The 72,089-nt window shown below is 43.4% G+C and overlaps 1 protein-coding gene across 2 annotated transcripts; it reads left to right on the top strand.

Moving 5' to 3' along the window:
• The first annotated feature begins 15,050 nt into the window (after positions 1-15,050).
• Positions 15,051-68,907, top strand: LOC141152606 (transmembrane protease serine 11C-like). 2 transcript variants are annotated; one of them, XM_073637168.1, is made up of 11 exons: positions 15,051-15,351; positions 16,481-16,594; positions 24,942-25,069; positions 35,069-35,208; positions 44,715-44,782; positions 46,678-46,835; positions 53,296-53,334; positions 57,210-57,378; positions 60,324-60,583; positions 65,292-65,434; positions 66,229-68,907. In XM_073637168.1, exons 3-11 carry the CDS (start codon positions 24,943-24,945, stop codon positions 66,388-66,390), a joined length of 1,266 nt encoding a protein of 421 aa, XP_073493269.1. In that variant the 5' UTR covers positions 15,051-15,351; positions 16,481-16,594; position 24,942; the 3' UTR covers positions 66,391-68,907. The 2 variants fall into 2 exon arrangements, with proteins under 2 accessions (XP_073493269.1, XP_073493262.1); XM_073637161.1 differs by lacking the exon at positions 16,481-16,594 and having other exon boundaries at positions 15,052-15,351.
• Positions 68,908-72,089: the final 3,182 nt, after the last annotated feature.

Raw genomic sequence — 72,089 nt, 5'->3', positions numbered from 1 at the left:
CATGTTAAACTGGCTCCAAGCAGAAGCGGGTATGTCTACGCCCTAACCATCGTGGATCATTACTCCCGGTTCCTGGTGGTGGTCCCTGTCAAAGACTTAACGGCTCAGACAGCAGCCAGAGCCTTCCAGCTGCACTTCTGCCGCCCACACGGGTACCCGGATCAAGTGCTGACGGACCAAGGACCAGCCTTCGAAGCGGAGGTCTTCCAGGAGTTCTGCAACCTGTATGGCTGCAAGAAGATAAGAACAACGCCCTATCACCCCCAAACCAATGGACTCTGCGAGAAGATGAACCAGGTGGTGATAGATCTGCTAAAAACATTGCCCCTGGAAGAACGCAGTCTGTGGCCTGAGAAACTGCCCGATCTGGTGGACCTGTATAACCACATCCCGGTAGGTTCCACCAACTGTACCCCGGCTTACCTAATGCGAGCAAGACCTGGTAAGCTGCCTGTTGACCTGGATATGGGAGTCCTAACACCCGAGGACACCTCGCCAGAGACAGACTGGGATACAGAACGGCAGCAGCAGTACCGGAAAGTACAGGAGAGCGTCGAGCGAAGTCTCTGTCAATCAAGAGAAAGGCAGGAGAGGACTTATAACCAACATGCTCCCGCTGTTCCCCTGGTACCTGGAGAGCAGGTCTTGAAAAGAAAAAGGCGGCTCCATAAGTTGGACGACCAGTGGGAAAAGGACCCGTACACCGTACTGCCCTCAAGCCACAATAATCCAAAGGTGTACGTCATCAGCAAGGATGGAGGAGAGACCACAGCCACTGTCTCCAGAGACCACCTGAAAAAGTGCCCCGAGAAGTTGCAAAGCACGGATGAAGATCAGGAAGACCTTCAACCCGTAGAGGAAAAGGAGGAAATGATCAGCACCGTACTCGGAGACTTTCCCCGGTCCTGGACACAAGTAAACAACGCTATTGTGGTGCCCGTTCTCACCTTTCTCCAGCCAGCCCCTCAAGTGCCTACAGAAGACCAGGTAGAGCTGGAAGAGCAGCCGGCCCAGGAGGCAGAAGAGTCCACACCAGCAGCGCAGGAGGATCAACCCTCTGCTAGTAGTGAGCCTGCCGTGCCCCTAGTGAGCCAAAGAGTACGCAGACAGCTGCCCAGCTTGCCCATAACACCTCCTACACCCTGTAGTGCAGGACCAGTTAGTGAGCTCCGTAGATCCACTAGAGTCACTAGAGGTCAGATGCCCGCTCGCTGGAAAATATAACTAATGCACTGTGAATTTATCTGTTTAACTGTTTATGGTTTATGTTTGTTGCCTGTTACTAATTATGTTTCTCAGTTACCCTGCAGATTTATTTGGACTAACAGGTTATGGACGCTGGATAACCGGAACAATTTTGTAGATAGTTACACCTTGGTGCCTCTTGCGAAGATGGCCGCGGAAGAGAAAACCTGTCTGGCGTGGCCTACTTGCGGTCCAAAGTAGCTAGCTTCAGCCTTGCAGCCACGCCCAGGGCCAACGCAAGGGATTTGCTTTGGCAGGTGACATGGACGCCCTCTTGTTTCAAAAACTTCACCTTGGGTGATATGGACACCCGGTTGTGGACACGCCGTGACCTTTAAAGAACTAAAGCTTCTTGTAAATATGTTATTGTATTATTGTTATACCCTGCATTTATGTTTCTTTAAAAATGTGTTTAGTCCCGGAGTACTAAAATTTACTAGGGGGGAATGTGGCACCCCAGGGGTCTGGTTGCCACAGTAATAGAAATATTATGTCTGAGAGCAAGTGGGAGGTTTCTCTGGTCAGGAGCCCTAAGCATGCAACACGGCCCACCCAGACCTGGGAGGGGAGGAATCTGCCCTTATAAACTGGGTCTGGGGCGGGATTAGGGAGTGAAGTCCCAGACAGAGACACAGTCAGGTCTGGAGGACAGCAGACACAGGGAAAGTGACAACAGGAGCTCTGTAGGAGCAGGAGCGAGTGCCAGAGGCTGGAAGCTAGATAGCTCGCCTTGGCTGAAGACACTAAACCCGGTCACGGAGTCCGAGGCTGTGGGGACATCCAGGTCCAGCAGCAGAATCCAACCGGCAGGGGATTCCATGTCCTCTGGCCTTAGAAACCCGAAGGCACGGCCACAAGCAAGGGACCAGCACCGCCATCGTGAAGCGGAGGCTAACGGAAGGCCCCAAGTCACCGGCCATACGGGTGAGCACCACACGGTATACTCAGGGACGTGGGCTACTTCTACCCGCATAGAGCAAGGTAGCCAGGAAAGAGTGCAGATAGTCGGGGAGGCCTACAACTCCACCTGGCCAGAGGAGATCCTGCTTGCTCACAGACTGACCAGGCCCCTACTGCTAACCAGTACTCCCGGGAGGGTCTGCTTTATACCATCAGTAAAGACCCTGAACTGCACCACACGTCTCTGTGTTTCATCGCCGCACCAGCACCATTACTATCGGGACGCTCACACCATCACTCCCATCATCTCACATTAGCTGCCCTGAGGCAATACTTCTCCCGTGGGGAGTTATTCCATACTCGGCTGCGCAAATTACATCAGCCTCAGCGGTCTGCAGCGCAGCGGCGGTCCCCATTGACCGCAATCCATGGGTGGCATAGTCGGACATTGTTATTACCTAAGACTGCCACTGGTTTGACCGCCCTGGGCACGGACCGGGTCACCGCCACGGAGGACTACAACCCCCAGCGATCCGGCTCCGGGTATCCCCCTGCACAGTACAGGCCCAGGGGGCGCGTCAAATACATTATAGTAAACAATATATACATACCCCACAGTTACACCTCTAAACATGTCAACCCATCTCGCTAAAACAATGCTTTACACATCTATGTTGATCAAAAAATGCAAGAGCTGAACAATATGGTCCTCAGAAAGCAGCAGCAGAAAGGAATGACAGAATTGCTTGTTTGTTTTTTCAGTAGTTGTTACCCCACCTTACCCCCAAAAAAATATTAATAAAAGCTGGGAGGGACAGGGGATGACATTACTGGTATCCTAACTTTAAAAAAATGCACTACAGTATTCATTATAGTTACAGGTTCAGATGGTTTCCTTTACATTACTCTGTTGAGTAGGGACACTTTTATGTGGTCATATAGTATTATGATTATGGGATGGACATGTATTTTGCGTATGTAAGTGTATTATCTTATTGTACCACTGTAAAATTTATTTATCATATTATCATTGCGTAACATCAGTTTTGTATCATGCATTGCAGTATATATTATTATAATGTATCACGTTTATTTTTGTACTATGTTTTTGTATCTCCACCCAACAGATAATGATATTTATTTCGGAACATATTCTGCTTCTAGGAATCTATATCAGAAGGGAGAATAAACAAGTTGTGACACAACCTTCAGGGGATGTGGAGGAGACTATTGTCTTTTTAAAATGTGGAAATTACTTTTCAAAATGTGCATAAAAAACCCATCCTAGACTAATTCTGTTGTCAGTATAGGGTGTCCTTTCGGCATACATTTATGGAACATGCTTCAAAACCAAAGCCGCCGTCTAGAATTTTGGAGCCTTATGCAGCCAAATCATGTGGACTCCAACCGCCCAACAATGGATCAGTGGGCCTGTGTGGTAGATCAGGGGACGCAGACAAAATAGCAGGGACCTATGAGGGTAAGGCATCTTATAAGGTGGTGCTAGACCACTGCTAATGTCATGAACCTGCTCAGAACGTCTGTTGGAATTGGGGCTTGCATGAGTGAGCACACATCCATTGATTTTGCAAGTAGTTGCAGGCCACTTGTGGTCACCTTGGCCCTGTACATTAAGGAATGCTAATGACGCGCCCCCAGGGCCGTGGGGTACTCGGCAGCCGGGCCTCTGGATGCCGGTGGGGGATATCACGGTGGCTGGCTCGGTTTGTGATCCAGGGTGGTCAATAAAAGGGGGGTTTTCTATTTATAGGGGATTTGTAAAGTTTTTTGTGACGCCACCTGTGGAATGCGGCTGAAGGGTGCCGCCGCTGCGGAGCAGTCCTCTGGAGCTGGTGTTACGGCAGCAGGGATGGCGTGGCTCTCCACAGGTAGAGCTAGCTCCAGGGCAGTGTAGGATGTGTATGTTGCGCTGGGCGTTGTAGTGCCGGGAGGCAAGAGGGCGCAGATGAAAGAATGGATGGAGGCAGTACGGTGCAGTCATCTGAGTTTTTACTCCCAGCTCTTATGACAGTTCCACTGGTGCACTGTATGGGTGCCAGCCTCCCACGTTGCGCTGAGTTCACCAGGCAGAGGTTCAACATTTCCTCAGGCAGATTAAGAGCACCTGACAGAACCCCACTTTCTTGTGTTCCTAGCTAGACCGTCTTCACGCTGGGTCTTTCTCCCTCCTGCCCTGCGCTTCCCACTCTCAATCCTGCTCGGGTGCTCTGAAGTCCCTCCTGTCTTGTTGGAGTTCCTGGACCTGCTTGATCCTCACGGGGATTAGAATGAGGCTTCGGCAACTGACTATATAAGCCATAAGCCTCCGGTTTTCCCAGCCGAGACTTAGAGTAACACGGCTGGACCAGGGGCCGGTCCCCTTCTTGCGGCCTACGATCCCTCTGTCTTCTGACAGATTTGGGGCATACGGGTGCCGTCCTGCACTCGCCGTACCCCCTGGGATCCCTTCTTTAGATCGGAGCCTACTCCTCTGCTCCCCTCTAGGACTGGGCCCTACTTGTGGAGCAGAGCTCCTAAAGAGACTCTGCTCCCTGACTGACTTCTCTCACTAACTGACCTGCCACCCTAAGATGGCTTCCCTTTTTATATCTCACTCTATAGTGCTCCCCTAAACTGCTTCCTCCACCCACACCCACTACTGGTTCCCCCTACCTTTGGGTTCCCCCCCACTCCAGCCAGGGGCAGGGCTCAGCAGCTACGCACATGCATGTTGCCCTTCCAGCCAGCCTGGAGCAGTGTAGTGTTGGATACAGGTGTTTGGGGTTCCGGGCAGCACTCCCTCCTTACCTGAGAGAAGGAGATACCACACCTCTGGGTGAGGTGCAGTACCTCTGTGGCGACTGAACCCTCAGGGGCGCCACACTAATGTGGCACCCCAGGAGTCCGGTTGCCACATTGGTATTGCCTCCCTCACAGGGGATGATGCCATGCCTAGAAGCAAGGAGGGGTCCCCTTATCAGGTAACACCAGCATCCAACACTTTTCCTGGCTCCAGACCAGAAGGGAGAGCTCGAACCCGGTATAAGGGGAGCTTCCCCTTTAAATTGGAGCCTGGAGGCGGGGTTTAGAAAAGTCGGTTGGAGTGAGAAAAGTCAGTTGGAGACAGGAGAGTGATGAGGGAGAACCTGGGGAGGGGAGCTGTAATCAAGTTCGTCCCAGAGAAAAGCGCGAGAAACCGGACACCGGAGTCCGTGGTTGTTCGGGTACTGAAGTCCCGAAAGCTAAATCTGGAGGGCAGGAGACTGCAGGTCTCCTGGCCCCACAAAGCGCCCGGTGGCTCAGCAGCATACTAGAGCCCGGAGCTGCCACGAAGGAGCGACACCTGAAAAAGGCTCGAGCTGCCTGCCATAAGGGCGAGGATTAAACAATTGCTCAGGAAAGAGGGCCACAGCATATCTTTAGGCAGCAGGGCCAAATAGGACAGCTCAGAAGGAAGGCCTACAACTCCACCTGGCGAGGTGGATCCCCAAATTGCTTCTAGTCCGCCCGGATTTCCATTACCTTCTGTTACCAGTGCCCCGGTCTACACCATCAAACCTCAAGTAAAGGTAGAGGAAACCGCCATTCTTGTGTCGTCTGGTCATTATCTGCACACTCAGTCCTGCACCCCAACATCCACAGCTTCCCCTACATAAACCGTACCGGTAGCCCTGGGGCCCCGTTCTACCGGTGGGGAGCAAATCCATCCCAGCTGCGTCACCAATGGCCCCAGCGGTCTCTTTCAGCAGCGGCGGCCACCTATAGCCGCATACCACTGGTGGTGTCGCAAAACTTTTCCCCTAAACAAACTGTCCTTGCTTTTTAATGACCACCTAGGGCCCCGGACCAGGTCAAGCCCCCGTGACAATCCCAAGGAACCAAGGTGGCGAGTACCCCACGGTCTTAGGGGGCGCGTCACTTCACTTGTCCAAAAGAATATCAGGAAACTTTAGCACCACAAAAAAATCTTAAAGCATAACTTTTAGTTCACCAGGGCCGGATTTGGGGAACGTCGTGGGAATCGCTGGACTACGTTAGATCTGCATGGGAACTTTTTTTTTTTTTAATAAATTGGTGAACGAGGGACAGTGTCTTGTTTTTATTTCACTCTTTTTATGTTTTTTCACAGGTTTCCATTTATGGACTACATCAGATTCCCTGAACAATGATCCTGCATGTTTTTTTTTTTTAAATAAATTAGTGAACCAGGGAAAGTGTCGGGGAGTGTTTATTCAAATAAAGTATTTTTTGTGTGTGCGGGTTTTTTTATTACTGGGTTAGTAATGGGGGTGTATGATAGACACCTCTCCATTACTTACACCAGGGCTTGATGCCATCTGTGATTTTTGACAAATCACAGCTGACATCAACCCCAACTACCATTACCCCGATTGCTAATGCGCCAGGGCAATCAGGAGGAGCCAAGGCAAAGCGCCATAAATTGGTGCATCTCATATGATGCTCTACTTCTTTGGCAGCTGTTGGCTGGTATTTTTAGTCTGTGAAGGGCCCAATAACCATGGACCTTCCCAGCCTGATGATATCAGCTCACAGCTGTCTGCTTTACCTTTGCTGGTTATCAAAAATGGGGGTGACATCATTTATTTTCATTTTCATTTATTTATTTATTAGCTTAATACATGTACAGTAACCAACACATGCAAGGCACTAATTATATATCTCACGTATATCTATCTACTTATCTCTTTCCCTCATATCTATCTATCTATCTATCTATCTATCTATCTATCTATCTATCTATCTATGTCTTTGCATATCATTAACACCTAAACATCTGTAATTTCTATTCTGGTACATGTCACACGGACGGCACACGGATGTCACATGGATGGTACACATGTACACATGGACGGCCAACAGAAAGCACACGGATAGTAAAAACGGACCGTCTCACGTGTAAGTTTTTTAAGCGGACGTGTGATGGGGGCCTTATGGAGGATCTTCAACCTGTTCCATATATCCCTCATGGGCATACATCATATGTTTCCAAAGGAGATTTTTATTCTTGCCAATTACCACCATCATTCCTTGGTTTCAGAGCAGTCTTAATTACCGTATAATTAACAATCATATAATGATCACATATTGTTGATAATCAATTTTGAAGTAGTGCAAAGATGTACAATACAAAGTTATATTGTGGTACCGTGTTAGCAAGAAAAATCTATGTAAATACTTTTATGGCCAAAATAAAATGGCAAAATAAAATGACAAAATACTTTTGTCATTTTTGGGCATAAAGGTATTTACATCGAGGTAATACAAGTGATTATCAGTAGCATTATTGATAAATGTAAATACCGCTTATAGTTACATTTACATAAAGCATTGCTCCAGGTCTTGTTCTTTAATTGTATAGACGGTGTTCCTCAAAAGCTCCTTCGCTCTGTTGAGAAAGCATTGGATAAGACTGCCATACACTTATTAAATAATACCATCATACAGTCAGCACATAATACCAGAGAATGCTCCAGTTTTAATAGTTAGTTTGGAGGGTGATGTGGTGGAGGTAATTAAAAAGGAATTATAAATGAAAATTTATTAGCACCTGGTGTCAAACCTCACAAGGCACCACCAAGCAACTGGACGTACAATGCCTTATGCTAAATACGAGATAAAACACAGACCACAGTGAAATCACGCTTAGGCCACGTTCACACAGCAGTATTTTGGTCAGTATTTCACATCAGGATTTGTAAGCCCAAACCAGGAGAGGGTAAAAAATGCAGAAGTGGTGAAGTGTTTCTATTATACTTTTCCTCTGATTGGTCAGTATTTTACATCAGTATTTGTAAGCCAAAACCAGGAGTGGAACAAATACTGAACATGTGAATGTGACCTTAAGAACAGTGTTACAGGAAATTTGTCTTGACAAGTGTCAAAATTGCATTCGTTAATTAAAAGGAAGCCAGACTAGTTACAAAAACCTTATTATATCCAAAGTGAAAATGATAGTGCAAATATGATGTACATAATCTGGATTATCTCAAGCAAAATATCATTCCTTATCATACATTTACATATCCTTTTGTTTAAATGGAAGCACATGGATGTGCTAATTGTGTTTATGGTTTAGACATGAACACATTTAATGTGACCAGGGAATGTTCTATATACTTATGCAGTGATCATGGCATTCTTTAATGATTCAGCGATCCAACATAATGTATAATTAATTATCATGTGACAATTCTGCAGGCATCTCACCAAGATAAATACATTTCTGCAATCCCTCTATGTGACTACAAACTGCTGATTCCTGACAGCGTGCAGTGTGCACACTGTCAGGGTTCCACTCTGTTGCCTGCTCAAGCAAACTAGCAATTTTCCAAGCTTCTTTTAATAATTCCATTGAGAAAGAATGTAATCAGCAAAAGACCGTAAGTATGCAAATCTCATACTTGCAGTCATATGTCCACCCACCCAAGCAGGAAACAGCGGAATCCTGACAGTGTGCATAATGCACATTGTTGGAGTGATTGCAGCCCAGAAAAACTCTTTAAATTGGCCATACGCATTAGATGTATGTCGCTCAAACCCACATATGTCAGCTGGACCTGTTCACTATTTTCCCCAAAGGTCAGTTGTTGAGGAGATGATGTTGTTCTTGGTGATATGATTTCAGAATCGCCATATGGTAATTATACTTTATTTGGACCACTGAATTATTAAAGAATATCGTATCCAGAAAAGAACCTTTAAATCAGAATTGTGGCAGGAATCAGATTATCTGTGAAGTTATATAATTATAATTTTATTTGCAAAAAAAAACTGTGCTGGTAGTTGTTCATTTCTATTCCATGTCATGAAATGTTAGCTTTGCTTATTACTTGGAAAGCATGGTTTTGTGTACTTTAGCCTTATGAATAGGAAATTCATGTGAATTATCTCTTTAATACCAACAAGGAAGTACATGCAAAATGCATGAGTATTACAAGTGCTTCTCACAAAATTAGAATATCATCAAAAAGTTAATTTATTTCAGTTCAATACAAAAAGTGAAACTCATATATTATATAGAGCCATTACAAACAGAGTGATCTATTTCAAGTGTTTATTTCTGTTAATGTTGATGATTATGGCTTACAGCCAATGAAAACACAAAAGTCATTATCTCAGTAAATTAGAATACTTTATGACAACAGCTTGAAAAATGATTTTAAAATCTGAAATGTTGGCCTACTGAAATGTATGTTCAGTAAATGCCCTCAATACTTGGTCGGGACTCATTTTGCATCAATTACTGCATCAATGCGGCGTGGCATGGAGGCGATCAGCCTGTGGCACTGCTGAGGTGTTATGGAAGCCCAGGTTGCTTTGATAGCAGCCTTCAGCTCGTCTGCATTGTTGGGTCTGGTGTCGCTCATCTTCCTCTTGACAAGGAAGAGGTTATGGTTAAGGTCAGGTGAGTTTGCTGGCCAATCAAGCACAGTGATACTGTTGTTTTTAAAACAGATATTGGTACTTTTGGCAGTGTGAACAGGTGCCAAGTCCTGCTGGAGAATGAAATTTCCATCTCCAAAAAGTTTGTCGGCAGAGGGAAGCATGAAGTGCTCTAAAATTTCCTGGTAGACGGCTGCGCTGACTTTGGTCTTGATAAAACACAGTGGACCTACATCAGCAGATGACATGGCTCCCCAAACCATCACTGATTGTGGAAACTTCACACTAGGCCTCAAGCAGCTTGGATTGTGGCCTCTCCACTCTTCCTCCAGACTCTGGGACCTTGATTTCCAAATGAAATGCAAAATTTACTTTCATCTGAAAACAACACCTTGGACCACTGAGCAACAGTCCAGGTCTTTTTCTCCTTGGCCCAGGTAAGACGCTTCTGGCGTTGTCTATTGGTCATGAGTGGCTTGACACAAGGAATGCGACACTTGTAGCCCATGTCCTGGATACGTCTGTGTATGGTGGCTCTTGAAGCAATGACTCCAGCAGCAGTCCACTCCTTGTGAATCTCCCTCAAATTTCTGAATGGCCTTTTCTTAACAATTCTTTCAAGGCTGCATTATCCCGGTTGCTTGTGCACCATTTTCTACCACACTTTTTCCTTCCACTCAACTTTCCATTAATATGCTTGGATACAGCACTCTGTGAACAACCAGCTTATTAGCAATGACTTTTTGTGGCTTACCCTCCTTGTGAAGTGTGTCAATGAGTGCCTTCTGGACATCTGTCAAGTCAGCAGTCTTCCCCATGATTGTGGAGCCTACTGAAACAGACTAAGGGACCTTTTTAAACGCTTAGAAAACCTTTGCAGGTGTTTTTTGTTAATTATTCTAATTTACTGAGATAATGACTTTTGTGTTTTCATTGGCTGTAAGCCATAATCATCAACATCAACAGAAATAAACTGAAAAAAGATAATTAGCTCATATCACCTGATACTCACAGGAATCCCAGACTCACGGATTAGTGTCCAGCATACACTTGCAAGGATATATAAAGAAGGTAAAATCCGGTGCCACATGCGATAAATCCTTTTATTCCAAAATTAAAAAATCACAACATGTCCCTAGGAGGGGAACAACTGGACGTGTTTCGAGGACACAGCCCCTTATTCGTCAGTATACAAATGAATTAAAAAACAACACATTTATAATATAAAAACTGTGACCACCCCTAAACAAGTGTGATAGATTAGTATACAAATTAGGATATTAACTCCTACTTAGACAAGATTTACGTGCAACGAATTCTCATAGAATATTCAGATATAAACTTAGGAGAAAAAATAAAAATAAATAAAAAAATATATATATATTTTATATGTAATAAATTTGCCATATAAATGCACAGAACAGAACATGCATATAATATTGTAAATGCAAGCATATACAGTACATTATATGCTTACTATGAAAATTGTATATTCACACTGAAGGCATCAAAACTATGAATTAACACATGTAAAATTATATACTTAACAAAAAAGTGTGAAACAACTGAAAATATGTCTTATATTCTAGGTTCTTCAAAGTAGCCACCTTTTGCTTTGATGACTGCTTTGCACACTCTTGGCATTCTCTTGATGAGCTTCAAGAGGTAGTCACCAGAAATGGTCTTCCAACAATCTTGAAGGAGTTCCCAGAGATGCTTAGCACTTGTTGGCCCTTTTGCCTTCACTCTGCAGTCCAGCTCACCCCAAATCATCTCGATTGGGTTCAGGTCTGGTGACTGTGGAGGCCAGGTCATCTGGCGTAGCACCCCATCACTCTCCTTCTTGGTCAAATAGCTTTTACACAGCCTGGAGGTGTGTTTGGGGTCATTGTCCTGTTGAAAAATAAATGATGGTCAAACTAAACGCAAACCGGATTGAATAGCATGCCGCTGCAAGATGCTGTGGTAGCCATGCTGGTTAAGTATACCTTCAATTTTGAATAAATCCCCAACAGTGTCACCAGCAAAGCACCCCCACACCATCACTCCTCCTCCTCCATGCTTCACGGTGGGAACCAGGCATGTAGAGTCCATCCGTTCACCTTTTCTGCGTCGCACAAAGACACGGTAGTTGGAACCAAAGATCTCAAATTTGGACTCATCAGACCAAAGCACAGATTTCCACAGGTCTAATGTCTATTCCTTGTGTTCTTTAGCCCAAACAAGTCTCTTCTGCTTGTTGCCTGTCCTTAGCAGTGGTTTCCTAGCATCTATTTTACCATGAAGGCCTGCTGCACAAAGTCTCCTCTTAACAGTTGTTGTAGAGATGTGTCTGCTGCTAGAACTCTGTGTGGCATTGACCTGGTCTCTAATCTGAGCTGCTGTTAACCTGCGATTTCTGAGGCTGGTGACTCGGATAAACTTGTCCTCAGAAGCAGAGGTGACTCATGGTCTTACTTTCCTGGGGCGGTCCTCATGTGAGACAGTTTCTTTGTAGCGCTTGATGGTTTTTGCTACTGCACTTGGGGACACTTTCAAAGTTTTCCCAATTTTTCGGACTGACTGACCTTCATTTCTTAAAGTAATGATGGCCACTCGTTTTTCTTTACTTATCTGCTTTTTTCTTGCCATAATTCAAATTCTAACAGTCTATTCAGTAGGACTATCAGCTGTGTATCCACCAGACTTCTGCACAACACAACTGATGGTCCCAACCCCATTTATAAGGCAAGAAATCCCACTTATTAAACCTGACAGGGCACACCTGTGAAGTGAAAACCATTTCCGGTGACTACCTCTTGAAGCTCATCAAGAAAATGCCAAGAGTGTGCAAAGCAGTCATCAAAGCAAAAGGTGGCTACTTTGAAGAACCTAGAATATAAGACATATTTTCAGTGGTTTCACACTTTTTTGTTAAGTATATAATTCCACATGTGTTAATTCATAGTTTTGATGCCTTCAGTGAGAATGTACAATTTTCAAAGTCATGAAAATACAGAAAAATCTTTAAATGAGAAGGTGTGTCCAAACTTTTGGTCTGTACTGTATGTTTAATAAAAAAACATTAGATCTGATCTATAATTCATACCTTGAGGTATCCGTGCATTTAATTTCAATATCCATAATTTTTCTTTGTTATGGAGCATTTTTTCCCAATTACCACCAGAATGGGGACGTGGTACTCTCTCTATGCCTCTAATATTTAATGTACTTATATTGCCACGATGCACCTCCCTGAAATGTTTGGAGAGACCTGATAACCTGATGGATTTTGAGGCAGAATTTGCTCCTGTAATATGTTCTGATATTCTTGCTTTAAGGGCTCTGATAGTACAGCCTATATAATATTTTGAACAGCTGACACAAGTTGCCATATAGACAACATGGGAGGTGTTACAATTTATATAAGACTCTATGTCATATTTTCTACCTGTGTGTAGATCAGAGAAACTTGAACCCATAGCGACATATTTGCACATACAGCATCTATTTTCACCACATTTATACATACCGACATATTTCAGCCAGGTGGGACTTTGTACTTTATTATCCAAAAATACGCTGGGTGACAACATATTGCGTAGATCCTGACCTTTCCTTGAAACCACCCTGCAGCCTGCTTCCAATATATTAGACAATTTGTCATCCTGATATAATATGGGTAAATTCTTGAGAAAAATTTGTTTAATGTTGTAAAAATGATCACTATATGGCGTAGAGAAAGTTAATGACGATTTTGCCTTATTGGAACTATGTTTTTCTGATTGTTGACACAATATATATATATATATTTTTTTTTTTCTCCTAAGTTTATATCTGAATATTCTATGAGAATTCGTTGCACGCAAATCTTGTCTAAGTAGGCGTTAATATCCTAATTTGTATACTAATCTATCACACATGTTTAGGGGTGGTCACAGTTTTTATTATAAATGTGTTATTTTTTAATTCATTTGTATACTGACGAATAAGGGGCTGTGTCCTCGAAACGCGTCCAGTTGTTCCCCACCTAGGGACATGTTGTGATTTTTTAATTTTGGAATAAAAGGATTTATCGCTTGTGGCACCGGATTTTACCTTCTTTATATAACAGAAATAAACACTTGAAATAGATCACTCTGTTAGTAATGACTCCATATAATATAGGAGTTTCACTTTTTGTATTGAAGAACTGAAATAAATTAACTTTTTGATGATATTCTAATTTGGTGAGAAGCACCTGTATGTGTCATGCCTATAAAAATACACACACACACATAGTGCTCCAGAAAAATCCACCAAAATGTTGGCGCAAATTGTCTTTTTTAGTAAATAATATTCTTTATTATATTACAATTCTGGGGTGTCTTTTCTCAAAATTGGGTTGTGTGTAATTTCTCTGATATTCCCAGTGTAAATGTGTGATTAAATAAGTGTGTTCTTTCACTTTGGTATTATTGTGGGTCCAAAAACAGCCTAAGTTACCAACATCAATTGGACAGTGAAAGTTTCAGAATATGTTGGGGCATTAACAACGGCATCAATAAGAATAAAGCCAAACCAAGTGTCTGGGTAGCAGTTATGGTGTGTCCCCGATATGGCCAAAAACAGGCCTGCTAATCAAGAAGAAGAGCTATGGATGCCTGCAAGTGGGAGGCAGATCTCAGGGGTCCCTTCCTATAACCAGATTTACTGACCTGGCTGCTGGACTGGGTCCTGCAAATTGATTCACACCAACTCTAGTAATTTGATTTTTGGGGGAAAACAACAGAAAAATTGTAATGGCGACACATATTCCCTGGTGAAAGAGTTATTCTCCTGCGAAATCGAGTGATTGCTTCTTAGGCAGACACAAAATAGCAGCAGCTATACGCCAGTGCGATCTCCGCCCGCAATGCGGCAGCACCATGGCTACAACCTGGTCACACTGTTTAGCCTAGTATATGTTTTTCCTATATTTCTAAAAGAAATAACAGAGGAACAGCACATTGCAGAGATTCAACAAAAGGGTGATATAGCATTGTTATTTTCTAGTATTTATTGAAATACTCATGTTAGGAGTGGTGATAATAGTTAATCTTAGCAAAGCATATAAAGGGGTTTTTTTAATACTTGGGTGTCATAGGGTTTAGAAAAAATTGAATTACCCAATTGGGGAATTCCTCCTTTAGGACCCTCATCTATAAAACGGAGCACAGAAATGGTCTCTCACTTAGGTGGACCCTGGAAATCTGTGCATTACCAGGACAGCCTATTGATTTCATGCTAGAAAACCCCACTTCCTTCAGCTGATTGTTGGGGGTCTCAACAGTAGAACACCCTGGAGCCAGCTGGAAACCATGGGTCCACCATGGACAACTGCTTTAAAATACCTCTACAGCTAATGTGGCTTTCAACATATGAAAAGCTTGGTCAACTCTGAAAGTATTCATCTGTCAGAATAATAACACTTGAACAGTATGTTAATAATTTGCCAAGCCTTTGGCTACACACATCTCATTACCATGTGTCTTAACACACCCTTCCAACTAGTTTCTTCTGTTGCAACCAATTTAATTGAGGAAGCAGGTATAACTTACTTGTTATTAATCCCATAGCACCTGCTGTCTAGCGCACGATCTTATATTATCAAAGTCACCTGTAGACCAGGACCAGTCTGACAAGTTTGAGGCTAAGCACATTTTTGTTCGCTTGTTTAAGGATTGTCCAACCCTTTGGCTCAGGACAGTTAAAGAACTTTCTTACACCAGAGAAACACTCACAGTGGCATAATCATCAGAGACGATTACAAGGAAGGAACGGAGAAGCACATACTAGTCTCAGGTAAATACTCTATTCATTCTGAAGGATTATATACCAAGTCAATAGAAAGGCTGAACATTTTAAGTAACGCTGGCGCTAAGGTCTGTATGGATTTCCTTATTATGTATGGGGATGCACACATCAGCTTTATGACAACTTGCTTAAAGGTATTGAATGACTTTTTAGAACAGATATTGTAGTTATTCTGTGTTGTCTGATGTTGCACTATGTTGTGTACCTAGTTGTCACTGTATAACTATACTGTGCATAAAATTAGAAAGGGTACTTTTTTTAGTATAGATCCTAGTTTCTCTGTAATTATGCTAGACTGAACACTTCACTGGGAAATCTCCTTAAAGAAGTTGTACACTACTTTGACAATTCCTTGTCATTCCCCATGTTTGACCCCAATAAAATAAAAAAGCATATACTCACCTCCCATACCAGCTCCGTTCCCACGGTGTTGGCACTCGTGGTCCTGGGGCTCCTGGCGGTTGTTGTGACACTATCCCCGCCTTCATATAAATTGAACATAAAGAGGAAGTCAGAGATCGTCTGCAGCCCAGACTTCCTTTTCATGTTCAATTCGACAGAAGACAGGGACAGGGAGGTGAGTATTGGCCTTTTTATCGGGGCCAAACATTTAGATCAAGAAGGGGTTGTTCTAGTAGTGGACAACCCCTTTAAGGCCATACATTTCCCAGTAGTATAACATGCTGTTCATTCAAATGAAGGACCAATCATGTTATAGATGGGGTTTGCAAGAGCAGAGAATGCTTCATTTTAGATCTAAAATGAAAGTCCTGAGCTGCAGACCCCTCTTTGACATAACAAGTAGTTGTGCTAATCTTTAATACCCCATTACATGCATATATGTTATGGAATGCTTCATCATGGGTATTTCACGGGCACAGAAGATGATCAACAATGGGAGCCTGGCGGTGATTGACAGCCGAGCTACAGCTATAATGGCTGGGATCGGAGAAAGCAATATTGACTGAGGCATCTAAAGAGCTTAATGGAGAAAAGGCTGTGTCTGTAAGCCCATCGGTGCCCCATGATAGATGCAACAATAAAGCAGAAAATGCAGGACATGGGTGCTGCTGATAATGGAAGTCCACAAAATAACGTCAATGTTCTTTTATTCAAGCTACACATTTCTATATCAAATTGGCATCTTCATCGGGTCAAAGACTAGAGGCTGAAGTTGTACCACAATAGAGGCCTAAGAAAGCACCTCAGATCCGTCAGAAGTTTTTTGGGGGTCAGTAAAAGATCAATATTGGTAAGCCAAAATCAGTGGCACCTACAGAGAAAAACTGTAGTTGAAAGCTTCACATCTGTTTTGTGTTTCTCATGAAATACTAAAGAAAAAACTGCATAAAGCATAACACACCAAAACAATTATGATTGGGAATACTGAGTACTCCAAAAACATTATGTAAATGATCAAGCAATCATCAATTCAAGTTCCCTATTGGGGCAAAAAAAAGAACGAAAATAAATAATCTCTATAAGTAGATGTAATTTTTTATTTTTAATTACCTTTGTTCCATTGAAACGGGGCACATTAGAGTCTCATTCACAAGATTAGAAGGGATGCCAGCGATTTATCCCCAGCAATCAGCGTCATATCTATAGATGATAAATTGTTATGGTGGGTAAACCCCTTTATAATTTTAAAGTACAAAGTTAAAAGTATTCATATTGGGGCAAAAACACTTAAGTTCATTTCATACAGGTTCGTTTCTAAATGAGTGCAGTAATATACACTACTTGTTCCATTTTGCTCTGCAACTATAATACTACAGTGTTTCAGTTGTTTTATTCTGTCCCTACATAGAACGGCATATTAAACTAATAGATCTCTTTCAAATCATCCTAGGAGGCTGACAAAGCAGGTCAATAATCACTACAATAAATGATGCATAATTAATAATGACGCATTTAATACACTAATGACTGCCATCTAATCCTAACTGCAAAATGAAAGTTTCAATTCTCTGAATATACCAATGGATAACTTTGTCTTATTCAAGATCACACATAACTGACCATAAAAATGTCACACTTTCCGATAGATTTCAGGCACCGTAATTACGGTTTAATAGAAACAGACAAGGAAGTCTAAACAAATTTAGCCACATCAAATGCAGTGTTTTTATACTACATAGATAGAAATGTGATGTTGGAAACATGCCACACCGCTAAATGAGAAAACCACAAATCCTGCTCTGATTATCCTACTACACATAGGGCTTTGTTCACAGAATACTAAATAACAATCACATATTCATGTTCTGAATATTAATAATGTCAACAAGACATGTGGTCCACAAGTACATCAAAATGTGGTAAAGCAAAACATGTTAGTAATGTCATCAGGACATGTGGTCCTCAAGAATACCCAAATGTTAGTTAGTAATGTCATATGAACATGTGGTCCACAATAATACCCAAATGTGGCAAACCATGCATGTTAGTGATGTCATCAGGACATGTGGTCCACAAGTATACCCAAATGTGTTAAATCAGACATATTAGTATGTTCGTAATGTCATCAGGACATGTGATCCACAAGAATACTCAAATGTGGTAGACCATGCCTTTTAGTAATGTCATCAGGACCTGTGATCCAGAAATATACCCAAATGTGGTAAACCTGGCATGTTAGTAATGTCACTAGGACTTTTGGTCCACAAGAATACCCAAATGTGTTAAACCAGACATATTAGTATGTTAGTAATGTCATCAGGACATGTGATCCACAAGAATACTTAAATGTGGTAAACCAGGCATGTTAGTAATGTCATCAGGACCTGTGATCCATCAGTATACCCAAATGTGTTAAACCAGGCATGTTAGTAATGTCATCAGGACATGTGATCCAGAAATATACCCAAATGTGGTAAACCAGGCATGTTAGTAATGTCATAAGCACATGTGGTCCACATGTTTACCCAAATGTGGTAAACCTGGCTTGTTAGTAATGTCACTAGGACTTTTGGTCCACAAGAATACCCAAATGTGTTAAACCAGACATATTAGTATGTTAGTAATGTCATCAGGACATGTGATCCACAAGAATACTTAAATGTGGTAAACCAGACATGTTAGTAATGTCATCAGGACATGTGATCAATTACTGTACCCAAATGTGTTAAACCAGATATATTAGTATGTTAGTAATGTCATCAGGACATATGACAATAAGTATACCCAAATGTGGTAAACTAGGCATGTTAGTAATGCCTTCAGGACATGTGGTACACAAGTATATCCAAATTTTAGTTAGTAATGTCATATGAACACGTGGTCCATAAGAACACCCAAATGTGGTAAACCATGTTAGTAATGTCATCAGGACATGTGGTTCACAAGTACAATCAAATGTGGTAAATCTGGTATGTATACTTATATCCATAAGTATACCCAAATATGGTACACCAGGCATGTTAGTGTAACATGTTGTTGTGATGGATGCAGTTTGTGTTTTAGAACTGCTTGGCTGAAATATGCTTTCCCTGAAATTGTCTGTATTATATTTTTCTATAACAGTTAAGGGCAACACAGTGGCTCAGTGGTTAGCATTGCAGCCTTGCAGCGCTGGGGTCCTGGGTTCAAATCCCACCAAGGACAACATCTGCAAGGAGTTTGTATGTTCTCCCCGTATTTATGTGGGTTTCCTCCAGTCTCCTCCCACACTCCAAAGACATACTGATAGGCCCCAATGGGGACAGCGATGATAATGTATGTAAAGCGCTGTGGAATATGTTGGTGCCATATAAAGATTATTATTATATATAGCTCAGCATTGATAATGCCTTTAAAGATGTGTAAGCTGCCCACGTCATAGGTACTAATGCAGGGGTGCACAACCTTTTTTGGTCCAAGAGCTACACTGTCATACTAAACCAATCTGGGAGCTGCACCAAAAATTAAAGGGGTATTATCTTCTGTGACATTTATGGCATATCAAAAGTATATATAACCCCTGGCAAAAATTATGGAATCACCGGGCTCGGAGGATGTTCATTCAGTTGTTTAACGTTGTTGAAAAAAAGCAGATCACAGACATGGCACAAAACTAAAATCATTTCAAATGGCAACTTTATGGCTTTAAGAAACACTAAAAGAAATCAAGATAAAAAATGTGGTACTCAGTAAGGGTAATTTTTTTCAGACCAAGCAGAGGGAAAAAATATGGAATCACTCAATTGTGAGGAAAAAATTATGGAATCATAAAAAACAAACAAACAAAAGAACACTCCAATACATCACTAGTATTTTATGGCACCACCTTGCAGTCTCTGAGGCATGGACTTAATGAGTGACAAACAGTACTCTTCATCAATCTGGCTCCAACTTTCTCTGATTGCTATTGCCAGATCAGTTTTGCAGGTTGGAGCCTTGTCATTGACCATTTTCTTCAACTTCCACCAAAGATTTTCAATTGGATTGAGATCCAGACTATTTGCAGGCCATGACATTGACCTTATGTGTCTTCTTTTAAGGAATGTTTTCACAGTTTTTGCTCTATGGCAGGATGCATTATCATCTTGAAAAATGATGTCATCATCCCCAAACATCCTTTCAATTGATTGGATAAGAAAACTGTCCAAAATGTCAATGTAAACTTGGGCATTTATTGAAGATGTAATGACAGCCATCTCCCCAGTGCCTTTACCTGACATGTAGCCCCATATCATCAATGACTGGAAATTTGCATGCTCTCTTCATGCAGTCATCTTTATAAATCTCATTGGAACGGCATCAAACAAAAGTTCCAGCATCATCACCTTGCCCATCACCAAAACCCACTTATTTATCGCATAGTGCCAACATGGTCATTTAACCAGAATACTGAGGTTTTAGTTTAGAAAAACAACTCATACAGAGCAGGCAGGGGGAACAGAAAGCAGCCACAAACAGGACCGGGGTATGAGACTGCAGATATAAAGAATATGCTCCCCGTCCCCATCCTGTTATATGCTTCCCCATCTTTGTATATGCTCCCTCCATCCTTGTATATATGTTGCCTCCAATCCTTGTATATGCTCCCACCATCCTTGTATGTGCTGCCCCCATCTTTGCATATACTGCCCCATCCTGGTCCATGCTCCTTCCATCCTTGTATATGCTGCCCCCATCCTTGTATGTGCTCCCTCCATCCTTGTATGTGCTGCCCTTAATCCTTGTATGTGCTGCCCCCCATCTTTGTATGTGCTGCCCCCAATCCTTGTATGTGCTGCCCCCAATCCTTGTATGTGCTGCCCCCAATCCTTGTATGTGCTGCCCCCAGCCTTGTATGTGCTGCCCCCAATCCTTGTATGTGCTGCCCCCAATCCTTGTACGTGCTTCCCCCAATCCTTGTATGTGCTGCCCCCAATCCTTGTATGTGCTACCCCCCATCCTTGTATGTGCTGCCCCAATCCTTGTATATGCTGCCCCCAATCCTTGTATATATGTTGCCCCAATCCTTGTATACATGTTGCTCCCCCATCCTTGTATATATGTTGCCCCCATCCTTGTATACATGTTACCCCCATCCTTGTATATATGTTGCCCCCAATCCTTATATGTACAGTACAGACCAAAAGTTTGGACACACCTTCTCATTTAAAGATTTTTCTGAATTTTCATGGCTATGAAAATTGTGCATTCACACTGAAGGCATCAAAACTATGAATTAACACATGTGGAATTATATACTTAACAAAAAAGTGTGAAACAACTGAAAATATGTCTTATATTCTAGGTTCTTCAAAGTCGCTACCTTTTGCTTTGATGACTGCTTTGCACACTCTTGGCAATCTCTTGATGATTTGCAAGAGGTAGTCACCGGAAATGATCTTCCAACAATCTTGAAGGAGTTCCCAGAGATGATTAGCACTTGTTGGCCCTTTTGCCTTCACTCTGCGGTCCAGCTCACCCCAAACCATCTCGATTTGGTTCAGGTCTGGTGACTGTGGAGGCCAGGTCATCTGGCGTAGCACCCCATCACTCTCCTTCTTGGTCAAATAGCCCTTACACAGCCTGGAGGTGTGTTTGGGGTTATTGTAATGTTGAAAAATAAATGATGGTCCAACTAAACGCAAACTGGATGGAATAGATGCCGCTGCAAGATGCTGTGGTAGCCATGCTGGTTCAGTATGCCTTCAGTTTTGAATAAATCCCCAACAGTGTCACCAGCAAAGCACCCCCACACCATCACACCTCCTCCTCCATGCTTCACGGTGGGAACCAGGCATGTAGAGTCCATCCGTTCACCTTTTCTGCGTCGCACAAAGACATGGTGGTTGGAACCAAAGATCTCAAATTTGGACTCATCAGACCAAAGCACAGATTTCCCCTGGTCTAATGTCCATTCCTTGTGTTCTTTAGCCCAAACAAGTATCTTCTGCTTGTTGCCTGTCCTTAGCAGTGGTTTTCTAGCAGCTATTTTACCATGAAGGCCTGCTGCACAAAATCTCCTCTTAACAGTTGTTGTAGAGATGTGTCTGCTGCTAGAACTCTGTGTGGCATTGACCTGGTCTCTAATTTGAGCTGCTGTTAACCTGCGATTTCTGAGGCTGGTGACTCGGATAAACTTATCCTCAGAAGCAGAGGTGACTCTTGGTCTTCCTTTCCTGGGGCGGTCTTCATGTGAGACAGTTTCTTTGTAGCGCTTGATGGTTTTTGCAACTGCACCTGGTAACACTTTCAAAGTTTACCCAATTTTTCGGACTGATTGACCTTCATTTCTTAAAGTAATGATGACCACTCGTTTTTCTTTACTTAGCTGATTTTTTCTTGCCATAATACAAATTCTAACAGTGTATTCAGTAGGACTATCAGCTGTGTAGCCACCTGACTTCTGCACAACACAACTGATGGTCCCAACCCCATTTATAAGGCAAGAAATCCCACTTATTAAACCTGACAGGGCACACCTGTGAAGTGAAAACCATTTCCGGTGACTACCTCTTGAAGCTCATCAAGAGAATGCCAAGAGTGTGCAAAGCAGTCATCAAAGCAAAAGGTGGCTACTTTGAAGAACCTAGAATATAAGACATATTTTCAGTTGTTTCACACTTTTTTGTTAAGTATATAATATAATATATAAGTATATAATTCCACATGTGTTAATTCATAGTTTTGATGCCTTCAGTGTGAATGTACAATTTTCATAGTCATGAAAATACAGAAAAATCTTTAAATGAAAAGGTGTGTCCAAACTTTTGGTCTGTACTGTATGTTGCCCCAATCCTTGTATACATTTTGCTCCCCCATCCTTGTATATATTTTGCTCCCCCATCCTTGTATATATTTTGCTCCCCAATCCTTGTATATATGTTGCCCCCAATCCTTGCATATATGCTGCCCCCATTCTTGAATATATGTTGTCCCCAATCCTTGTATATATGTTGCCCCAATCCTTGTATATATTTTGCTCCCCCATCCTTGTATATATGTTGCTCCCCCATCCTTGTATATATTTTGCTCCTCCATTCTTGTATATATTTTGCTTCAGCGCCCCAGCGACGGGGGCGCATGACGTCACTGCCATGCGCCCAGTCGCGTGTACGCTGACGCCGGCTGCTAGCAGCGTGTATTGCAGTGCACGGGCCTGGCAAGTTCGTGCGCTGCAAAACACTTCAGCTAGATGTGTGTCCGAGAACGCACATCTAGCTGAAGTAGGGGCTGGCGTCGGCGGGCTCCGAGTACTCACCCGCCGGGCCCCGTCCAGGTCCAGGAGAGCTAGTGCTGAGATGATGGCGTGCATGCCCTTGTGGGTGGGCTCAGCGTGCCCTCTTTGGCACGCGTGCCATAGGTACACCAGCACTGTCCTAGACTATCCCTATATTTACTGTTCCTGTCAGTCCCAGGGTTTTCCCGTCCAGTCCCGCAGTGCACACGGGATCCGTTACCTTCCCTTCATGCGGTTCCACGTCCATCGTCCCCTGTACGCCAGAGGATAAGGCACTCTTCATAGTACCGGTATTAAGCCTTGACGTTGCAGGAATTTCCACAAGGGATCCCAATAAGACTTTCCACTACCCCGAACAATAGATTCTTGCTGACACTAGCAGTTAATTGCACTTGAACTTGACCTTGGTTACTGTACTTCCCTATCTAACTATCAGGAAGCAGTCCCTTTTTACTGGGGCTTTCCCCTCCCACTATGGGCTAGTCCTGAAATTTAACTATGATGTCCCTACAGCATGTGGCTGGGCAGATCTCCTTCACAAACATTATACATTACTTTTACATAAGTTAAGCATATTATACTTATAATGCTTACCAGAGTCTATCTTACCCTATAGTCACTACCTTATGTCCTAAATATTAACCTATACCTATTCCTCACTATGCATGACAAAATATATCTAAAACCACATGATATTCACATTATAATATACAGCACAGCGCGACTGGTATCTTCAGGGGTATAAACACAATAGAACATTCCACCACACTTACACCTGCACTAATGCAGCCCCATACCATCAGAAACACCAGCATTTGAACTGTGCCCTGATAATAAGCTGGATGGTCCCTCTCCTCTTGAGTCTGCAGGACATGATGTCCATGGTTTCCATAAAGAATTCACATTTTGATTTATCTGACCACAGCACAGTTTTCCGTTTTGCCTCAGTCCATTTTAAATGGTCTCTGGCCCTGAGAGATGCTAGAGTTTCTGGATTGCCACATCAAAGAATCCTGATAATGTGGAGTGCTCATACTGTAAGGATTGAGAAGTCTGAAGTCACATAGAGTGACTGCAGACAACCCCTTTTTTAGTTTCGCCACGTGATTTTGTAGCTCAAATGCACTGGCCCGTCACCTCCCTAAGTAAATGTAACAGTTTGGCGAATTGTAATTTATCTTGATGATAACATGTAAATGTCACATAGCACCACACAGCATTGTCCTCTCTGTAGAACTGAAAACTTCTATGTATCCATGATCTAATGCTGCCCACTCTCAACCTGCAGTACTGTGTAAATGATGACTCACATTGTGAAAAGTGACATATCTTCAGCAATTTCCAACACCACTCCACTGGCTTACTGGCACCTGTTTACTAGGCAGCAGAATAAACAGCTACTAGCAACCCATAGCACTGCTGTATGGCAACTACAATAAGAGTAAAGCGAGATCACTAGTTAGGTAGACAGCAATGGATTTTAGGTGAGTTCAGAGTTGGAAGTTTTAATTGCTAAACCTATATCCATACAGAATTTTTTTCTATTAAATATATTTTCTGGATTTATGAAAAAATAAAGGATTATTCATTCTAGAATGATCATGCTTCACTATTCTCATTCTTTACTTTGTAAAACGATGCAGGTGTAAAGCTCTATTACACTGAACGAATAACCCCCAGATTCCACTGCTGGAACCCTTCTTACAATCAGTGGATATTGGTGTGGGAAAAATGGTCACAATCAGAACAGATTAAAGAATAAAAAGTTTAAAAAATTCCATTAACTAATTACAGCAATTGGAGATCAATTACAAATGGCAAGCAACTGACAGAATATTTTAGAAAGCTGTCTACATTTTAGTACACAAAGATATCGCTGAACTTATAGATACTGAACATAAACTTTTGTATCTTTTTTTAGGATGTCTGAATCAGGTGAACCACCAAAGTCTTCTCGGCAGCGCAAGATCACAATAGCAGTCATCAGCGTGGCAGTCACCATTATCATTATAGCTATTGTTGCTGCCATTGTTATAGACCAGGTCATTGGTAAGAAAGTAAATTACATCATTTTTATGAATTGAATGTGGCTATTTTTTTCATCCTAAAACCTTCGTTAAAAAAAATAATAATGTAGAATAACTGATTTATGCAATCAAAGGTTTAATTTCAAGGTCAAAGGTGATCATAGAAAAGAGGGGCTTCACAGAAAAGGGAAAAGACTGCAAAATGGTCTTACCACTCAGAAAATAATGTTCTAGTGTTTATTTTACCCACCAAACCCATTCCATAAACCTTGGGCCCATTCACGACCATTTGGTGCATATGTTCTTGCAAACTCAATAGCAAGAGGAATGACCAGGGTGTACTCTATCTTTCCCAGGTCACATATCACCACTTAAGTAGACATGAGTGTATGATTTTAATTATTATTTGTTAATCACTAACTTTTTTTCCCTCTCATGCAGACATTGTACCCTATTAAGACTACTAACATAATTCACCATCTCCAGAGTTCCACCTGCTGTTAATAAATAGCTCAATGTTTGTTTCCTTAAAGAGTTAAAGCATGTTAAACTGGCCACATCATGAATTTTGTCTACAGAACTGAGTAAAATGTACGTACCTTCTTTTTATTTTCTCATCTTCACTGCAGAGATATTGGCTTGTAAAGTTTTGATTCTAATTTATACTATAACCAAGGTGATGTTAGCAGAGATTACAAAGTGTTGGGAGGAAGGAGAGCAGAGCTGTGTGTCATTACAAACACCTCTCAGCATCTATCCCAGGCATTGGAGAACAATAATACCCTGATAGTTGGACATATCCAGAGTGGTGTATGTGATACACTGCAGCTCTCATCTCACATCTCACAACACCGTAGGTGTGGGGGGATGGAGAGAAGAGCAAAGCTCACCTTAAGATGAGAGCTGCAGCATGTCTCCATACACAGCTCTGAATCACTACAAGCTACCAAGACAAAGAGATGTTTGTAATAACACACAGCTCTGCTCTCCTACCCCCCCACCCTGCTTATAGTCAGACTAGATGCCAGCAGTGAGATCTGTGTGGCCTAAGGAGGAGAGCAGAGCTATTTGTTATTATTTGTCTCAGCATAATACAAAGAGAAAGCCAGTTCTGAACTTCTCCGGGGGAGTTTTCTTCATTTTCTTACTGCTGATGCTACTTGCTTATGATTGGTCAACGTCATGGAGGTGAAAAAGTATTATCCCCTTAGTGAAGAATGTCTGCTAATGCCACCTTGATTATATTATAAAGTGATAGTCTAAACTTTTCAAAATAATATCTCCACAATTGAGGTGGGAAATGTGACAAAAATATATTGACGTTTTATTCAGCTCTGCATCCACTGTTCCTAGATGTGGCCAGTTTAACACCTTCACGACATTATGTACATTTACATCATATTTCGTGTCCCTGCTTTTGATATGGGCTCGCATGTGGAACCCGCATCTCTCCGTCACATTACAGAAGATTTAATCAGCCATCATGTCTCTTTAACAGCCGCAGGTGGCTGTTAACCTGTTGAATCCCTCTGTCAACCTCTGACAGCGGGATGTAACACTCGTCGACAGAGAGTGCGTCATTTCACGCTCCCACCAGCGCGCCTCTGCCAGGATTGCGGGGCGCCAAAGAGTTGTCATGACAGCCAGGAGCCTGCTGATAACCCCTGTGCCTTTCATTACGATCCTCCTGTGGAGAGATCGTGATATCTGCTATACATGCTGATGCACTGCTATGTATAGCACAAACAATCGGATGATCGCAGCTTCAAGTCCCCTAAGGGGACTAACAAATACAGTGAAAAGTAAAAAATAAAGTTTAATTAATAAACACAAAAGTTCAAATCACCATCCATTGAAAATAAAACAATTAAGATAAAAAAATACGCATATTTGGTATCACTGTGTTCAGAAATGTCTGATCTATCAAAATATAAAATAGATTAATCTGATCGGTAAACGGCGTAACGAAAAGAAATTCAAAACACCAGAGAGTGAAAAAATGTTGCGAAAAACGCCGTTGCTGTTTTTGTAAATAAAACTAACTTTATTAACCATGTCAAATCACACATGTAATCCGCAGCTAAAAAACGTAGCAGAAAAAAAAACAAAAAAGCAGCAAAGGTCCAGAAAATGTAGCATTTTGAAAGCAATGTTTTTACTGCCAACAGAGCAGGTTTTGGGTGCAAAAAATGCATCAAAACACTGTGTGTGAACATAGCCTTAGGGTGTTTTCACACATGCCATTTTGATGCAACTTTTATATATTTTTTTAAAATTAAAACAAGAAGTGTGTTTAAATAAAAAAGGATTTTTACACACAGTACTTCTTTATGATGCACCCATGACATTGGCTGCAAAAACTGTTTCAAAATGGCATGTATGAAAGCAACTTAGTGTGTTCCTTTTGGGCTACAACTGTAGATGGATAGTTAAAAACACTCTCACTTGCCATAAATATGTAATTTTTTTACTTGGTATTATCTGAAATCTGACATTATTAATTTTTTGTTCTCTTTTCCTGAGATGTGGCCCCCTCTTCCCTGTATGTAAACCTAGTGTTTTTAGCCATGTGGGCGGGTTCATCATCTCTTCTCTGTGTTTTCTGGAAGACCATGCCCAATTGATAATAAAATTTGTTTTGTATACAGGGAAGAGGAAGTCATATCTCAGGAATGGAGACTGCATAGCGAGAACATAAAATAAAAAAATAGAATCGGAAACAACAGAATTTACAAAAGGTAGAAAAAAATACATATTTATAGGCATGTGACATGTCGCCTTTAAAGGGGTTGTTTTCTGTCAATCAAGATTCTACCCTGGCTGCAGTTTGTTATAAAACAAACCATGCTATACTCGCCTTCTCCAGGTCCATCAGTGAGTCTCCATCGTTGCTCTTGGTGCCTGGCCTGGCATTGGCTGTGGCGCTGATGTCACGTCGACAGTGCAGCAGCCAATCAGTGAGCTCAATGGCTCTGAATGAGGAATTTCATCCTCACTGGCAGAGCCGCTGAGCTCACTGATTGGCTGCTGCACTGTCGATGTGACATCAGCGCCACAGCCAATGCCAGGCACCAAGAGCAACAACGGAGACTCCCTGGTGGACCTGGTGAAGATGAGTACAGATTGGTTTGGATTTTTAATAACAAACTGTAGCCAGGGTAGAAACTTAATTGAAAGGGAACAACCCCTTCAACTATCTTACTACAGCTGTAGTAATTGACGCGCCCCCTGGGCCGTGGAGTACTCGGTAGCCGGGACGGTCGGAGCAGGTGGTGTCACAGTAGCGGTGACCCGGTTCGTGACCCGGTCCGTGACCCAGGGCGGTCAATAAAAGGGAAGGGTAGAAGGGGAATTAAAGTCTTATATATATAATATTCGTGACGCCACCTGTGGTATGTGGCTATATGGGGCCACCGCTGCGGTGCAGATCCTCTGGAGTTGATGATGACGCAGCAGAGTTGGTTCAGCTCTCCACAGGCAGAGCTTAGCTCCAGGGCAGGAAATGGTGATGTTATAGATGATGCTGTGCAGTGTAGTGAGGGGATGGCACAGATAATGACCAGTCCACAACTTAATGGCTTTTTCCTCTTATCTTTACTTGCGGTGGTTAGGCAGACCGGGGCACGGGTACTAGCTGGTAGTAGAGGTCCGGGCGACCTGGAAGCAAGTTGGGAATCCACCTCGCCAGGTGAAGTTGGAGGCCTTCCCTTTGCGCTAATCTCTTTGGCCCTGCTGCTTATAACTGTACTGTGGCCCTCGTCCCTGAGTAAAACGTCTTTGTGCTCACCCGTATGGCAGGCAGCTCGGGCCTTCCTGGAGTGTCGCTCCCACGTGGCGGTGCTGGGCCCTATGTGCTGCTGAGCCTCCGGGCGTCTGATGGGGCCGGGAGACCTGCAGTCTCCTGCCCTCCGGTTTATTTTGTTTTTGGGTTATATTTTTAATCAATGTTTCAATAAAATATGTATTCCTTTTTAAACCATGATGACTCTGTTTTCCTCTTGTTAAAAAAATTGCACATATATCGCATTTCTTTACAAAACATACCATTTGGGTTTGCTAAGAGAAATGTAACTGACTCTAGACCAGGAGTCTCAAACACGCGGCCCGCGGGCTGCATACGGCCCCTCCAGCTGCTTCATGCGGCCCGCAGGCACATAGACCCCGTAACGATCGCAGCTTGCTCCAGCAGCCACCGACATCAGCGCTGTAGTGTAGTGTATTGCCCGCAGAGACTGACTCTCAGCACAGTGTAACATCCCTGGCGGCGTGCTTGCATGGCTTACCATCTCCCACCATGCAAGACCGCAGTCTTACCTTTCAGGCCAGGCTGCACACTTTTGCTTCAGTACCTGCTGTTTGTATGTCTCTTGTCTGCTGGCTTAGGGCGTCGGCGCTGTTGCTTTCTGATTCTTAAAGCTACACTGTGCGCAGTCCTAATGCGTCCCCAGCCTATTGCTGTGAGTCACTGGATACTTAAACCCCCTCCACCCAGTAGGAGGTGCCTGAGCAACACTTTCTTACAGTCTGTTCTGTGCAACTGTGAGTTGCCAGGTCCTGTCCTGACTCTAGTCTGTCCGCCACTCCAACTCGTTGTCTCTGTACTTCTGTTTGTGAGTCTTGTGTCCACTCGCTACTTCATTGTAAGTACCTTGTGTGTATCTGGTTCTACTCATTCTGTTTCCCTCCCTCTGTATCTAACTCCTGTGTTCCAGCTATCTTCTTGTGTTTTCCAGTCTGTTCCATGTGAACAGAGCCCTGTCCTGTCTACTGCATCTGCGGGTTTTGCTTTGCTCTGCTTGCTCACCACACCTGCGGTTTTGTTCTGCTTTGCTTGTTCACCGCATCTGCGGTTTTGCTCTTCTTTGCTTGTTCACCGCATCTGTGGGTTTTGCTCTGCTTTGCTTGTTCACCGCATCTGCGGTTTTGCTCTGCTTTGCTTGTTCACCGCATCTGCGGGTTTTGCTCTGCTTTGCTAGTTCACCGCATCTGCGGTATTGCTCTGCTTTGCTTGTTCACCGCATCTGCGGTTTTGCTTGTTTACCGCATCTGCGGGTTGTGCTCTGCTTTGCTTGTTTACCGCATCTGCGGTTTTGCTCTGCTTTGCTTGTTCACCGCATCTGCGGGTTTTGCTCTGCTTTGCTTGTTCACCGCATCTGCGGTTTTGCTCTGCTTTGCTTGTTCACCGCATTTGCTGGTTTTGCTCTGCTTTGCTAATTCACCGCATCCGCGGTTTTGCTCTGCTTTGCTTGTTCACCGCATCTGCGGGTTTTGCTCTGCTTTGCTAGTTCACCGCATCTGCGGTTTTGCTCTGCTTTGCTTGTTTACCGCATCTGCGGGTTGTGCTCTGCTTTGCTTGTTTACTGCATCTGCGGTTTTGCTCTGCTTTGCTTGTTCACCGCATCTGCGGTTTTGCTCTGCTTTGCTTGTTCACTGCATCTGCGGGTTTTGCTCTGCTTTGCTTGTTCACCGCATCTGCGGGTTTTGCTTTGCTTGTTCACCGCATCTGCGGTTTTGCTCTGCTTTGCTTGTTCACCGTATCTGTGGTTTTGCTCTGCTTTGCTTGTTCACCGCATCTGCGGGTTTTTCTCCGCTCTGCTTGTCTACCGCACCTGCGGCTCTGTTCCTATATCCCAGTCTGTACTGGTCCCTATCCTGCCTACGTTTCTACTTGCCAGTACCCGCCTGTCTGCATGTCAGCCGTGCCTCCCTGTGCCCACCTGTCTGCATGCCAGCCGTGCCTGCCAGTGCCCACCTGTCTGCATACCAGCCGTGCCTGTCAATATCCACCTGTCTGCATACCAGCCGTGCCTGCCAGTACCCACCAGTCAATATGCCAGTTGATAGGCAGGCGGCTGGCATTGGTATTGCTGTGCAGAGAGCCGGTCTCTGCGCGGCATTACACTGCACTACAGCGCTGATATCGGCGGCTGCTGGACGGGGCCGCGATCATCAAGGGGTCTATGTGCCTGCATACTGCATGTGCAGAAGGACGCCAAGGGAACGGAGGACAAGCGAGAAGAATCTTTTTTTTTTGTTGTTCTGTCATGTCTATGTGAAATACAGCACAGGGGATCTGTGCGCAGTATGGGGGGGGGTACCTGTGTGCAGTATGGGGGGGGACCTGTGTGCAGTATGGGGGGGGGGACCTGTGCGAAGTATGGGGGGGGACCTGTGCGCAGTATGGGGGGGACACCTGTGTGCAGTATGGGGGGGACCTGTGCGCAGTATGGGGGGGACACCTGTGCGCAGTATGGGGGGGGCCTGTGCGCAGTATGGGGGGGACCTGTGCACAGTATGGGGGGGGAACCTGTGCGCAGTATGGGGGGTGACCTGTGCGCAGTATTGGGGGGGACCTGTGCGCAGTATGGGGGGGGACCTGTGCGCAGTATGGGGGGGGGACCTGTGCGCAGTATGGGGGGGACCTGTGCACAGTATGGGGGGGACACCTGTGCACAGTATGGGAGGGGGAACCTGTGCGCAGTATGGGGAGGAACACCTGTGCACAGTATGGGGGGGGAGAAAACACCTGTGCGCAGTATGGGGGGAGGTGCCTGTGCGCAGTATTGGGGGGGACCTGTGCGCAGTAAGGGAGGGGGAACCTGTGCGCAGTATGGGAGGGGGAACCTGTGCGCAGTATGAGGGGGGAACACCTGTGCGCAGTATGGTGGGGGGAACACCTGTGCGCAGTATGAGGGAGAGGAAAACACCTGTGCGCAGAATGGGGGGGAGGAAAACACCTGTGATAAAGTATGGGGGGGAGGAAGACATCTGTGCACAGTATGGAGGGGAGGAAAACACCTGTGCGCAGTATGGGGGGGGGAACCTGTGCGCAGTATGGGGGGGATCTGTGCGCAGTATGGGGGGGACACCTGTGTGCAGTATGGGGGGGACCTGTGCGCAGTATGGGGGGGGACACCTGTGCGCAGTATGGGGGGGACCTGTGCGCAGTATGGGGGGGGACACCTGTGCGCAGTATGGGGGGGGCCTGTGCGCAGTATGGGGGGACCTGTGCGCAGTATGGGGGGGGACCTGTGCACAGTATGGGGGGGGGAACCTGTGCGCAGTATGGGGGGTGACCTGTGCGCAGTATTGGGGGGGACCTGTGCGCAGTATGGAGGGGGGGGACCTGTGCGCAGTATGGGGGGGGGACCTGTGCGCAGTATGGGGGGGGACCTGTGCACAGTATGGGGGGGACACCTGTGCGCAGTATGGGAGGGGGAACCTGTGCGCAGTATGGGGGGAACACCTGTGCACAGTATGGGGGGGGAGAAAACACCTGTGCGCAGTATGGGGGGGGGTGCCTGTGCGCAGTATGGGGGGGCACCTGTGCGCAGTAAGGGAGGGGGAACCTGTGCGCAGTATGGGAGGGGGAACCTGTGCGCAGTATGAGGGGGGAACACCTGTGCGCAGTATGGTGGGGGGAACACCTGTGCGCAGTATGAGGGAGAGGAAAACACCTGTGCGCAGAATGGGGGGGAGGAAAACACCTGTGATAAAGTATGGGGGGGAGGAAGACATCTGTGCACAGTATGGAGGGGAGGAAAACACCTGTGCGCAGTATGGGGGGGGGAACCTGTGCGCAGTATGGGGGGGGATCTGTGCGCAGTATGGGGGGGAACCTGTGCGCAGTATGAGGGGGAGACACCTGTGCGCAGTATGGGGGGGGACCTGTGCGCAGTATGGGGAGGGCCTGTGCGCAGTATGGGGGGGGCCTGTGCGCAGTATGGGGGGGAACCTGTGCGCAGTATGAGGGGAGGACACCTGTGCTCAGTATGGGGGGGTACCTGTGCGCAATATGGGAGGGGGAATCTGTGTGCAGTATGGGGGGGATACCTGTGCGCAGTATGGGGGGGAGGAAAACACCTGTGTTCAGTATGGGGGGGACCTGTGCGCAGTATGGGAGGGGGAACCTGTGCGCAGTATGGGGGGGAGGAAAACACCTGTGCGCAGTATAGGGGGGAGGTACCTGTGCGCAGTATTGGGGGGGGACCTGTGCGCAGTATGGGAGGGGGAACCTGTGCGCAGTATGGGAGGGGGAACCTGTGCGCAGTATGGGGGGGGGACACCTGTGCGCAGTATGAGGGAGAGGAAAACACCCGTGCGCAGAATAGGGGGGAGGAAAACACCTGTGATAAAGTTTGGGGAGGGGAGGAAAACACCTGTGCGCAGAATGGGGGGGTAACCTGTGCGCAGTATGGGGGGGGACCTGTGCGCAGTATGGGGGGGGACTTGTGCGCAGTATGAGGGGGGACGGACACCTGTGCGCAGTATGGGGGGACCTGTGTGCAGTATGGGGGGGGGCTGTGTGCAGTATGGGGGGGACCTGTGTGCAGTATGGGGGGGACCTGTGCGCAGTATGAGGGGGGGGACACCTGTGCGCAGTATGGGGGGGTACCTGTGCACAGTATGGGAGGGGGAACCTGTGCGCAGTATGGGGGGGGGACACCTGTGCGCAGTATGGGGGGGGGAACACCTGTGCGCAGTATGGGGGGGCTGTGCGCAGTATGGGAGGGGGAACCTGTGCGCACTATGGGAGGGGGAACCTGTGCACAATATGGAGGGGGAACACCTGTGCGCAGTATGAGGAAGAGGCAAACACCTGTGCGCAGAATGGGAGGGAGGAAAACACCTGTGATAAAGTATGGGGGGGGGAAGACATCTGTGCGCAGTATGGAGGGGAGGAAAACACCTGTGCGCAGTATGGGGAGGGAGGGAACCTGTGCGCAGTATGGGGGGGAATCACCTGTGCTCAGTATGGGGGGGAGGGAACCTGTGCGCAGTATATGGGGGGGGTGACCTGTGTGCAGTATGTGGGGGAGGGAACCTGTTCGCAGTATGGGGGGGAGGGAACCTGTGCGCAGTATATGGGGGGGGAGGGAACCTGTGCGCAGTATATTGGGGGGGTGACCTGTGTGCAATATGGGGGGGAGGGAACCTGTGCGCAGTATATGGGGGGGGTGACCTGTGTGCAGTATGTGGGGGAGGGAACCTGTTCGCAGTATGGGGGGGAGGGAACCTGTGCGCAGTATATGGGGGGGGAGGGAACCTGTGCGCAGTATATTGGGGGGGTGACCTGTGTGCAATATGGGGGGGAGGGAACCTGTGCGCAGTATATGGGGGGGAGGGGTGCGCAGTATATGGGGGGGTGACCTGTGCGCAGTATGCGGAGGAGGGAACCTGTGCGCAGTATATGGGGGGGTGACCTGTGCGCAGTATGGGGGGGTGACCTGTGCGCAGTATGGGGGGGAGGGAACCTGTGCATAGTATATGGAGGGGTGACCTGTGCGCAGTATGGGGGGGTGACCTGTGCGCAGTTTGGGGGGGTGACCTTTACGCAGTATGGGGGGTGACCTGTGCGCAGTATGGGGGGGTGACCTTTGCACAGTATGGAGGGGGTGACCTGTGCACAGTATGGGGGGGTGGACCTGGATGGGGACATGTGCACAAGATGGGGGATCATGTCTGCAATATGGGGACCTGGATGGGGGACATATCTGCAATATGGGGACCTGGATGGGGGACATGTCTGCAATATGGGGACCTGGATGGGGGACATGTCTGCAATATGGGGATCTGGATGAGGGACATTACGACAAGAATGGGACCAGGATGGGACGTTACTTCAAGATGAGGACCAGGATGGGGCCATTACTACAAGATGAGGACCTGGATGGGGACATATCTACAATATGGGGACCTGGATGGGGATATACCTACAATATGGGGACCTTGATGGGGCACATTACTACAAGATAGGGACGAGTTCAAAAGGTGTATAGAAAAAAAATGGTATCACTAAAAATGTCACTTTGTCGTGCAAATAATGCAGCCCCCAAATTAAATGTTTTTCCGTGTGCGGCCCATATACCCAGCTGAGTTTGAGACCCTGCTCTAGACGATGTTTTTTTTATTACACAACATTAATTTATACAGAATGTGTCTAGATTGCACCCTAAAAAATCTGCTCCCTTGATCTTTTAGAATCAATATTTATTGCTGGTTTCACATTTTTCTTCAACAGTTAAACGCAATTCTGAGTCCAGTAATATTCGACATTACTTCAGGGGTTCATTCCGAATTCTTAACGTAAATTACAATGATGCTTACGCGGACAGTAGCAGTGATGAATTCAGAAGGCTGGCAGCTGATACCGAATTCATTGTGAGTATACAATAGGCTTATCGCCAAGTTATGTAACGTGTATATATATATATATATATATATATATATATATACATATATATATATATATATATATATATATATATATATATATATATATATACACAAGGTGGTCCAAAAGTAGGTGGCCAGAAAATAATAACATTTATTTTGATTTATATATAAAATTATATTTACTAACACAAGCATAACATTGACAATTAAATTTTATTCTGAACAATAATACAAAAGCCCTTAAATTTTATCAACGCAGGAGCTCAAACTGTTTTCCATTACAATTTGCACAGCTTTGGAGTCGCCTCTTACGCTTCGACAAACTTTTTTGCACAAGTCTCTTTGGGTATTAATTTCTTGAAATGCATCTCTTATGTAATTTTTCAAATCACTGACACTTTTTGGTTTTCGACTATAAACTTTGTCCTTGAGTACTCCCCAAAAGAAAAAATCCATTGGGGTCAAGTCTGGTGAATGTGCCGGCCAATCAAGTGGGCCTCTTCGGCCAATCCATTTATTAGAAAATGTTTCATCAAAATACTCGCGGAGTACTCTTGAATAATGTGGAGGGGCCCCATCTTGTTGGAAATAAAGGTCATTTGAATTAGGCTGTTGCTGTAACTGGGGAACAACTTGATTCATTAGAATTTCGAGATACTTATCTCCTGTGACTGTTCCATCAAAAAATATTGGTCCTAAAACACCAAAACTTGAAATACCACCCTAAACATTGACACCAGGCTCATTTAGTTGTTGCTCTAATGTTAAATGCATGTTCTCCTTATACCAGTAAATACAATTATGTCTGTTAATATGGCCGGATAATTTGAAAGAAGCTTCATCACTCCACATAATGTTATCTAAAATTACTGGATTTTCTTCAATTTCGTTAAGCATAATCTCACTAAATTGCAGCGGCCTGTCTGGATCATCCTCCAATAAACCATGAATTAGACGTGGACGATAAGCTTTCCACCCAATAGATTTCAGGATTTGCATGATAGAAGCTCGTGAAATTCCCAATTCCAAAGAGGCTCTTCTGGTGGACTTTTTTGGACTCTGAACAAATGTTTCAGCAACAAGTTGATTATTATTTTCTGTACAAACTGTTTTGGGTCGACCAGTTTTTGGAGCATTAAGGATTGAGCCAGTGGCATTGAATTTGTCACGAATGCGGTAAATGGTCTGTCTCTTTGGGGCTTGAGTACCAAATGTTTCAACCCAATTTTGCTCTAACGGTTTCAGCATTTTGAGATTTCCAATATTCTGTTAAAATCCATTTTCTTTGATCTGTATTTAAATTATTTGCCATTATGTGTTATCTGAATTATCTGAAAAGAAAACAGATTTGGGGGAGATCTATCTGTGAAAACTAGATCTGTGAAACTGGCTCAGTTGCCCTTAGCAACCAATCAGATTCCACCTTTCATTTTCCAAAGAGTCTGTGAGGAATGAAAAGTGGAATCTGATTGGTTGCTAAGGGCAACTGAGCCAGTTTCACTTTACACCATGTTTGATAAATCTCCCCCTTCATAACTTTGTTACACTTTCTGTCCACCTACTTTTGGACCACCCTGTGTATATGTATATATATATATATATATATATATATATATATATATATATACATATACATATATTATTATTTATTATTATAGCACCATTTATTCCATGGCGCATTACATGTGAAAGAGATATACATGGCACAAACAATTACAGTACATTTTGAACGATACAAGTCGGCGACTGGTACAGGAGGAGCGAGGACCCTGCCCATGAGGGCTCACAATCTGTATATATATATTGGTATTATTAGGCTGCTCTGGCATTAGTGCTTGCTTATTTACAATTTCTCTTCTAAGAAAATCAATAAACTAAAATTGTAATGCAAATTTAAGCGTTTTCTGCCAGCAATGCCAAATTGAGTTTTACTTAGAGGTGCAGTCAGGGCCGGACTGAAAATCAGCCCGGGCGCACAAACCAAAACTTCCCACATGCAAATCGCTGTTTTTTTATATGGGAGTGTATCTTTTCTATACAGTTTGTGGGTGAGAACATTAAAGGAATTCAATAGGTGAAAAATTACAATACGTCCCTCTCCCTGTCTTTAAAAGTTGAGAGATATGCCATTCTGTGACTGCGCCTATGTGCTGTGACCAGGGGCGTACATAGAAGTCATGGGGCCCCATAGCAGAAGCTCTAATTGGGCCCCCCCTACAAAAAATAAATATTTGTCTGTGTCACAGAAGAGCAGATCTCATAACTTTCCAGCCTTTACATAGTAATTTACCTCCTTCTGAAGTCGTAGATTCCTCCTTCATTGCCCCCATAAAGTATGATGCCAACAAAAGTGCCCCCCAAACAGTATGATACCCCTATGGTGCATTCCTCCACATGCACAGTATAATGACCCTATTGTACCCCACTTCAACTCCCACGGCAAAGTATGGTGACCCTAACACAGTATAATCCCCCAACTGTGAACCCCACAGAGCCCTCCATACACTCTCATGGCCCCACACAGCCCTCCAAACAGTATAATGGCCCCCACACAGCCCTCCAAACAGTATAATGACCCCACACAAACATTCACACTGTATAATTGCTTTCATACAGTATAATGGCCCCCCACATAGCCCTCAAAATATTATAATGGCCCCACATAGCCTTTCATATAGTATAATGCACCACCAATAATCTTCCATATAGTATAATGCGCCCCCATAATCCTCCATATAGTATAATGCTCCCCCCATAAACCTCCATATAGTATAATGCGCCCCCCATAATCCTCCATAAAGTATAATGAACTTCCCATTGTCCTCCATAGAATATAATGCACTCCCCATAGTCCTCCATACAGTATATTACACACCCCATAGGGTAAAATGCAGCCCCTATATAATATAATGCACGCCACAGTCCTGCAGTATTATGGGCACCACGTACTCACTGATTTTAAAATACCGTATATTTTAAATAAGCCGACCCGAATATAAGCCGAGGCCCCTAATTTTACCACATAAAAATGGGAAAACCTATTGACTTGAGTACAAGCCTAGGGTGGGAAATGCAGCAGCTATGGGTAAATTTCCCCATCCTCGTATGTGTGGCCCCCTCAATCTCACAATCCCTGGTATGTGTGCCCCCCACAATCCCTGGTATGTGTAGCTTCCTCAATCCCCCAACCCCTGGTATGTGTGGCCCCCTCAATCCCACAATCCCTGGTATGTGTGGCCCCCTCAATCCCACAATCCCTGGTATGTGTGGTCCCCTCAATCCCACAATCCCTGGTATGTGTGGCCCCCTCAATCCCACAATCCCTGGTATGTGTGGCCCCCTCAATCCCACAATCCCTGGTATGTGTGGCCCCCTCAATCCCACAATCCCTGGTATGTGTGGCCTCCTCAATCCCCCAATCCTGGTATGTGTGGCCTCCTAAATCCCCCCATCCTGGTAAGTGTGGCCTCCTCAATTCCCAAATCCTGGTATATGTGGCCTCCTCAATCCCCCAATTCTGGTATGTGTGGCTTCCTCAATCCCCCAATCCTGGTATGTGTGGCCTCCTCAATCCCCCAATACTGATATGTGTGGCCTCCTCAATCCCCCAATCCTGGTATGTGTGGCCTCCTCAATCCCCCAATCCTGGTATGTGTGGCCTCGTCAATCCCCCAATCCTGGTATGTGTGGCCTCCTCAATCCCCCAATCCTGGTATGTGTGGCCTCCTCAATCCCCCAATCCTGGTATGTGTGGCCTCCTCAACCCCTCAATCCTGGTATGTGTGGCCTCCTCAATCCCCAAATCCTGGTATGTGTGGCCTCCTCAATCCCCCAATCCTGGTATGTGTGGCCTCCTCAATCCCCCAATCCTGGTATGTGTGGACTCCTCAATCCCCCAATCCTGGTATGTGTGGCCTCCTCAACCCCTCAATCCTGGTCTGTGTGGCCTCCTCAACCCCTCAATCCTGGTATGTGTGGCCTCCTCAATCCCCCAATCCTGGTATGCGTGGCCTCCTCAATCCTGGTATGTGTGGCCTCCTCAACCCCCCAATCCTGGTATGTGTGGCCTCCTCAACCCCCCAATCCTGGTATGTGTGGCCTTTTCAATCCCCAAATCCTGGTATGTGCGGCCTCCTCAATCCCCAAATCCTGGTATGTGTGGCCTCCTCAACCCCCCAATCCTGGTATGTGTGGCCTCCTCAATCCCCCATTCCCGGTATGTGTGGCCTCCTCAATCCCCAAATCCTGGTATGTGTGGCCTCCTCAATCCCCAAATCCTTGTATGTGTGGCCTCCTTAATCCCCCATTCCTGGTATGTGTGGCCTCCTCAATCCCCCATTCCTGGTATGTGTGGCCTCCTCAATCCCCCAATCCTGGTATGTGTGGCCTCCTCAACCCCCCAATCCTGGTATGTGTGGCCTTTTCAATCCCCAAATCCTGGTATGTGCGGCCTCCTCAATCCCCAAATCCTGGTATGTGTGGTCTCCTCAACACCCCAATCCTGGTATGTGTGGCCTCCTCAATCCCCCATTCCCGGTATGTGTGGCCTCCTCAATCCCCAAATCCTGGTATGTGTGGCCTCCTCAATCCCCAAATCCTTGTATGTGTGGCCTCCTTAATCCCCCATTCCTGGTATGTGTGGCCTCCTCAATCCCCCATTCCTGGTATGTGTGGCCTCCTCAATTCCCCATTCCTGGTATGTGTGGCCTCCTCAATCCAAGTATCCTGGTATGTGTGGCCTCCTCAATCCCCAAATCCTGGTAAGTGTGGCCTCCTCAATCCCCCATTCCTGGTATGTGTGGCCTCCTCAATCCCCCATTCCTGGTATGTGTGGCCTCCTCAACCCCTCAATCCTGGTCTGTGTGGCCTCCTCAACCCCTCAATCCTGGTATGTGTGGCCTCCTCAATCCCCCAATCCTGGTATGCGTGGTCTCCTCAATCCTGGTATGTGTGGCCTCCTCAACCCCCCAATCCTGGTATGTGTGGCCTCCTCAACCCCCCAATCCTGGTATGTGTGGCCTTTTCAATCCCCAAATCCTGGTATGTGCGGCCTCCTCAATCCCTAAATCCTGGTATGTGAGGCCTCCTCAACCCCCCAATCCTGGTATGTGTGGCCTCCTCAATCCCCCATTCCTGGTATGTGTGGCCTCCTCAATCCCCAAATCCTGGTATGTGTGGCCTCCTCAATCCCCAAATCCTGGTATGTGTGGCCTCCTTAATCCCCCATTCCTGGTATGTGTGGCCTCCTCAATCCCCCATTCCTGGTATGTGTGGCCTCCTCAATTCCCCATTCCTGGTATGTGTGGCCTCCTCAATCCAAGTATCCTGGTATGTGTGGCCTCCTCAATCCCCAAATCCTGGTATGTGTGGCCTCCTCAATCCCCCATTCCTGGTATGTGTGGCCTCCTCAATCCCCCATTCCTGGTATGTGTGGCCTCCTCAATCCCCCATTCCTGGTATGTGTGGCCTCCTCAATCCAAGTATCCTGGTATGTGTGGCTTCCTCATCCCCCCCAATCACTGCACACATAAAACAATAAACACTTATACTCACCTTCCTTCCTCACCTCTGCTCCAGCGCTGAGTCCTGTCTGCAGCAGCTCATGTCGGCATCTGAGCTGCGCGCGCTCTCAGAAGCCAAGGTGAGCTGCTGCCGTCACATTCACTCCTCTCCACGCCGGGACTATGGGCGTGGAGAAGCGTGAATATGCTTTCTCTTTAGCGGCGGGCACTGACAGCAGGAGCCGGGGCTCAGCACTCCTCCGTGCCCGCTACTAAAGAGAATGAATATTCCGTCTTCTCCACGCCCATGGGAGTGGAGAAGAGGGAATATTCATGTCCCTTTAGCAGCGGGCACACGTGATAGCTGCAGCAGCGGCTACAGCGTGTGCCCCGCTCCTCCACTGCCGCAACCCGCTCCTCTGCCGCTGCAACCTCCTACTCACCTATCCTCCTCGTTCCCACGCTGCTTGGGGCCCTCACGGGCCCCCTCCGGCCACGGGCCCCATAGCAGTGGCGTGGTCTGCCGCTATTGGCGGTACGCCACTGGCCGTGACCCCTCTGACAACTTTTGGTTTTGGAAAGGGAAACCAGAATTAGGACTTCTGCTATGGGGCCCTTGACTTCTATGTATGTCCCTAGCTGCAGGAGGACCTAAGATATTATAATAATTATAATTTATACACTCAGTCCATCCTCCCACCTCGTTAAAGAGGTTTTCCACCCAGTGCAAATTTTAAGTCAGCAATGTAGCTTGCTGACTACTAACAGAGTGCCAAACACATTCTCATCTGCTTCTCATCCATTTCTCTTAATTTATCAATTGAGAGGAACAGATAAGTATGTGTTTGGCAAAGCACATACTTATGGCCATGTGACAACTGCTTGAACCGCCTAGTAAAGCCGAATCCGGACATTACACTCTTTTAGTATTCAGCAAGCTGCACTGCTGACTAAGAATGTGCACTGGGTGGAAAACCCCTTTAGGGCTCGCTCACACAGACATAACACGGACGAGTGTTATCCGATGTTTCATCGCAGCATGCTGTGAGTGGCTCCAGAATTCGGATCACGCGCACCCAGACAAGTCTATGGGGGCGTGTGAAACATCGGACTACACTCGGATGTCATTCGAGTCCAGTCTGGTTTACGCAGATACAGACAATGGAGAAGATGGAGAAAATGAAGTTCTCCGCAACTGTGATACAATTCTCTCATGTGAGACAATTGGATCTCAGTAAACTGACACTCGGATCAGAGTTTGAGCAGTGCCATTACCATAATCATTCTGATAATCAGGCAATCATCGATCGCGTAAGCGAACCCTTAGGCCACAGCCCCAATATTAGTATTTGGTCAGTATTTTTTCTCAGTAGTGGGAGCCAAAACCAGGTGAGGAACAATCAGAGAAAAGGTATAATAGAAACAAGTCACCAATTCTACATTTATCACCCACTCCTGGTTTTGGCTCCCACTCCTGAGAAATAATACTATCTGAATACTGACCAAATACTGATAGTGGGGCCGTGGCCTTAATGTTATAACCACATAAAGAAAAAATTAAAGATCCTAATGACCGTTCCACAGGATAAGTCATAAATGTGAGATCAGTGGGGGTCCGACACTCAGCACCCCCACCAATAATGTGTTATTTTTTATGGTATCTGACAGAGGTAAACACGCTGAATGGGAGCTGCTTAGCACTACAGAAAGGCTTCTAATCCAGCATCCAGCAGCAGCCAAAACACATTCAGAGAGTTTACCTTCTGCAAGTGCCAGAACAAATAACATCTGATCGCTGGAGGTGCTGAGCGTCAGACCCTCACGAATCACATATTGATGGCTTTTCCTGTGTAAGGGTCATCAATATTTCATTACTGGACAACCCCTTTAACTTGGTGTTTACATGGACAGGCAGGAGTAGATGACCACTAGCTGGTAGTCCTTTAGCGATTGGCGGTTGCTTTTAGCCTGCGTACACTGGGTGACTATGGTAAACCATGTGCACTGAGCGATCTGTTATAAGTGCACTATGAGGATTCTCTGGTGCTGGCAGCGCGACCGAGCTGTGATATGACCTCAAATATATGCATACTCCCGGCTACATTCTGACTAGACACGTCAGACCTTGCTCAATGTAAGTGAATTTGGCGATGCTGCAACGCTTCTAGTCGGAATGTGGCCGAAAGTATGCATATGGCAAACTTGTGGTCACATGACCGTTCGGTCTTACCGCCCGCTTCGGAGAATCCTCACAGTGGACACTGTGCGTGATGTGAGGATTCACAAGTCTGCAGTCACATAGAGAAACTGTTGTGATAAACCTGAACAACCCCTTTAAAAACGCTTATTCGTGATTACATGTCAGTTCCCATGCAGCTTTAGTCCTTCACTGTCCCTATCCCTATCGTATACAGATGCTAACTAAAGCATCAACAAAATATTGGGGCCTAAAGTGATCTTTGTAGGAGCTGATATGCCTTCTATAAGGGCATGGCAATTAGTCCCCACAGAAATCATAACTTCTTGGCCAAATAAGCTCCTGGTGCAAAACTGGCTGTTTTTTTGTAGAGGGAAAATATAATTATCATCAGTTGCAAAGGCCTCCAGGCACTTCTGGACCAGAGGAGGGAAACATGAATATTTAAAGGGGTTCTCCACTACTTTAACATTGATGACCTACCCTTAGGATATCCTTAGGATAGGTCATCAATGTCTGATCGGTGTTGGTCTGACACCTGGCACCTCCACCGATCAGCTGTTCTTGGTGCTGGAGAGAACTGCTCAGTTATGGAACTGCACAGCACAGCTCCGTCTAATGTATAGTGGTCGCAACCAGGTACTGCACATCGGCCTCTTATTTATTTGAATAGGTGGCAAATGTGCAGTACCAGGCTGTTGTCACTATACAGTAGACGGAGCTGTGCAGTTCTGGCCGCTGCCGACACCTGGAACAGCTGATCAGCAGGGGTACCGGCTGTCGCACACCTACCGATCAGACATCGATGACTTATTATAAGGATAGGTCATCAATTTTTACGTAGTGGACAACCTCTTTAAATATAATAAATTTGTCTCTGGGCTGGGATAGAACATTAACTCACCCAGAGACCCAGATTGCTGAAAATTGGGGCAGGAACGACAACACACTGTGGCTGTCTGGTCTTGGTCCTCCCAGGGCATGCATTGAAATCATGGGGAGTTAGTATGATGGCCCCACAAACAGTCCTGCACATAGTATGATGGCCCCACATATAGTCATGCACATAATATGGTGGCCCCTCATATAGTCCCCCATACAGTATAATCCCCCATATAGTATGATGGCCCCACAAAGTACTGATTGATTTAAAAGAAAATACTCACCTCTCCCCATTCCTCGCTGCTCCAGCCGGGCCGTGACTGCAGGATTACTAGGGCCGAAGAGCAGAGCGCGTGCTCTCTGCGCACAAAGAACGCTCTGACCTATGAGAGCGTCAGCACATTCCCAGCTACAGCCACATATGTGTCGCAGAATTCAGTTGATGAATGCTGCACGCGCCCTATGCTCTCGCCTGATTCTATGCCACCAGGCACCTGGAGGATTAAAAGGGCTGGTAGTCGTAAAAATGGGCTGGCTGTCTTCCCCAAGCAGTGCCACACCACAGCCCACCGGGCAAATGTCTGAAAGGGCAGATTAGCAGTCCGGGCCTGGGTGCAGTATTTTTAGACATTATTGTGACTGTCAGATACAAAAGAAAGTTACCTAATTGACATTATTGGTAAAAAGGCATTGTGTGTAAGATTGGAAAAATATATGGCTGCTTTTTTTGCCGTGAACATCACCACTTTTAAAAGACTGGTTCTGGTCTTAAAATAAATAGTGTTAACCAACAATACTACATACTGTCTTTGGATAAAATTTGTGCAGTTTCTTGAAGAAAACTACTTTTCTAATTTCATGCAAACCCTTTAATTTGCACTTTGATCATTTTTTTCTTTTCATGGTCACAGGTAAGAGAAACATATAAGACCTCAGCACTGAAGACCCAATACAATATGTCCAAAGTAATCAGCTTTAGGTAAGCAGTTCCTTGAAATCTTCATAGATAAAAAAAAAAATCAGACCTGACATATAACCCTTATTTCTTGCTCAGTTCACTTTCTTGTTGGGAGGTGAAGGGTGTATAACTGATACCTACCAGGATAGTTCTTGCTAGTATGCGGGCGCCAAAGTAGATATCAAGCACATGTTCTATTGAATAGGTCAGATGCATAATAGCTGCCAATTGTACATAAGTCCTGGAAGGTTTCGCTAGGCGTGGCATCACTAGCCTCGCTCACCTTCTGATAAGGAAATGAACAGGAATAGGAAATATCCCTTTAACATACCTGGTCCAGGCTTGTCTAACATAATGATAAAATTACCATCTGTAATCTATTACAAAAAGTGTGACATGTTAGAACTAAACTTGGGATGCATCCTGTTAGAAAACAGAGAGGACTCTCCTGATCTTTAATATACAGTAGTTTGAAGAGCACATTTAATTAGTTTTAGTATGTTAAATTGGCCATATCATAGAATAGTGTCTGCAGAGATGAATAAAATATATTTTTATTTTTAAATGTTTCATCTATGTTTTGGAGATATCATAAATTATAACCTGAACTTTAGAAACTAATAAGTCCAAGAAGGCATCAGAAGAGATTCTTCTCTTGGGGTGTCTACCTTTTCCCCTGCATCAGTGAAAATAAAATGCCCCAGAAGGTCAGAGAAACATGCTTTCTCCTATGAGATGTAATAATAGACAGCCCTGATATTTGTTGATACCATGTAGTATAGAGCAGAGGTGAATGTGATTACAAACATTTCTAGCTCTCATCTCATGGCAGTCAGCGTGTGGGAAGGCAGTACTTCAGAACTGGGAGTCACTAAAAACACCTCAATCTTTCAACTGTTAGTGTAGTTAGTGTAGGGGGAGAGGATAGAGCTGAGCTATCTGTAATTTCTAACAAACATATCTGCAGCTCTCCTCTCACAGCCCCTGGAGGGCCACACTGACTGCCATGAAATGAATGTTGGTGGTGTTTGTAATCACACTCATCTACACAGTAGACGCAGATAGTAGGGCTGTTATTTTTTCCTCTGCTTTATACCTCCTGCTTATGACTGGACAACATCATTCAGGAGAAAAAGTACACACTCCCAGAGAAGAACCTCTGGTAATGACCCATTGTACTTATAAATTATAACATAAACCTTATTGGTAAAATCTTTGTAACAGAGATGAGAAATTACAGCAGAGAAAAGACGTTTTATTCAGTTCTACAGCTACTATTCCACAATGTAGCCTGTTTGACATGCTAAAATTGGTGAAAGTTTTGTTTAAGATTCCCATACTCCTTCAACTTTCCCTTATAATCTGCCAAAACACTTTATCTTAATGTGAATTAAGCCCATTCTGGCGCAAAGCAGAGATATAGTAACGGTGGTCTTGTACATAGTAGGGCCAAGGAAGGAGTCCTGTGGCACAGAAGACAATTGAGAACGAAAGGGTCTGATACACTAGAAATCTAATAAAGGAGTTATTTGTCAGGCAAAAGCTGATAAATTACTAATCTGAAACATAAGGGGCTGTGACATGTTATATGAAATTTGGGAAGGGTGTAAAGTAGTGATTTGCCACACAAGTCAGCCATACACAATAGATTCGGCAATATATTCACTTGGCCATAAGTCTTGTACCACAACTTCCATCTGAACATGGACAGTTCAGACTGAGCATGTACATTTATGTTAATGAGGAGGATGCTCAGGACTACGGTCCAGGAAACTGTGGTGGTGCCAGTATCAACTCAACTTCTCTTCTTACACATTGAAAGCAAATGCAGTTTTGTGTTGAGGCAAATTTTTCCTGTGATTTTATTAATTATTTTGAAATATTGAGTTGATACAATGAATGTTATTGCTTTGCAGCGCTGTGAGTACTGTAGAATTTGTGATTCTGTTTGAAGTACCGAATGCTGACAGCAAATCATTTTCATCTACTTCTGTTCAGAATATTTTCTATGACAATTTAATTAATGCTTCCGGTTCAAGGTTTGACATCGACAAAGGCTCACTTCAGTTGTCAGGTAAGAAGTCAACAATAATAATAATTTATTTAAATAGTGCCAACATATTCTGTAGCACTGTACAGAGGGGACAAGTACAAACAATATCAGACATTACAGAGTAACACAAAAAAGAGGAGTCTTATAATTGATTAGGTAATGTATTACACATGCATAATAATGTTTGGTGTTCATCCGGTGCCATAAAGAAGTAAACTGCCTACGATGAATGGATCATAGATAAAAAAAAATTATATTGTTTATGATTATCTTTTAGCACCACATCAGTGATTTTTTATTTTATTTTACTTCTGGAATGATGTCACTATTGTAAATTCCCGGCATACTTACCAGTCATCATCTTCTTCTGTTCTCAGTGCCACTCCGCTCGTCTTCTGCAGATTTTGACCTACCGGATCGCTCCAGTGTTTGCTGGGTGAGCTAGAAGGCCCTTCTAAATGTATGTCTATGAGAGCCAGAATGAGGCCAGAACTAGGCTCTCATAGACATACATTGAGAGCTTGTGACTGTTAGCTCAGACTTCTGGACAGTCAGAAGTTGCAGTCACAAGATAGTGGATCGGTACAGGACTAGGGGCAGAGAACATGGATTAGTAGCACCATCCATGCTGGAGTGGTGATATAATAATGCTGGAGTGAGTGCTTACAAGCGCTTTCCAATGGAGCTTGTAAGCACTGTTCTGCAGCTGACCAGATCACTGAATCTGGCTAGCTTCAGTATCCTGCACTCCTCTGATCTTGTAGAGGCAAAGCTGCCTCTGCTTGTAGCATCGGAGACCAGCTTGGGTTCGTGAGGCAGCAAGGCTGCAGGTCAGAGCATCAATAAATCAGGAAGCATTGGAGGCAAAGGAGTGGCCTTTTCTTGTGGCTACCCTAAGGCACACCTGTGCAATGATCATGCTGTCTAATCAGCATCTTGGTATGCCACATCTGTGAGGGGGGTGGATTATCTTGGCAAATGAGAAGTGCACACTTAGGGCTCTTTCACACGTCAGTGTGTCTGGTACATGTAATGACAGTTTCCACACGTATCGGAGACACTGACACACGCAGACCCATTCCAATCTATGGGTTTGCGCACATGTCAGTGTGTTTCCACGGACCATGTGTCCATGTGCTCCACACACTTACATGTCCGTTTTTTATGGATGCACGGTCCGCAAAAGTGTCTCATGCTGAACACACACGGATGACATTCGTGTGTCATCAGTGTGACACGTACTGCGATCAGCACCAGCAGGGACAATGATAAGGGTAGTAGTAGTGTCTGCTCCCGCAGTGTCCACCTGTAAAAATAAGAATAAAATAAAAAATCCATATACTCACCTAAGTGTCTCCCGCTGTAATCCATGCGACCGATCAGCAGAGGAGCTGGGGAGAATGAGCCGCTTCAGCTAGCTCAGGAGTGGTGTCCTGTCACTCACTGAGCGCAGCTTCGGAGCCACTTATTCTCCCTAGCTTCTCGGAGTCAGCGGTCAGAGGATTACAGCGTAGGACATCTCTGCACAGGTGAGTATATGGATTTTATTATTTTATTCTTATTTTTACAGGTGGGGACACTGTGGGAGCAGACACTACTACCCTCATCATTGTACCGGCTGGTGCTGATCACAGCGCCGGCAGGGAACCATGATGAGGGCAGTGTTCAGCACCCGGCGCTTGGGAACAGCGGCACACGGATGCTACACGTGTGACACACACGGACACACGGGACACCGATTTTTCCGGTACCGGAAATATACGGACTTGTGAAACCGGCCTAACACAGATTTAGACAAATTTGTAAACAATCTCTGAGAGAAAATGGCCTTTTGTGTATATAGAAAAAGTCTTGGGCTAAGTGCCCACGATGCAGAAATGCTGCAAATTTTTTCCGCATCTCCCTGACAGGAAAAATGCATGCGCATTTTACACGCGTTTTTCCTGCCAGGTAAAAGCGTTTGTCAAGTGTTTTTGCATGCATTTCTGCATGTGGGTTATCAAGCGCTTTTCCAAGCGATTTTAGCATCACTTGGAAAAGTGCTTGACAACTTGGTCACACTAAATAAATCCATGCAACCGGCATGGATTTATATAGTGTGACCAAGTAATAGTTAAAAAAAAAGAATAAAAATGGTAAAAAATAAAAAATAGAGATTATACTTACCTTCCGATGGTCCCCGGTGTTTTCTCCGCTACGTCCGGTCTGTTGTACGTCTCGCAATGGTCTAAAAGGACCTGCGGTGACGTCATTTAGTCATGTGACAGGTGACGTGACCGCCGACGTCAGCAGTCACGTGACCTGCCACATGGCTAAATGACGTCACCGCAGGTCCTTTTAGACCATCGCGAGACGTACAACAGACCGGACGCAGCGGAGAAAACACCGGGGGCCATCGGAAGGTAAGTATAATCTTTATTTTTTATTTTACTTTTTTTTTTAACAGGTAATATGGTACCTGGGTCTGGAGGAGAGTCTCCTCTTCTCCAGACCCAGGTACCATCTGCACATTGAATCGCTTAATATTCGCATAGGCATGTGCCCATGCGGATATTATGCGATTCAATGCAAGTCAATGGCCGCAAAATTAATGGACATGCTGCATATTTTTCCGCAATTATAATCCGCAGCGGAAATTTCTGCAGCATGTGCACAGCACATGCGGATTATCATTGGGGACCATGGGGCACGTATTACAAAGCATTTTTTAAGCGTTTTCGCTGCGGAAATTCCGCAGCAAAAACGCTTGAAAAACGCATAGTGGGCACAGAGCCTTAGATCGTTGAGTTCAGCTGATGAAAAATGGGAGCAGAAACAAAACTGTTGCGTTTATATTTTTGTCCAGTGTAAAAACCTGACTATCTTTAAATAAATTTAGTCTGGTCTTCAAGGTGCTTGATGATTAGGCCGAAGACGGTAAAAGGTATCAGCTTTCTATGCCAAACAAGTGGTTCTTGTCCTGTCCTTGCACACAAGAATTTTTAGTATTAATAGCACCAGAATATACATTGCAGCACACATGAATATACGGTATGAATGCTTATCCTGTTAAAGTAAACCTCAGATGACATAGGTGGAGATGTGTCATTTCCTGCATTTCGTAATGGCACATGTGCACATGTATGGTGACACTTGCCTGGTGACCAGACACACTTGTTCTCTATTAAGCCATTTAAATATCTGTTTATAGAAGATGAGCACATTATATATAGTATGAGGAAATAGCCACAATTCATACTACCATTGTCATTACCTAATGTGTATACTGTGGACATCAAATAGATTGTGTGTAGACATCAACTAGATAGTATGTTGAACGCATCTCAGTAAAAAAAATATGGATTCAAAAATGAAAAATTAGAATTTACCTATTTAATCTTCTAAGCTTCCATTATGACCAGAGCACATTAGCTTTTTGGTCCTCCCAACCACCCAGCACCTTGGGCACATGTCCGTTGATTGTCATTTACCTAAACCACTTGGATAGCATATGCAATAAATGTCAAAAATAGCCTAACACATTAGAAAACCGTCAGACAAATACTCGTTCAGCTGACAGGCTGACTCTACTATACTTATGACTCGGCTGAGCATGAATGTTTATTATAATGGGGAGAGGGGAATAAAGTTTGAAAAGATTGGACACATTTCATCCAACATCTGGTGCTGTAGGGCTTCCTTATTACTTTAGTGGGGTAATATGGAGTGCCATACTCACACATGAACACGGCCACTCCATGCATTGTCTATAAAACTGATGGAGATAGCTAAATCCAGTGCTAATTTATCTTTGACAGTTCCAAAGATATGAATAGTGGAGCAGTAGTCATGGTCAACCATGCCTCTTTATTAAATCCTGACTACAGAGAGAAGGAACAGTGGGACCTTCAGCAATCACACAATTATAACTTACCTGGAAAACATATTTCCATTAAATGCACTCCTCATCATTGATATTGCAACACCAAGAAGGAAAAGTTATGGAATTATGGAAATCACAGAATCTATACACATGTTGATGATATGCAAAAGATGAAATGTCTGAGGAATGTTCTACCACGTTGAATACAATTGGGCATGCAAATCATCAAGATCCACTACTGGCAGCTTCGTTAGCAATAGCCGATCAATGACGTCCCAGATGTGCTCAATAGGAGACAAATCAGGAGATGTTGTAGGCAATGGTAAAACATTTAGGCCACACAGGCTGCTCACTGTAGCATGAGCCTGGCATTATCGTGTTGATAAATGGCTTCTGGGACACTTTGGAGAAACAGCCGTTCCAAGATTTATGCATTGTATACTGCAAGTGAATTCAAGCCTGAGGTATGAAACAATGTGTACACAAACCATCAGAAGACATTAGCATGACATTGGGTTACATACAGAAGTCCAGCTACAGGTGTTCTACTGACATCAAACCATTGCTCTCAAAAGCCATCATGGTGCAGAGGAAGACAGCATTACAGACTGAAATGGAGATGTATCCTCTTCAGCCATGAGTTCCACTTTTGCCTTGAAAACAATTATAGGCGTAGATTGGTCTGGAGACCACGTGGGCAGTGGCATGAATAGACCTTCAAGAGGTAACGCCACATTGGTCTTACTCCCAGCATTGTGGTCTGGGAGTAAGAGCCCTCTAGTCTTCATTCCAGGTGCACTAACAGCTTGGAATCATTTTCAATACGACAACGCCAGGCCGCATGTTGCTTATTCTAATGTGACCACAAAAATTAGCTATTAAAGCAGAATAATACTATTTGTGTGTCAATCAAAATGCACAACCTAAAATTAGACACATCAAATTCAAGGTACGATCATAAAATCACTAAATTTATTAAGTCATAAAGATTAAAAACAAATATAGAAAATAAGGGGACAAGGGGTAAAAAATATCAGAGGTAAAGGGCATACAGAGGGGAAAAAATATATATGTCAATGAAAATCAATAATAAATAGAGACTCGCATGTCCAAATACATAACAACTGAAACCACAATGGGAAATGTCACTAAGATGTGTGGCTGCCAACAATATACATCAAAAATCTAAATTTGAGCTAAAGCATGAGTGGAAAGATGGAAAAATCTATATATAAATAGATAGATATGTGAATAAATAAAGTGCACAGTGCTACATGTAAACTAATGATGCCCCCAGCTAAATGCTCCAAGGTTTAGGTATGTATCAAGGTATCTAGCCAGTGACCATTTAACAGTTGTAGGAAGAGAAATGAGCCCATAATAAAAAAGAGCTGATATGACATAGATGTGTATACTAACCCCCAGGATGCCCCACCTAACATCCGACGCGCGTTTCACTGATGCTTTGTCAAGGTCCTTTGTCAATGCGCGTCAGATGTGAGGTGCGGCATCCTGGGGGTTAGTATACACATCTATGTCATATCAGCTCTTTTTTATTATGGGCTCAATTCTCTTCCTACAACTGTTAAATGGTCACTGGCTAGATACCTTGATACATACCTAAACCTTGGAGCATTTAGCTGGGGGCATCATTAGTTTACATGTAGCACTGTGCACTTTATTTATTCACATATCTATCTATTTATATATAGATTTTTCCATCTTTCCCCTCATGCTTTTGCTCGAATTTAGATTTTTGATGTATATTGTTGGCAGCCACACATCTTAGTGACATTTCCCATTGTGGTTTCAGTTGTTATGTATTTGGACATGCGAGTCTCTATTTATTATTGATTTTCATTGACATATATATTTTTTCCCCTCTGTATGCCCTTTACCTCTGATATTTTTTACCCCTTGTCCCCTTATTTTCTATATTTGTTTTTAATCTTTATGATTTAATATATTTAGTGATTTTATGATCGTACCTTGAATTTGATGTGTCTAATTTTAGGTTGTGTCATTCTAATATGAGCAGCCTGCGTGGGGTAAACCTGCTACTATGGCCTGCAGTGTCCCCAGACTTGTGTCCCATCGAGTTCATATAAGACATCATTGGTCAGGAATTACAAAGTGAGCTGCCAGCAGCGGATCTTGATGATTTCCATATCCAAATGAATTCACCATGGCAGAACATTCCTCAGACAACCATTAATAGCTTCATGGATAGCAGCCAAGGTGTGTGAGTGCAGGAATTTTGGCACATGAGGCTCATACTTGATACTGAATACAGTGAAATGTTTTAAAAATGTTGTTTCTATTTTTTCACAATTTGCATATCATTAGCATGTCTATCCATCTTCCTATTTCAATAATTACACAACTTTTCCTTCTTAATGTTGCAATCTGAATGTTGAGGAGTGTACTTTTAATCTATCGTATATGGCCAGTTTACAGGGGTTCTCCGTAAGGCTTATTGCCCATCCTCTGGGCTGGTTGGTTGGGGTTCTTGAGATCATGTTTCGAATAATTACTACGGATATGTAATAAGTAATATGTAGTATATATAAAAGTCCTTTATGAACCCAATGATAGAATAAATGTTAATCTTTCCTTTAGAAATCACAGTCGAGAATGCAGAAAACCTTCTCTATAATGGTAAGATGATGTAACCTCATTTATTTTATTGCTATTCTTATAAAACATTTAGAATAAATCAGTTGATAATTTTTATGTTCCTTTCTGACATTTTTTGACAACTGAGAGAACATACTGTATGTTCACGTGATCTGATTCAGTCAACGTCTCACCTGGTCTGATCCTCTATATAACTTTGGGCAAACCCCCTGTTCTATATACACTGTCGGTGGAGATGTAGAAAGGACATATATTCTAGACAATGTTTAATACCATCTCCTGGATATTTTCTTCCTCAATTATATAGAAATTCTTCTTGCTTATTCTCTTACTGGAAGAAACAACATATTTTTGCCTATGAAAAACAGAAACATTCATTTACCTCACAAGACTATGTGCACACGACATCTTGTAAACTTAGGTGAACCCATCGAGTTGTTCAAGCAGAATTTTTAAAGAAACTCTGCCATTTTTTTTCCTGAAGCGCCTTTTATGTCTTTTTTTTGGTCGTTTCCTGAGCGTTGTTCCAAGTCCTTTTTACTGTTGTTCTCTAGTCGTTTTATTTTTCAATCCATTGAATAATGCATATATTAATTCCTTTGAGCGTTTTCTGATAGGTTTTTCAGGCTGTTTACTCGGCAGAATCGGCTTGAAAAAGACGTCGTATGCACATACCCTAACGATGGATTTTACCTAACATTCTTCAACATTGATCCTTACGTAAGGCTCAGTGTACATTGTGTCTGTGGACTTAGCGTCATGTGCATGTTAGGAGCTTTTCCCAACATATACTCCAACTTTCCAATAGGCCATTATTTGCCAGACAAAGGCCAAGTGTGTTTTTTTGGCCTTGTCTGGCCAGTATGCGTCTGTATACCATTTGTTTAACTGTATATTGTTTAACGGTATAGGAAAGCAGACTGTGTTTTCCGGTACCGAGAGCCTACAGAGATATACTATGGGGTATATGTTTTTTTTTATAATGATCACTATTGTTGACCAATGCCTCAGTATCCATCTTGACTGTGGCCACCATTGGACATATACCTACCAAGCTCCTGACAATGTGTCTCTAGCCCAACTCAATTTTTTTTAACCCTGGCGTGTGAGCCAACTTCTTTCCCCGTACATGATGGCTGATTTAATCAGCTATCATGTGTCTTTAACAGCAACGTGTGCAACAGAGCTGATGCACACCTATGTATAGCACAAGCGATCGCAGCTTCAAGTCCTCTAAGGGGACTATTAAATAAAGTAAAAAGTGAAATTTTTCTTTGAAAAATATGAAAAGAAAACCCCAAATCACAAAAGTTAAAATCACCCCTTCCACCGCATTACCCTTTTACCCCCGGGCCAATTTTCGTTTTTGAGCTTTCATTTTTTGCTCCCTTTCTTCCCAGAGCCATAACTTTTTTATTGTTAGGTCAATATGGCCATTTGGGGCTTATTTTTTGCAGGACAAGTTGTACTTTTGAACGACACCATTGGTTTTACCATATCATGTACTGGAAGATAGTAAAAAAAATTCCAAGTGCGGTGAAACTGCAAAAAGAGTGCAATTCCACAGTTGTTGTTTTTTTTTTTTAAACAATATTCACTAAATGCTAAAACTGACCTGCCGTTATTATTCTCCAGGTCATTACAAGTTCGTAGATACCAAACATGTATAGGTTCTTCTTTATTTAAGTGGTAAAAAAAAATCCAAAGTTTGTTAAAAAATAAATAAATAAAGTCGCCATATTCCGAGTCCCGTAGCATCTTCATTTTTTGGGATCTGGGGTCGGGTGAGCAATTATTTTTTCCGCACTGAGCTGACTTTTTTTATACCATTTTTGGGTAGATGCGATGTTTTGATCGCCTGTTATTGCATTTTATTGCAATGTTTCGTCGACCAAAAAAACATAATTCTGTCATTTTGATTTTTTGTATCATGTCGGTAAGGGGTTAAGAATAAAACAATTTGGAGAAAAATAAAAAATACACATATTTGGTATCGTGTTCAGAAATGTCCGATCTATTAAAAATAAAATAAATTAATCTGATCGGTAAATGACGTAACAAAAAAAGTGAAAATACCAAAATTTCTTTTTCTGGCTGTCGCAATATTGCAATAAAATGCAATAAGAAGTGATCAAAACGTATCTTCCCTAAAATGGTATCAGCAAAAACGTCAGCTCAGGACACAAAAAATAAGCCCTCACACAGCTCCAGATTTCAAAAAATGAAAATGTTACCGGTCTCAGAAAATAGCGACACAAGCAAAATATGTTTTTTTTACAAATTTCAGAAGTGGTTAACCTCCCTATAGGGCCTCAATGTTTCAGACACTTTGGAAATCTGTATTAGGTATAGAGCAGCATCACTAACCTTCTAACATTTTAATGCCATTATTCTTCTCTTGATATTTGTTGCTTTCCGTCCCCAAAATATATTGGCATCTATATGATAAACCAATTCACCAAGATAACCTATGTTTCGCTATCATAAGTAATCTCTTATCTGACATATAATTAATCTACTAAATACAACATAGCAACAATAAATCATTAGGGTGGATGATGGTTATTTATATTACATCTAAATCTATATCTTTCACATTATAAATTTAATTCCAACAGTATAGTGATGCCAAATAGGAGCAACATCCATGGGGGGTCATTATCTCTTTAATAGTTCATAACTACGATGATTGATGTAGAGTTTTTGTTTAATTTTTGGCTGCACTAATATATTTTGGGACTGCAGTCAATTTCCAACCAATAAGGCCGCAGACTGATCGCCAGGTCCTTACTTTATTATATACATTTTCATTTATAATAATAAAAAGTAATGCTTATTAGTTCACATTCCTTCCCTCCTCCTTTTCCCCTTCCCTCCTCCTTTTCTCCTTCCCTCCTCCTTTTCCCCTTCCCTCCTCCTTTTCCCCTTCCCTCCTCTTATTCCCCTTCCCTCTTGCTATTCCCCTTCCCTCTTCCTTTTCTCCTTCCCTCTTCCTTTTCTCCTTTCATCTTCCTTTTCGCCTTCCCTCCTCCTTTTGTCCTTCCCTCCTCCTTTTCTCCTTCCCTCATCCTTTTCTCCTTTCATCTTCCTTTTCGCCTTCCCTCCTCCTTTTTTCCTTCCCTCCTCCTTTTTTCCTTCCCTCCTCCTTTTTTCCTTCCCTCCTCCTTTTCTCCTTCCCTCCTCCTTTTCTCCTTTCATCTTCCTTTTCTCCTTTCATCTTCGTTTTCTCCTTTCATCTTCCTTTTCTCCTTCCCTCCTCCTTTTCGCTTTCCCACATATTCACATTAGTAGATCAAGGGCTCCCCCAAGTGGCCACTGACTATCACTCCAAACATTGCTGCTGTTTACATTGCAGTCCTATAGGTCAGGCTGCAGCCTGCAGTTTTAGTGATTAGAGACTTCAAGGGTGGACTGTCACCTTATATTTAGTAATCTTTAATAGGATGTATGAGGTTAAAGTGTTATTCCTGATCCCTACTGATTGCTGGGGATCTAACCACTGGTACCCCAAGCAATTCTGAGAGTGGGGATCTGCCGAGCCCCATCACAGTACAGTGGAGCTGAGAATGGACGACCTCTGCTCCATTCCTTGTCTGTGGCAATGCGGGGTGCTGTTCTCTGCGTTTTCTGGCAGTCCTATATACAATGAATGATCAAGCATAGGCACCTCCACTCCATTTAGAATTGGCTCCACAAAGTCTGAGATCCAGAGCCCTGTTCTGAAGATCTCTGGGGGTCCCAGCCGTCGGACTCCCCCCAGTGATCAGTAAGTTATCTCCTATGCTATGGATAGAGGATAACCTTTGATCTGAGAATAGCCCTTTATGTGTGAAGCAATACATGACTAACATTTTATATACATTACCTGACACCATATTGAATTCATTTCTGAACAGACTGTGGCGTTGGAGGGCCGTCAGTATCGAGCAGGATAGTAGGAGGTGAAGCAGCATCTTTGGGGTCATGGCCCTGGCAGGCCAGTCTGCGCCTTAATAGGATCCATAAGTGTGGCGCGTCACTAATCAGCAATACCTGGCTCCTCACTGCTGCTCACTGCTTTGATAAGTAAGTGCTCTTCTCCATTCCACTTAATGCATTCACCATTGGAACGATAAGACATTTACTTGGTTTTGATCAGAACAAATGAGAATATTCAGTATATTCTAGATGTATTTTGCCTGCAATCTTTTGTGTTGCACTGACTGTACAGGATAAAGCGGCATGGGACGTAATAGAGATTAGAAGGTGATGATAACAGCAAAGATCCATATGCTAACTATTCAGCTCTATATTGCAGGTGCACAGATGCGTATTAAAGGGGGCAGATAGCAAAATAATGTCTTCCAAGCTTCCAGTGCTATGTTGCTGGCATATATGGAGGTGTAATGTTATAGATTCAGTTATTGGTGGCACTCTAGCTGAAATTGGTATTGGTGCAAAACGGTTAATACTTATGGGGGCACTGTAGGTGAAGTTATTATGGGGGCAATATGGTTAATACTTATTGGGGCAATGTAGCTGAAATTGGTATGGGTGCAATACGGTTAATACTTATGGGGGCACTGTAGGTGAAGTTATTATGGGGCAATATGGTTAATATTTATTGGGGCAATGTAGCTGAAATTGGTATGGGTGCAATACGGTTAATACTTATGGGGGCACTGTAGCTGAAGATGGTATGAGTGCCATATGGGTAATACTTATACCATCTTCAGCTACAGTGCCCCCACAAGTATTACCCATATGGCACTCATACCATCTTCAGCTACAGTGCCCCCATAAGTATTACCCATTTTGCACTCATACCATCTTCAGCTACAGTGCCCCCATGAGTGCAATATGGGTAATACTTATGGGGGCACTGTAGCTGAAATTGTTATGGGGCAATATGGTTAATACTTACTGGAGGCACTGTAGCTTAAGGTGGTATGAGCTCAATATGGGTAATACTTATGGGGGCACTGTAGCTGAAGATGGTATGAGCTCAATATGGGTAATACTTATGGGGGCACTGTAGCTGAAGATGGTATAAGTGCAATATGGGTAATACTCATGGGGGCACTGTAGCTGAAGATGGTATGAGTGCAATATGGGTAATACTCATGGGGGCACTGTAGCTGAAGATGGTATGAGTGCAATATGGGTAATACTCGTGGGGGCACTGTAGCTGAAGTTGGTGTGGTTGCAATATGGCTAATACTTATGGGGGCACTGTAGCTGAAACACTGGAGTTGGCACTTAAAGGTGCACTATGGCCAAAAATGACTTTTGCTCTCGGGGATGGTATGGTTATAATGCCACTTTAGAAACAAGAAATACTGTAGGGTATATCAAAATGATTTTGCTCCCACTATGCAGAGTGCATCACATACCGTGCATGGTGCAGAGGGGCAGGGTTTGCACCTAATTAGAATTGTAATGTGACGCCTCATTCTCGAAAAAGCCCTTTTAGTTTTGAGTTTACCCTGGGTGATGGGGGACTCGGTGTCGGGTCCTGAGATGAAGAGATGGAGTGCAGCCGTGGCCCGGACCCGACCCGTGCTAAGGGCCGTCACATGAAAAGGAAGATGTTGTGGGCTCATCCGGGTTGAGCGGCTTATTTAATGACTACGCCACCTGTGGTGCCTGGTGAAGGGTCACCAGCGCCGCTACAGTCCACCGAGGCCTGGTGTCATGGCGGCCTAAGTTCTCACTGCTCCCCACAGGCGGAGCAAGGCCTCAGGGCAGAGGGACGGGAGGATTGGGTGGCAGTAGAGGGAGATGGGCGCCGCGTCGTGCGGTGTGGCGCAGAATAAACAGTCCGGAGGCCATAGGGGTGAACTTCCAAGGCTTTACTCACTTTAGAGATGGCAGAAGGAAGGCAACTCCCTGCTCCCCATGAGGTCCTGCGGTCACCAGGGAAGGGGGTCCGACAACCTCCAAGTAAGTCCAGCATTCAGTCGCGACCTTACACCAGAGGATTCCTGAACTACAGACTGAATCCTTTCCTGTCCGTGTGTGTGAATAGGCTGGGTCTCCCTCTGAACTCCTCTCAGAACAAGGGCACGGGTGGCAGCTCTGCTCCGTCCGATACCAGGTGGGATCCTCTGGGCCTACCGGGCTTTCCCGTCCATGACTTAGAGTAGCAAGGTCGGGTGTCGGGCGCCAGTACCCCTCTTGCAGCCGGAGTCCCTCTGAATATATCAGCATGGCGAGGACAGGTGGCGTACACCGCTCCATCTGCATCCTGCCTGGGATCCATTTGCTGTGGAGCCACACTCTTAAGCTCCGGGCCTTCTTGATCCTGGTCCTTGGCCCGGTTGAGACATTCTTTGTCTACAACCTACCTCTCGTCCCAAGGCTAAGGTGCGAGGGCTGTGTCCCTTGCCGGTGCAGGCCCACACAGGATCTGCGCTCCCGGAGGGAGGTCACATTACACACAGTAGTTGACAGCTCAGTACGACCACATGAACTTGACTAACGAGGACCAGCAAAAGGACGAAGGGCCAAGATCAAAGATGGCTTTGAATTAAATAAGAATTCTAAAGTGTAACTAACTTGTAAGTCCTCCACCCTCACCCACTAACTGGTTCCTACCACTTTGTGTTCCCCAGCCTCCCTGTAACCAGGGGAGCAGCACCTAGTGCATACTAGCTCCCTCTGGTGGAGAAGTGTGGTGTTGGATGCAAAAGTCACGACTATCACACTGGCCTTACCTCAGAGGAGGAACACCACACTCCATTAAAGAAGTGCAGCATCCCTTTGGCGGTCGAACCCTCAGGGGCGCCACAGAAACATTTTGGAGGATTTACTATAAGCCGACAAATCATATAATGCATTGTCATTAACCACAAAGCCGGCGGAAAGAGGAATTTATGCAGATGTACATGGAATCTATATATGGGAAAACACTAGGAATAGGGCAGTAGATAAAAATGCCCTTGTGAATATGGCCTTATGCATCGTATGTTGTATGTTACACTGAAGTGCTCATTTTTCATGTCTTTATTATTTTTATGTCTCCTTCTCAGTGATAACAGCGTTGATAAGTGGACAGTAGTTCTAGGTAAAATTTCATCCAAGCCGGAATATGGATTAAAGCTCAAACAAATTATAATCTATGAACCTTACAGCAGCGAAACGCACCAAAATGACATTGCGCTTCTTGAGTTGTCTGATCCAGTTAACTATAACCAAAACACCCAATGTGTATGTCTGCCAAGTACGGCCGAGAACTTTGCGGATGATAAGTCATGTTACGTGACGGGATGGGGAGCACTAGTATCCGAAGGTCAGTACCATACATATTATAATTGAAATGCCTTGTATTAATTAGCTGTGTATTATATATATGGGACATATATAAATGTGTTACCCAAAACAGCCTCGCCCCAGCAATTCTGAGAAAAGAAGCAATATGTGGTTACTGCTAATTTCCTATTTTTACAATGATTGTTCATGGCCACGTGGTTTTGCAATTGAAAGGGATCAGCCCTGCACATACCAAAAATTGCAATATATGAAGAAAAAAGGAGTCGTATGCAAAAAACAAGGGATCACCTTATAAATTAGATATATAAATATTTAATAACATATAAGCCAAAGAAACATACACATAAAACCAATTAAAAAGCCGAAAGGCTGTAAAATAAATTGAACAGAAAGCAATGATAAAGCTTCAGTCCACCCTATCTGCCATATAATACAGAAAGCCCAACAACAGTGATGGCGACTGAATGTGATAAAGTGCTGGTGTATTGCACGCTGGATATAATACATACACAACAAGAAAGGACATAAAATAAATGCCAAAATTGAAAATTAGTAAAACATATAGGCACAGGCACAATAAATATCCCACTTGAATAATAAATGTTCTTAGAACATATACAAATTGTGTCATCCGATATAACACTGCCCATGTAAAACTGTACTTAAATATCTAATACACCATAATATGTATGCAAGAAACATGGTTATAGAAAATCAAAAAAAACAATCTAACATTCTAGCAGCACAGCAAAGCTGGGATCATCAGAAGGATCAAGTGATACACATGCTGAGGCAACCTGTATAGAGAAATAAACAGAGCAGATAGGGGTGTGAAAACCCCAGGTGTATCACCAAATGTGTGGCTTCATCAGGGGAATACGTACCATGCCAAATGGCTAATAAGATTTTATATATAAAAATATACAAAATAATGAGTTAATGGCCACGTGGTTAAACTGCAATCCCATGTAGCCATTACCAATCAATTCAAAAAAAGGACTGATTTCTGGTAAAATCGCAACAGTTGTTCAGCTACATTGCGGGTGCACCTGGGTACATAGTGACCGCCAGGTGTAGACTAAGCGCATGTTCACATGTTCAGTATTCAGTCAGTATTTTACATCAGTATTTGTAAGTCTAAAGTAGGTGATAAATACAGAAGTGGTGACGTATTTCTATTATACTTTTGCTCTGATTGTTCCATTCCTGATTTTGGCAACAAATACTGAGGTAAAATACTGAACATGTGAACATGACCCAACACTAAGTATGGTCTTGTCCTTCCAACTTTTTTTATTTTAATGTATCCTTGTAATTGCATCCTGTAAAGTAGAATATTTTGGATAAGCATTTAGTCCATCAAAACCATCCCTGTGCACTCAGCTCTCATTATGGTGCAAAGGTCTATGTATAGAGCCCTCCATACACAGAGGATGGTCAACTGGACCTACTGAAATTAGCGGTCCAGAAGGCTTAATCTAATGCGCTTAAAGGGAACCCATCACCAAGTTTTTGTTATGTAATCTGAGCAGCATGATGTAGGGGCTGAGACCCTGATTCCAGTAATATGTTATATGCTGGTATACATGCTGTTATTTTAAAACAATCACTGTTTTCTCTGATTCAGATCCAGTAATGCTCAGAATGCTCAGCCCACACCACTGATTGGCTGATTTCTGTGTACCAATACATTGAATGGAAGCGGCTAATCAGTGGTGGGGGCGGGGTTGCACAGAGCAGTTGACCAGAAGGCAAGAGACACCTATTCCTGTAGTGATAATCTCCTGCTGATAAAACACTGATTTGATTGAAACAGCAACACACCGGCTAATAAATGACAAATAACTAGAATCAGACTCTCAGCCCCCACATCATGCTACTCTCAGATTGCATAGCAAAAAGCAGCTGTCAAATTCCCCTTAATGGTGCCCATATACAAAAAATGAAAGCCAATTTCAACAGGACTGACCAACCATCTGATATGCATGGTGACTTCCTGACTCTCCCCCAACAAATGATGTCTGGCCATTGGAATTTCAAAGGTCAGCCCTTTTGTTTTCAGGAAATGATGAAAAGATGATGATTTCCCCACTGAAAACACATGAACGCCTAGGTCAATCTGAGTGCTCATGTGTATGGGGGAATTGGTAGAGATAGCCATTTGCCATACCTCAGCTTAAAGGGTAACCGTTGTTTTACTTTTTCTTTCATGAATCAATAGTACACATAAAAGTAATCAACTTTGTAATATATCTATCTATCTATCTATATATATACAGTTATATGAAAAAGTTTGGGCACCCCTATTAATCTTAAGCTTAATGTTTTATAAAAATTGGTGTTTTTGCAACAGCTATTTCAGTTTGATATATGTAATAACTGTTGGACACAGTAATGTTTCTGCCTTGAAATGAGGTTTATTGTACTAACAGAAAATGTTTTATGTGCATTCAAACAAAATTTAACAGGTGCATAAGTATGGGCACCCTTATCATTTTCTTGTTTTAAATACTCCTACCTACTTTTTACTGACTTACTAAAGCACTTTTTTTGGTTTTGTAACCTCATTGAGCTTTGAACTTCATAGCCAGATGTATGCAATCATGAGAAAAGCTACTTAAAGTGGCCACTTGCAAGTTGTTCTCCTGTTTGAATCTCCTCTGAAGAGTGGCATCATGGGCTCCTCAAAACAACTGTCAAATGATCTGAAAACAAAGATTATTCAACATAGTTGTTCAGGGGAAGGATACAAAAAGCTGTCTCAGAGATTTAACCAGTCAGTTTCCACTGTGAGGAACATAGTAAGGAAATGGAAGAACACAGGGACAGTTCTTGTTAAGGCCAGAAGTGGCAGGCCAAGAAAAACATCAGAAAGGAAGAGAAGAAGAATGGTGAGATCAGTCAAGGACAATCCTCAGACCACCTCCAGAGAGCTGCAGCATCAACTTGCTGCAGATGGTGTCACTGTGCATCGGTCAACTATACAACGCACTTTGCACAAGGAGAAGCTGTATGGGAGAGTGATGCGAAAGAAGCCGTTTCTGCAAGCACGCCACAAACAAAGTCGGCTGAGGTATGCAAAAGCACATTTGGAGAAGCCAATTTCTTTTTGGAAGAAGGTCCTGTGGACTGATGAAACCAAGATTGAGTTGTTTGGTCATACAAAAAGGCGTTATGCATGGCGGCAAAAAAAACACAGCATTCCAAGAAAAACACTTGCTACCCACAGTAAAATTTGGTGGAGGTTCCATCATGCTTTGGGGCTGTGTGGCCAATGCCGGCACCGGGAATCTTGTTAAAGTTGAGGGACGCATGGATTCCACTCAGTATCAGCAGATTCTTGACAATAATGTTCAAGAATCAGTGATAAAGTTGAAGCTACGCAGGGGATGGATCTTTCAGCAAGACAATGATCCAAAACACCGCTCCAAATCTACTCAGGCATTCATGCGGAGGAACAATTACAATGTTCTGGAATGGCCATCCCAGTCCCCAGACCTGAATATCATTGAACATCTGTGGGATCATTTGAAGAGGGCTGTCCATGCTCGGCGACCATCAAACTTAACTGAACTGGAATTGTTTTGTAAAGAGGAATGGTCAAAAATACCTTCATCCAGGATCCAGGAACTCATTTAAAGCTACAGAAAGCGACTAGAGGTTATTATTTTTGCAAAAGGAGGATCTACTAAATATTAATGTCACTTTTCTGGTGAGGTGCCCATACTTATGCACCTGTCAAATTTTGTTTGAATGCAGATTGCACATTTTCTGTTAGTACAATAAACCTCATTTCAAGGCAGAAACATTACTGTGTCCAACAGTTATTACATATATCAAACTGAAATAGCTGTTGCAAAAACACCAATTTTTATAAAACATTAAGCTTAAGATTAATAGGGGTGCCCAAACTTTTTCATATAACTGTATATATATATATATATATATATATATATATATATATATATATTAGATAAATTTGCTTCTTTCACCTCCTAGATTAATCTTGTACTTTCAATTTATGGGTAAAATCTTACTCCATGAAGACAGATTTCCCCATTACTGAGACAGGACGACAGTTGGTGCTTTTAAAATTCTGTGGAAAAGGGAGCAGGAGGAAGAGCAGGGAGGAGTTAGAGGCAGACACAGATTCTGCTGCAACAGTTACAGTTCTCCATAGAACTTCATAAGCACCAACTGTCATCTCTTATCTCATAATGGGAAAATCTATATTCACAGATCTTACTTGTGAATTGAGAATTTTGACAATGAATGATTAGTTTTGGTGGAGAAAAAAATCAGATTTCTCTAATAAGATATATTACAAAATTTCTTATTTTCACTTGCACTATTAATTTATGGGGCAAAAAAAATGAAAACGACAGTTAAACTGTAAGCCTCTGTTCTCACTTGTGTAGTGTTTGGTTGAAAACAAAAACCACCATGTATAGCTGGTCTACAGTAACCCCACATCTGCCAAGAGTACTCACGCAGCCTCCAAACAGAGCCTATGACAGTAGTGAGAATGTGATCTAATACTATTGCACATCTACTAGTGAACAGCTAGAGATTTACTACAAGATGCTATATGTGTACAGAACAATATAAACCGAGAATCTAGACTATTCTAAGTAACTAAATATGATAACCTTCTAAACAAAACGTGAATTCCCTGGTAGCTTTGGCAGTGTAAAATCAAATTTTATTTTTATTTTCTCCTTTTTCAGGCCCATCTTCGCCAACTCTACAGCAAGCTGAAGTAAAGATAATCAGTTCCAATCTATGTGGTAGCCCCCAAATGTATGGATATGTAATCCATCCATCCATGATATGTGCTGGATACGTTGAGGGGGGAATTGACGCCTGTCAGGTAAGTTAGGGAGTATTAGTTATATACTAACTACACTGTGTGCACCAGGGGCGGAATATCATTAATGCACCTAGTAGGCCAGGTGGTTAGGGGCCCACTTCTGCCTCCAATCCAGGTGGAAATGTGCATTATGATGATCTACTGGACTGCAAAGGGCCCATATAATGTTCTTGCACAGGGGCCCTCTTCTGTCTATGCCCGCTCCTGGCATGCTGGCATACATGTAATTAAAGGAAATCTGTCAGCAGGTTTTTGCTATGCAATCTGAGAACAACATGAGGTAGGAGATGATATACTTATTTCAGGGATGTGTCATTTTTTCTGCTGTGTGCTGTTGTTTTAATACAATTAATGTTTGAACACTAGGAGATTATCACTGCCTGGACTACAGCTCACATGATCCTTGGTCTGACCACGCCCCCTCCTCTAATAAGCTGCTCACTGTCTATAGACAAAGTACACACAGAGCCTGGTGTGAGCGGGGTTATCTTTCTCAGCTTTGCTACATGCAACATCTAAAAACTCTGATTGTGTCACAACTGCTGCAGCCAGCAAACAAAGTAATACATCACTGGAATCTGGGTCTCTTTTCCTACATCATGCTGCTCTCAGATGATGTAGCAAAAACCTGCTGACAGATTCCCTTTAATAAAAGTCTATAGGTGTATTATATAATATAATGGGAATGGGTCTTGGCATTTATAAAAGCTCATTGTCTGTTCACAATGATTGGATGTAGCTCTTAACTTTATAGGTGAAATAATGTGCTGTTTCCTATATTTTCTCTTACTAAGGGGGATTCTGGAGGTCCGCTGGTAACTACACAAAATAACGGCAAGTGGACGCTTATTGGAATTGTCAGCTTCGGATATGGATGCGCCTTAAGGAATAAGCCTGGTGTCTACTCCAGAGTCACATATTTGCGGAACTGGATCAATAAGCATTCGGGCCTGTGATGTACAACAGTTCTGTTTCTGATAGTTCAATACTTATGAAATTTGAAGATTATATCTTAGGTCCAGAGCACTTTCAGATGAAGACAGTGATGGCGGTGATATATTATTCCAGCAATACATAGCAGTCCATTTTCTCCAGTAAAAGAGTATGCATATAGGAAATACATAGATAAAGAAGTGTCCATATAGGAAATACCCTGGAAAACAGAAGGTGGCTGAATATTGACCACCTTCTCCTGATTCCTTCAAAATGCCTCATGTGCAAAAAAGGAACAATAAAAAATACTGGGCTAATCCTATATAGATAATAAACTCAATGTCAATGCTTGTCTTGTAATTTCTACCTGTCAACACTAACAGCTCCCATACACATTACATCAGTCCAGACCCCGCTGATTTGGGTGGCCGCTCAACTATTCCCGACAGATGATGTCAAGGGAGAGATCTTTTGAGCATGCTAAAATGAATCTGTCAGTAAGATCAACCCCCTACACCTCCAAAATCGTAGATATAGGGGCAAACAGGCTTTTGAATTAAAAATCTGTTGACACCTTTATATCTTCTGTTTCCGCATTCCCCAAAAATGTATGTTTTATTCATATGCAAATTAGCTGTCATGTGCTTTTTAAGAGCATTTAACAAGCCTCTGGCTCCTTAGGCTGTTTCCGCCACCCAGCACCAGCCTCTTTAGCTTGATTGATAGCTCGCTGTCTGTGTCTCACCATGCCCCAGGCAAGGAAATCAGATGGTGATAGGCTTCTGTAAGCAAAGTTTTGTTAAGTGCTCTGTTAAACCAAGAGCACTTAACACTTAATTTGCATATGAATAAAAAAGCTCGTTTCTCAAAAAATACAGCAATAGATAAAAGATGTATATGAATAAGATTGATTCACATTTCAGAGACCTGCATTCCTATATGTGCAGTTTGGCGGGTTGATCTTACTGACATATTCCCTTTAAATTAAAGTGCCTACTAGGCTGCTTGCTGAAATTTTGATAAAATTACTGTTTTATCTGCTGCAGAAATACCAGTTCTCTAAATGCTGAGCTATGTATAATACCACCCACACCACTGATTGGCAGCTTCTTGTGTACACTGTGCATAGGCAGAAAGCTGCGAACCAGTGGCGGGGTTATACAGAGCTCATGAATGAAAAGACCACATGTCAGCAGGTTTACTCTTCCTCTAGTGATAATCTGCTGATAAAAGGAGTGATTTTGTCAAAACCACAGGCAGCCCAGTAAGTGACATCTCTGGAATCAGGATCTCTGCCCCTATATTATGCTGTTTCAGATTAAGCAAAACCTCCTGAATATTTCCATTAAGGGGCATGTTATTTAAAAAATATAACTAGCACTCAGCACTTCGGAAGTTGATCATAAGCTTACTATTGATTTCATTATTATGATGTATTCCTGTTGTACAGGATTGTGTATGGCATATTGCTTTGAGAAAATGTAAAAACTTGATACTAAGATTTTAAATTATAGAATTATAGCACTTCATTGATGTTAACATTTTCATATGTATCTGAATATTACCATTTAAAAAAAGTAAAAAAAAAAATATACCGCACTTTTTCTGTACAATAACTCTGCACTATTACAATTTTACTGTATAAAATATAAATGCCTTATAATATATCTGTGATGAAACAGTAGTGAAATAGGATGAACTGAATATAATATGAACAATAAGAGCTTACTCCGAAGTCAATACCAATCGCTGTATACCTGGCACATCATCTGACTTGTGACGTGAGATTTTTACTGTATACAAACTAACTGCACTTTTAAGGCTATGTGCCCACGATGCAGAAATGCTGCGGATTTTTCCTGAGTGTTTCTGCATCTCCCTGGCAGAAAAAAACGCATGTGGATTGTACATGTGGATTGTACATGCGGATTATCATTGGGGAACATGGAAAACCTTCTACCAAGTGTTTTTTAAGCGTTTCTGCAGCGTTTTTGCCTCTGCGGAAACACTTAAAAAACGCATTGTGGGCACACGGCCAAAGGAGGACTTTGCTCCAGGTCAAAAGTGGACATTTTTCCCTTATTTTATTCCCACTGCTAGACTGAGCATTCAGGATTTTTTGTGTTTATTTTAAATACGCCATATGGTTCCAGAGATATCGGCCTTTATACTTAGTGCAAATTTGTCTGATCTTCACCAAAGGGGTGTTGCACACAGGATTCTCTAGGGACGTGTCTTTAGTCTGCACTGTATTATTTCCTTGTGCGTCACTCCCCCTTGGTAAAGGCTAACAAAAATTAGCATTAAATAAAAAGGACCATATCTCTGGAATCAGAAAAAGCCATCATACTCATGAACGTCAGGAATAAAAAAAGAGCAAAAGCTGCCCACTTTTGACCCGATGCCAGCTCTTCTTTTAATCTATTTCTGCACTAGTTCGGTAGCAATGTAATTTAATTATTGGTTTTATTATGTAGCTGTATGCCAGTCATTGTTCAGTTTTATACTGCAATATTAAATATTTAGCATTTATCACCTTCTATGGTTCAGTTTTCTTTAATATGTGTTTTTTTAATGTTTCTGCACATACAGTTATATGAAAAAGTTTGGGCACCCCTATTAATCTTAAGCTTAATGTTTTATAAAAATTGGTGTTTTTGCAACAGCTATTTCAGTTTGATATATGTAATAACTGTTGGACACAGTAATGTTTCTGCCTTGAAATGAGGTTTATTGTGCTAACAGAAAATGTGCAATCTGCATTCAAACAAAATTTGACAGGTGCATAAGTATGGGCACCCTTATCATTTTCTTGTTTTAAATACTCCTACCTACTTTTTACTGACGTACTAAAGCCCTTTTTTTGGTTTTGCAACCTCATTGAGCTTTGAACTTCATAGTCAGGTGTATGCAATCATGAGAAAAGCTACTTAAAGTGGCCACTTGCAAGTTGTTCTCCTGTTTGAATCTCCTCTGAAGAGTGGCATCATGGGCTCCTCAAAACAACTGTCAAATGATCTGAAAACAAAGATTATTCAACATAGTTGTTCAGGGAAAGGATACAAAAAACTGTCTCAGAGATTTAACCTGTCAGTTTCCACTGTGAGGAACATAGTAAGGAAATGGAAGAACACAGGGACAGTTCTTGTTAAGGCTAGAAGTGGCAGGCCAAGAAAAACATCAGAAAGGCAGAGAAGAAGAATGGTGAGATCAGTCAATGACAATCCTCAGACCACCTCCAGAGAGCTGCAGCATCAACTTGCTGCAGATGGTGTCATTGTCCATCGGTCAACTATACAACGCACTTTGCACAAGGAGAAGCTGTATGGGAGAGTGATGCGAAAGAAGCCGTTTCTGCAAGCACGCCACAAACAGAGTCGGCTGAGGTATGCAAAAGCACATTTGGAGAAGCCAATTTCTTTTTGGAAGAAGGTCCTGTGGACTGATGAAACCAAGATTGAGTTGTTTGGTCATACAAAAAGGCGTTATGCATGGCGGCAAAAAAACACAGCATTCCAAGAAAAACACTTGCTACCCACAGTAAAATTTGGTGGAGGTTCCATCATGCTTTGGGGCTGTGTGGCCAATGCCGGCACCGGGAATCTTGTTAAAGTTGAGGGACGCATGGATTCCACTCAGTATCAGCAGATTCTTGACAATAATGTTCAAGAATCAGTGATAAAGTTGAAGTTACGCAGGGGATGGATCTTTCAGCAAGACAATGATCCAAAACACCGCTCCAAATCTACTCAGGCATTCATGCAGAGGAACAATTACAATGTTCTGGAATAGCCATCCCAGTCCCCAGACCTGAATATCATTGAACATCTGTGGGATCATTTGAAGAGGGCTGTCCATGCTCGGCGACCATCAAACTTAACTGAACTGGAATTGTTTTGTAAAGAGGAATGGTCAAAAATACCTTCATCCAGGATCCAGGAGCTCATTAAAAGCTACAGGAAGCGACTAGAGGCTGTTATTTTTGCAAAAGGAGGATCTACTAAATATTAATGTCACTTTTCTGGTGAGGTGCCCATACTTATGCACCTGTCAAATTTTGTTTGAATGCAAATTGCACATTTTCTGTTAGTACAATAAACCTCATTTCAAGGCAGAAACATTACTGTGTCCAACAGTTATTACATATATCAAACTGAAATAGCTGTTGCAAAAACACCAATTTTTATAAAACATTAAGCTTAAGATTAATAGGGGTGCCCAAACTTTTTCATATAACTGTATCTGAAAACAAATGGTATCTGTGAATAGTGACTTATATCACCAGCTTAATTATTTTAAGAAATAGATACATACATTTTTAAAGCTAGTCAATGCTCAATTCTGTGAGCAGGTCCATGCTGCCTTATCTCATTGCGGATTTGGCAAAGAGAGAAAAGCTAAGCCAAATTATATACAAGTTAAAAAGTTATCATGGAGTCGTTTTTAGGCTATGTTCACACTAGGGGTTTTTTCAGCGTTTTTTTTCTGCAGCAAAGCCTGATCTCTTGGAAGGAAAGAAGCTGCGTCAAAAACACAGGTTTTGGTGCGTTTTTCCCAAAGTTCAGCTTTGCTTCCACCACAGAAGCATGAACACAGGTCACCAATGCAAGACATATGTGAAACCATAATAACCAGAATTTCAAATGTAAGGCTGTGTGCCCACGTAGCGTTTTTCAAGCGTATATGCTGCGGAATTTCCGCAGCGTAAACGCTTGAAAAACGCATGTATATCCGCACCCCATGGTCCCCAATGGCATTCCGCAATGTCAATGCCCATGCTGCGGATTTTTCCGCAGCGTATATGCTGCGGTCAAAAATCCGCAGCATGTTCATTAATTTTGCGGAAGCGCAGCGGAATCAATGTGCGGATGGTACCCAAGTCTGGATGAGAGGAGACTCTCATCCAGACCTGGGTACCAAAGAACCTGTAAAAAAAAGAATAAAATAAAGTTTATACTTATCTTCTGATGTTTTCCCTCCGTCGCGCTGTTGTCTGAAGGACCTGCCACGTCATTGAGTCATGTGACCCACCACATGACTCAATGATGTCACCGCAGGTCCTGCACACAACAGCGTGAGCCGCTCAAGCCTCCGGACGGGGCAGAGAATGCATCAGAAGGTGAGTATAAAGTTTATTTTTTTATTTTTTACCATTCTGAACAAGTTGTCAAGCACTTTTCCAAGTGATGCTTGGAGAAGTGCTTGATAACCCGCATGCGGAAATGCATGCAAAGACGCCTCACAAACGCTTCTACCTGGCGGGAAAACCGCATGTAATATCCGCATGCGATTTTCCCGCCAGGGAGAAGCGTAAAAAATATGCTTCAGGTCCGCAACGTGGGCACATAGCCTAACTGTGGGGGGAGGTGAATTGTTCAGGAATAGTTTTTCTAAGACATTGGCAGTGCATTGAGTTTGTAGAACACTATTTATTTTCACACTATGGCCTGCCATTCAGTTGCTCAGGCACTGTTCAATTTCACACCTCCCTTGGCCACAGGTATTGTTCAATCTCACACGTAGCTCAGCCAATGTTTACACTCTACACATCACTAATTTAACTTAACTGCCATCTCAGGTGACCAAGATAATATGGTAAAATCACAAAAATAAATGAGTTTCACATACTGTTGTACTTGTCTTTTTTCACTAAAAATGCAGCAAAACCTGATAGCTATGTTCACACTAGGCGTTTTTTCAGCACCCATTACTTTCAATGGAT

This window comes from Phyllobates terribilis, unplaced genomic scaffold (genome assembly GCF_046119375.1).
Source record: "Phyllobates terribilis strain yellow unplaced genomic scaffold, ASM4611937v1 Scaffold_1__5_contigs__length_1240528914, whole genome shotgun sequence".
In the NCBI taxonomy this organism is placed as follows: domain Eukaryota; kingdom Metazoa; phylum Chordata; class Amphibia; order Anura; family Dendrobatidae; genus Phyllobates; species Phyllobates terribilis.
Note: the sequence above shows the minus strand (reverse complement) of the source record. Positions and strands in the feature narration are given on the sequence as shown.

Excerpts from the sequence above, each read along its gene's own strand:
- LOC141152606 (XM_073637168.1), top strand. The coding sequence starts at position 24,943 with ATGTCTGAATCAGGTGAACCACCAAAGTCTTCTCGGCAGCGCAAGATC. Across the intron at positions 25,070-35,068 it reads TGTTATAGACCAGGTCATTG|TTAAACGCAATTCTGAGTCC; the intron begins GTAAGAAAGTAA and ends TTTCTTCAACAG. Across the intron at positions 44,783-46,677 it reads TCCAAAGTAATCAGCTTTAG|CGCTGTGAGTACTGTAGAAT; the intron begins GTAAGCAGTTCC and ends ATTGCTTTGCAG.